Here is a 71722-nt window from a genome sequence, read left to right on the forward strand (position 1 = left end):
GTCAATGTACAGACACCAACGAAAATTAGTGACTATCTATCTGTTCAGATTCCTTCAGCAAAGCTGGAGGGTGTGCACGCAACATACACACTTTCTCTCAAAAGAACAAAAAGGTTGCAGCTCCCCGGGTTGTTACAGAGTTCATTTCCTGACAGGGTATGTGGCTTGTCAACAGTAAGATGAAGGCAGTGCAGGATTGGCAGATTTCCTTGGGAAGGAGCACTGAGGTGGGATAAGCAGGTTTAATATTGGCTAGTACGAAGAATTTCAGCAGGGTCTGAGGCGCAGAGGTTGCCTAGACCTGATGTGATAACCTTGTTTTGATGCTTTGTGGCAGTGGAAAATTCTGTCCGTGCAGGACTTAACCAGATTCCAGAGAGAACTTTCTAGCATAGAGAACACAGACTCTTTCCCTGGCTTTGGGGATCAGCTTTCTAATTAGTTTGTAAAGTATGACGGCACCCGATTTTTCAGATTGTCAGCGGGCTGGATTGTTTTCAGGTTTGTCTTTATTTGTACGTGTAGAGAACTTGAACCCAACTAGGAAGAGTGAGATGAAACGTAAGCCTAAGACTGTCCAGGATGTTACGAGGTCAAAGTTCCAGAAGATTCAGTGCCCTTCAGGTAGGGTCCCCTCTCCCTCCCTCAGGGTCTGACAGTTTCCCTGGCCATGTCTGGATGCATTATTTATTCTGCACGCTTAGTAACCATGGTTATAATTCCAGGCCATCTGTGATCCCATTCAATTTTAACTAACCTTCTCTACGGTCTACACAGGGAGTCTGGGCCTCCGAGAGGTCACGTTCTACTGGGTTTTTAGTATCTTCCTCTCCAAAGACACCAATACTGAATTTGCTCAAAGGCTGGACATTTGCTGGGAGCACAGAACTCCTTACAAACCCTCATGCTTTTTCACCCGCTGTTCAATTTTCATCCCTTCCCAGCAGCCACGTGTGGCTGGGTGGGCAGCACTGTCGTCTCAGCCCCAAAACTAAGACTCTGTATTCTTATCCCTGTACCAGATCAGCAACTGGCTATTTGCAGCAAGAACCCCACGGTCTCAGCCCCACATTGCTAGAGAGTCTGAGCCATTTACTGAAGGCCATGAAAGTTGCCCCACCACCGGAATCTACCCTCCTTTGCCACCCACTTTTTATCCTGAGCAGCAGATACAAAACTCACACATTCGTGCATCCATAAGGGCGAATGTTGTTGAAAAATCAGGTAAGAAGTCACCAGCCACGCAGTAGACCGTAGGGCCGGCAGCACCATGACAAAAGTTGCTAAGCTTTCCTGTTACACCTTCATAAAGTTGATTGGTAAAGAAAACCATGCGTTCAAATGGATTTAGACAGTTTATTAGTTACACATATAGCAAAGCAAGCTCAGCATGGTGTTAGCTCCTTAAGCCACAGGATGACACCCATCCAGAGGGGTCAGATGACGGGCAGCAGAGGAGGCATCACTCTGCTGCTAAGGAACCAACGCTAAATCACAGGCCAGCAGTCCTGCAGCCGGTAGCTTAACCCTAGGGGCTCAGGTGGGAAATTCCACTGTTCAGCCGAAACTAGGGAGGTGGATGAGAAATTACCTTGTGCCAGCCCATCACAAGATGTCCTCTCTTCTGTTTCAAAGGAAGCTTCGGGGCCAGATTCAGTCCAGACTTGGGCCAGCCTGTAGTTAAGCCCTGCCTCTGTGAATTACATGCGAGATGTACACAGTTGTCAGAGGCCATGGCAAATCTGCGTCTCTACAGATGGGGGGTTCACAGAAATGGGAAATGGGAAGCTGAAGAGAAGGTAAGACAGGACTTAGGTGTCAAAAGATGTTTCTCTTGAAGCTGCTCTAAATCATAAGAATATCCTCTGTATGATTTGAGGAAGAAACAGGTGCTGATGAGCACACTGGACATCCCTTTGAAATGAGAAAATAGCTTCTACATTGTTTAATGTTTTGTTTTACATAGTTATAAACAATATTCTTATAATTAGATATCCTGGTTTTGTAACCTGATACATACTATATATGAGTGTCAATATAAACTTTATAAATACTGTTTTTAAGTGTTGCACAATATTTCATCAAGGTCATTTAAAATAATTGTCACTATTTTAAAAAACATTTAGGAAAAAGTGAAAAACCTAGCTCCTTTAAAGAAGGCTACAGCTCAGGTCTTTAAATTTAAGACTATGAGTCTGCTGGCTTATAAAAATGCTAAAAACCAGTAGTTGTGTACTGAGCCTAGCTCGTCTGTAGAGACACCCACGCAGGTGGTGCCAAAGGAATTAAGAAGCAGATACCCAGAGAGAAGAGCAAAGTGGGTCTATCCCAAGGGTCAATGGCCTACTGAGCTGAGAGCCTCAGGGGCTAACAGCATTCCGGTTGAGGGCTTCGAGCAGACTCTGACCCACGCATTTATTCTCTTTGAACAGCTGATCATTATCAACAAACAGATGTTCGGTATTTTCTCATAACATAAAAATATACCAGGTAGGCAGCTGGTGCCCACTTACCAGTGATCACAGACAAACTAAAAAGTATTCTCCATGAGGGAGCCACGGGGCAGGGCGGGTCAGAGGGCCTGTGATTAAAGAATCGTTTTAAGAGGTGAATGATAGTTTTCCTTGCCATTGTTCTTCTAGGCAAACAATATATCCTATTGTGCGCTCAGAATTTCAAAGCAATCATACATTTAGCATTTCTCGACAGTTGTGGACACATCATGGTGTCACAGTTTGATCTACATTCCCTGGTTTTGTGAAAGATGGCAGAATCAAGAGCCTTCGGGATTGTGGCAATTCACTGGTTTCTCATGTCAGGGTGGAGGATTTCCCGTGACACAGCACTCCAGCTGAAACTTACAGTAGGCAACGATCATTTCACTGCTATAGCACTCAAGTCTGCAGATGCCGTTTTTGTAGCATTTCTTGTGCATTTCTGATGATAATGGATTTAGACCTGGAAGGAAAATGAATAGAAAGATAATTCACTACAGGCCTTTTTGGATCATAAAATTACTAGTTTTTCAGTTTTTATCCACCTGGGTTTCAGGGAGATTTGGTCATAATAATTGATTCTGTAACTGAAAAAATTAATTAGTGGTATGGCTGAATTGTGTCAACCCAAAATTCACATGCTGAAACCCTAACCCCCGATGTGACTGTCTTTGGAGACAGGGCATTCAGAGAGTAATATAAGGTAAATGAGGTCATAATGGTGGAATCCTAATCCAATAAGATTGATAGGCTAATCCAATAGGATTTATGGTCTTATTAGTGAAGGTCACAGCAGAAAGATGGCCATTCACAAGCTTGGAAGCAAGCTGTTATCAGAAATGGAATCAGCTAGCACCTTGATCTTGCATTTCCCAACTTCCAGAACTATGAGAAAGTAAATTTTGTCTAAGCCACACAGTCTGTGGAATTTTGTTATGGCAGCCCAAGCTGACTCAAACAACTAATAACTTGGAAGATGCCCTGAACTCGTCAGTGAATATGATCCAAACAATCAAGCTAGCTATGCACATAGTCATTCACTCATTATTTATTATTTAAATAACTACTCATTATTATTCACAAACCAATCTTTATAAATCATGTGCATCAAGGACTGTTGGGGTCTAGATCTGCCTATGACATAGACCTTAATCTCAGTGAGTTTTCAGTCTAGACAAAAAGAGAAGAAATACAAAATATGTCTGAGAGAGGAAAAATCATGACAAGTGCAATGACGTGTTTGCAACATGGAATAGTCTTGTCGTTTGGAGGAGGGTGAAACCAATTCTGAAGATCTGAGAAGTCTCGTTGGATGAAGCTCAAGGAATCTGTAGAAATTTTGAGCAAACACATACCCTGACTGAGTCATAACGCCCTGGAGGATAATTATCCTACAGGAACAAGAAGGGATCAGTGTTACTTAGTTGGCCAGACAGAAGCCCAAGAGGACAGTCTGTAGCACTTTTGAGAAGATGAAATATAATGGTCTATAAAATAAGACAAGAAGTTTCTATGGAAATGACAAGTTAGCAGAATGCAAAGGGAATTGAAGGGAATGTTGTACACTAGATGGGGTTCTTTGTCTGGAGCCCACAAATCCATTGTCATAAACCACAGTGGATTTGGTCCCAGCAACAACCAGTGGAGTCACAAATAGTTAGTTAACTGTAAGAAATACATAGTGTATTGGAAAATTAACAAATTGTGTGGCCACTATTTGCTGGTTTTGACTATTATACTTAGATGCATTCTTGAATTAGAGACAAAATAACAGTAACAAAACAGGATGGGCATTACTGATGAAAATACAACGACAGCTCTCACGAGCCAGGTACTTTTCATATTATATACAGACATATTCCATACATGATGTGATTTAATCCTTGCAAGGCTCTTCATTTCCATTTTTCAAACGAAGTAACTAAGGCTCATTGATGCTCATCAGTTCAGCCAAAAAAGAAAAGAAAAAAAAAGAAAAAGGGACACTAAGGCTCAGAGAAGCCCAGACCTTTGTCCAAAGTTATGCAGTTAACAAGTTGGAGAGCCAGGTTCAAGCCCAGGTCTTGCTGACATCAAAACTGGCTGATGCCGTTTTCTACTTTGAAAATCAAAGGGTCCGTGGTGGAGTATGTTTATAGGGTTGTTTAGTGGAATTGGTCTTCTATATGAAGCACCCCTGCCCCCCCGAAATCTGCCAGTTTTACCTGCCAGCACTGGATCCCAAAGGAAAAGAAAGAGAAACACAATGAGGAGAGGCTTCATGGCTGGGAGCTTCGGTTGAGGAGGCTAATGGCAGGGTCTGATACTGGCTGTCAGAGAATAGAGAGAAAGAAGTTGAACACACACTCTCAGGTCTGGGTTATGGCCTGCTTCAGGTAGATGCGCTACACTGAACACCCCCGAGGCAGCTGTGTTCGCAGTGCTCATCTGAGGACAAAAATGGACAGCCCTTTCCTGTTTGTCAGCTTTTCCTATTGACAAAGACACTGTGCTCCCATCTGGGTTTTCCAGAAGTACTCATGGAGGCCTGAGAACTACATGCTCTTACTTTTTTAAAATGAATAAAATTAAAATTTCATAAGCTTTTGTTACGACAAAAATTTAAATCTAATTTTAGAAAATTGGTAAAATATTGAACTTGACAAAGACGGACAAGTTACACTTTAACTTCATCTCTCAGAGACAAACAGTGTGTTTCTTAAGAAAGTTTCATCTATGCTCAGTTTGTTGTTTAATATTTTGTTTTACATAGTTATAAACAATATTCTTATAATTAGATATCCTGGTTTTGTAACCTGATACATACTATATATGAGTGTCAATATAAACTTCATAAATACTGCTTTTAAGTGTTGCACAATATTTCATCAAGGTCATTTAAAATAATTGTCACTATTTTAAAAAACATTTTTATTGAGGTGTAAATGACCTTCAATAAACTTCAAATACTAAAGTGTACCATTGGATAAGTTTTGCCGTATCTACACTTTTGTGAAACCATCATCACATTCAAACTCATAAACATATCCATTCTCCCTGTTTTTCATGCCTTTCGTAATACTCCCATCCTGATTCCCTTTCACCTCTCTGTCTCCAGGCAACAACTTTTTTGCTGACACTATAGATTACTTTGCATTTTCTTGGAATTTCATGTGAATAGAATCATATATTTAAATATATTCTATACTCTTTCTTGTTGGGTTTGTTTTACTTGGCATAATTATTTGACACTAATCCTTGCTATAATACGAATTAATTGTTCATTCCTTTTCATTGCTAAATACCGCTCCATGGATATACAGCTATGTGTTTATTCAGTCACCTATTGATGGACGTTGGATTATTTCCAGTTTTTGTTATTGTAAATAAAGCTGCTACAGACTGGCTCAAGCCTGTAATCCCAGCACTTTGGGAGGCCGAGGCGGGTGGATCACGAGGTCGAGAGATCAAGACCATCCTGGTCAACATGGTGAAACCCCGTCTCTACTAAAAAAGTGCAAAAAATTAGCTGGGCATGGTGGCACGTGCCTATAATCCCAGCTACTCAGGAGGCTGAGGCAGGAGAATTGCCTGAGCCCAGGAGGCGGAGGTTGCGGTGAGCCGAGATCGCGCCATTGCACTCCAGCCTGGGTAACAAGGGCGAAACTCCGTCTCAAAAAAAAAAAAAAAAAAAAAAAAAAAAAGCTGCTACAGACATTCGTATACAGGTCGTGGTGTGGATATATGTTTTCATTTCTCTTTTGCAAATATTCAGGAGCAGAAAGGCTGGGTCATAGATGTATGCTGTCATCAAGAGACCCATCTCACATGCATTGATATTCACAGACTCAAAGTAAAGGGATGGAGAAAGATGTAGCAAGCAAATGGAAAACAAAGAGAAGAGTGGTTGCTATTCCTATTTCAGACAAAACAGGACTTTAAAGCAAAAACGATCAAAAAGGATAAAGAAAGGCATCACATAATGAAAAAGGGTTCGATTCAAAAAGAAGACTTAATAAACACGGTGGGATCCTGGCTCAGTGTCTGGTTCAGTTAGGCTTTGGAGATAAAGAGAGGAGATCTGTGCATCACTGGAAAACAAGTCTGTGGTTTACCAGCATACCAGCTTTTTCCTTCTGTCCACAGAAGCCCCTAGGGTCACGTGGTGCTCCGGGATTAGAAAATGGAGAAGTACAGGATGCTCCATGCTGGGACTAGACAGCTCTTTCTTCTACCTCCTGGGTTTGCTATTTCTCCAAGGCCATCATGCTCCTCTCATCTTCCTGATCTGTGGGTGTTCTGCAACTGCCATATTCTCAGCTGCAATTGAAATGTCCCTGTCTGACCCTCAGTCTTACAGATTCAATATGCAGCCTTTCCAAATGGTAATCCTAACAAACAGAAGTGTATTCTAGACAACAGTAGGGGATGTAAAAGGAAGCAGCTGCTGTATCCCCTGTGAAGAGCCGGTCCTCTTTCCCATTACACATGTTCAGAGCACCCATTACTTTTTCTCATAACACTTGTCACAATTGTAACTATATCGATTGTTTGTGTCTCTAGGATTAGACTGTAAGATCCGAGGACAGATTCCGTGACTGTCTTATTTATCATTGTACACCAGTAGTGGGCTCAGAATCTAGCAGGCTGTCAGTGCCAAAGGTATATTTGTTGGATAAATAAATGAACTCTGGATGTTAGGTGTATACTTTAACTTTACAGTATATAGTAGTTCTCCCTTATTCATGGGGCTACGTTCCAAGGCCCCCAGTAGATGCCTGAAACAGTGGATAGTACTGAACTCTATATATACTGTGCTTTTTTTCTACACATGGAGACCTATGATATAGTTTAACATATAAATTTGGCACAGTAAGATTTTAATAACAATAATAAAATGGAATACTTATAACAATATGCTATAATAACAATACTGTAAAAGTTATGTGAATATGAACTCTTGTCTGCCCCAAAATATCTCATTGTGCTGTACCCACTCTTCTTGTGCTGAAGTAAGATGATAAAATGCCTATGTGATGAGATGAAGTGAGGAGAGCCACACAGGCATTGGGCCACAGCATTAGGATACTACTAACCTTCTGACCATACGTCGGAAGGAGGATCATCTGTTTTGGGTGATCCTGGGCCACTGAGCCATGATGATGTCAATGGCTGGATCTCAGAAGCAGGTGATTTCCATGACTAATGCTCAGGTAGTGTTTACAGTGTGAATACATTGGATGAAGGGATGATTCACATTCTGGGTGTGTGGAGCTGTGTGGTGCAGATTTTGTGTACATACTCAGAAGAGTATGCAATTTAAAACTTAGGAATTGAATTATTTCTAGAATTTTTAATTTAATATTTTGGACTATGGTTGACTGTAACTAATTGGAACTGTGGATGGGTGGAAAACTACTGCAAATATATTCCTAACAACTGGTATTTGGAGTACCTTTTGGCATCAAGGACTGTACTAAGTATTTTTTTTAATATTGCCTCTCTTAATCTCACAAATGCTCTCTTAACTGGACATTGTCACCATTCACATTTTCAAGATGTTGAAACAGAGATTTGAGTAATTCTGAAATAATACATCTGGGGCTGAGAAGTCTTACAGAGATTCTAGAACCCAACTTTATTAACCCTATTCTCTATTGTCTTCTGGGATAGAGGTTCTGAAATAAAGCAAAAATTCTAGTTTGACTCTAATCTGGGCCAGCCAGGCAGAATTTGTAGATGGCAGGAACTGAGGAGCTAGAGCTGATGGTAAGGAAGTGATACTGAAAAAGGCTTTTCTCTAACAGACATCTTGGGATGCCAAGTGCCAAGGCATCAGCAATGCGTGGTGCCAGCTTCTACAGCAACAGTGAGAGGTAACGCCAGCGCTTCCACTACCAACAGGGCATGACCACTTGCAGGGAGAAAAAAAAAGAGACAAGAAAAATGGAGGATGCCACATACTGGGACTCATCTGAGACATGATGCAAAACTTTTTAGAAAGAATTTGAGGTGAGGTGGGACTGGGCTTTCTGCAGTACTACAAGAGAAATGCTATTGTGTGACCCTTATTGTGACTTACTTATAACTTAAGGAGGACAAAGTGTGAACACAGTTTACAGGACATTGGAACTCACCTGCTGCGTATGCCCATGAGTGAGTACCAACCGGAACGCCAAGTCTCATACTGAAGGAATCGCCAGCCATTGATCTTGTACGTTACCTTTATGCCGAAGCCTCCCTTAGTCAGGAAAAAGAAAACCGAAGGATCCTGGCTTTTAGAAGGACCTAGTGTGCAGAAAACGAAAAGTGCGTTCCATGATAAAGGACACAATTTGTGCTTCATCTATACAATTATCACATTCTTCGGCAGATTGCTTATTTATATACGTTTCTTATAATAGAAATCGAGCTCTTACAAGGTAAGGCTCCAGTGTGATTCACCTTTGTACATATTTGTGCAGGGTTCTGTTTGCCCCTCTACCTCCACCCTCCTGTAAAAGGACAATTTAGCTTTTCAGTTGCCTTTTTAAATCAGCAAATACTTCTAACCAAAATCATCTTGCTATTAGAGCTTCCCTATGAATCATTCTTGTCTCCTTGCATCAGCTGTCTATTGCTGGGTAACAAATCAGCCCCCAGATTCAGCAACTTAAAGTAATAAACATGTATTATTTCAGTTTGTTTGCATGAGGAATCTTGGCATGGCTTAAGTGGGTACCTCCAGCCTCAAAGTCCCCCACAGGACTGCAATCGAGGTGTGGGCTGGGTCTTCAATTTTGCCTGCAAACTTAACCAGGGGAGGAGTTGCTTTCTATTAGGTCCTCTTTTGTTTCTATTTTTTTTTTTTTTTTTTGAGACGGAGTTTCACTCTTGTTACCCAGGCTGGAGTGCAATGGCGCGATCTCGGCTCACCGCAGCCTCCGCCTCCTGGGTTCAGGCAATTCTCCTGCCTCAGCCTCCTGAGTAGCTGGGATTACAGGCACGTGCCACCATGCCCAGCTAATTTTTTGTATTTTTAGTAGAGACGGGGTTTCACCATGTTGACCAGGATGGTCTCGATCTCTCGACCTTGTGATCCACCCGCCTCGGCCTCCCAAAGTGCTGGGATTACAGGCTTGAGCCACCGCGCCCGGCCTTAGGTCTTCTTTCCTTACACGGGTTTTCCCAGCATGGGAGGAGGGCAGTAATAGAGTTATTATATGATTCAGACCAGAATACAAGTGGTGAAGCAAGGAATATTCCCACCTGGTGACCTAGTTTCTGCTTGAGTAGCAGAAACAACCAATGTACCAGAGAACGGGCGTCGCCCAAAGAGGATACAATTGTATTGAAAATAAGAATGAGACACAACTCAGCAGTTGTATCTAGATTAGTGACAGAAGATCAGATGAGAATGAAGGTGTTTTGGTCATGTTAACATAATAAAGGTTCCCCCAGATACCTCATCACTGCTTACCTCTTTTGGAATTTAAAAATAACTTGGGGAAGATATGATCAACTATGAACTGACTAAGTTTAAGTGTCTGTGACCAGGCAAAATGAGGTTCCTCGCAGGGATTCAGTTAATTTATAGAAAAGGAAAATTATACTTTTTTTTTTTTTGAGATGGAGTCTTGCTCTCTTGCCAGGCTGGAGTGCAGTAGCGTGATCTCGGCTCACTGCAACCTCCACCTTCTGGGTTCAAGTGATTCTCTTGCCTCAGCCTCCCGAGCAGCTAGGACTATAGGTATGCACCACCATATCCAGCTAATTTTTTATTTTAGTACAGATGGGTTTCACCATGTAGACCAGGATGGTCTTGATCTCTTGACCTTGTGATCTGCCCACCTGGGCCTCCCCAAGTGCTGGAATTACAGGCATGAGCCACCGTGCCCAACCAAAAATTAGACTTTAGTAAATATTCCTAGTAAACTGACATATCCTTTACATGACTAAAACCCTATTATGCCAAAACATTTCTTTATTGACTCTCCCCACATTCCCAACCTGCTTTCTCTTCTGGCCTCTCTAGTTTTGTGAGTTATATTGGCATCCATCTTTTTATTAGCTTTGAAATTTCAATTATCGTTCATGCCTTCTCAGCATATCATATGGCCAATAAATCCTGCCAATACTAATTCTGAAATTCACCTTGCATCTCTTTTTTCTTTTTAGTTCTCACTACTAGTGTTCAAATCCTAGATTACTAGAATAGAATAATGTTGTATTCATAGATTGTGCTTACATAAAATTACATATCTCATAACCTGAAAAATATATCTTATTTTCAAAACCACATAAAATTTGAACAAATATGAACTCTATCTTAGGCCACAAAGAATAATTCAATAAAACCCCAACAGAAATAGGATGGATCAAATTCTTGAGTTCTATGAAATTATAGCTATCATTTATGTAATGTCTATAATAGGATCAAGTGCTCTTTAAGAACTTCACATATACTAACCCATACAATCCTAACGATACCACAATGTAGCTACTTATTGCTATCCCATTTTATAAATAAGGAAACCGAGATAGATAGAGAATCAATAACTTGCCCAAACTCGAACAGTTAATCAGTGGTGGGGCTGGGAAACGGGACTATGGGTGAAAAGCAACGTGGTTGTGGATGTAAACTAAGGAAGTGAATGTTAACACGCGCAAATGAAAACAGAGCGTAAGCATTTATAAAATTTATATTTATTTTCACCTGACCATCTGAACATGCAATTTATAATACATTATTTTTTATCCATCATGTTCATTATTCACATTTTTAGTTTTTTTTCCTCCTGGAGTCTGAGGAAGTTGCAGTTAGAATTGTCACCACTTCGTTTATCCCACAAATCTTCTTTTCTTCACTCTGCAGCAGACGTCGTATTCAGCACAGTATCTCACTGTATATTCATCAGCATTGCACTGCGGTCTGCAATTATAATATTTTCCAACACATGGAGTATCAAAATTGGAGCTTCTGGCTTTAAAAAGAGCTGACAAATGATATGACACAATATTACTTGTTATATATTTTTTTCTTTTTCCATCCCTAATTCAATACTTGTTATTTTAAAATGTCTGAAATGTTTTATAATAAATTAAATACATTAAAGAACTTTCCCAGAAAAACAAAAACAACAACAAAAGAATGCAAGAGAAAAAGTAGACATGCTGAGTGAAGACAAATGATGATTTCTCCTATTAAGAGAGTAGATAAATGAGGTAGTAGCTGGAAGTGGACAGAATTTTAAATGATAACTATGATCACATGTTTCTGCCTAAAATGAATTATCCAGCATGGGGGTGGGTAGAGATTCATAATGCAGGAAATAATGTTTACTTTCTGGAGTTAAATTCTTAAAAACATTATTGGGGTTGGAATCTAGCGTAAGTGGAGGGGCTGGCCTTGAATAGGAGTGAAGAGAAGACAGATTATGGATAAAGATAAAACTAAGTGCAGAGAGATGGCGGTGGAAAAATGAAAAAGGTATATTTGGTTCCTTCTCTGTTCTTGGTGAAATGAAAAAAAAAAAATCCTTAATTGAGAGTGAGAAGGGGTCAGGAGTTGCGTCTTAGTTCCGGCTTCCAAGTGCATTCAGGCTCAAGGCCAGGCTTCCTTTACGGAAGAAGTTCCTGAGATACCCGCAGGAGCCTGTAACCCGCAGTCACTCACTTCGGAACCAGTCCTTCCTTTCTCTTTTTGTTCCGTGGGCACTTCCTTCCAGAGTTTCACTCTTTGCTGCAAGAGAAACCACCGAACTAACTTTTACAGTAATAATTTTCTTACTTTAAAAACAGTTTTATGACCTAAGTTTTTTTTTTTTTTTTTTTTTTTTGAGACGGAGTTTCGCTCGTTACCCAGGCTGGAGTGCAATGGCGCGATCTCGGCTCACCGCAACCTCCGCCTCCTGGGCTCAGGCAATTCTCCTGCCTCAGCCTCCCGAGTAGCTGGGATTACAGGCACGTGCCACCACGCCCAGCTAATTTTTTGTATTTTTAGTAGAGACGGGGTTTCACCATGTTGACCAGGATAGTCTCGATCTCTTGACCTCGTGATCCATCCACCTGGGCCTTCCAAAGTGCAGGAATTACAGGCTTGAGCCACCGCGCCCAGCCTATGACCTAAGTTTTTATCCTTAGACACTATGGGTAAGATTTTCTGCATTAACATGTTTGATATTTCCTTTAAACCTACCAGTCCTTCCCAAATCCTTTTGTTATAATTTGTAAGTTAAAGCAATTGCCATGACCAACATGGTGAACGTTTCCCCTTATGTTTTCTTCCATGAGTTTTACAGTCTCGGGTGATATGTTTAAATCTGTAGTTCACTTCAAGTTGCTTTTTGTGTGTGGTGTAAGGTGCAGGCCCAGTTTTATTCTTTTGCATCTGAATATTCGGTTTTCCCAGTACCATGTATTGAAGAAACCATCTTTTCCCGGTTACGTATTCTTCACATGTTTGTTGAAGGCCAGTTGACTGCAAATGTGTGGGTTTATTTCTGGGCTCTCTATTCTACTCATTCCACTGGCCTGTATTTCTCTCTTTCTGCTGGTAGCATACAGTTTTGATTACTCTATATTAACAATACATTTTGAAATTAGAAAACGTGATGCCCCTAGCTTTGTTTTCCTCGTTCATTGTTTTGGCTATTTGGGGTCCTTTGGGGTTTCAAATGACTTTTAAGATTGTTGGGGTCGTTTACGGTTTCATATGAATTTTAAGATTGTTTTTCTCTATTTATGTCAAGAGTGCCATTAGGATTTTGATAAGGATTGTATATAATCTATAAATTTCTTTGACTAGTATGGACATTTTAATAATATTAAGCCTTCCAATTGATGAACATAGGGTGCCTTTCTACTGATTTGTGTCCTCTTTAATTTCTTTTGTGAACGCTTGCGGTTTTTAGCGTACCAGTCTTTCATCTTCTTAGTTAAGTTGATTCTTAAGTAGCTCATTTTTTGTTGCTGTTATGAATCGGATTTTCCTTACTTCCTTTGCAGTCGCTTGTTGTTAGAGCTGTAGAAATGCAACTGATACTTGTATGTTGATTTTATATCCTGCAACTTTACTGAATTTGTTATTAGTTTTAACAATTTTAGTGAAGGGGGTGAAGTTTAGGATTTTCTACAAAAAAGATGATGCAGTTTGGAAACAGACAATTTTACACATTTCCCCCCCTTTCCCAGTTTGGATGCTATTTATTCCATTCTCTTGCCCAACTGTCCTTGCTAGAACTTCTAGTACCATGTTAAATAAAAGAGGGAAGAAGGGGTGCTTTTGCCTTGCTCCTGATCTTAGAAGAAACCCTTTCAGCTCTTCACCATTGAGTATGAGTGAAGAAATTCTTTTTAATTTTATTGTAAGGTAGTGGTGACAAACTGGTGACAAACTCTGTTTTTGTTTACCTAAGAAAATAATGCAGTTTTACTTTAATTTAAAGGGTAGGCTGCGTGTGGTGGCTTGAACCTATAGTCCTGGCACTTACGGAGGCCGAGGTGGGTGGATCACCTGAGGTCAGGAGTTTGAGACCAGTCTGGCCAACATGGTGAAACCCTGTGTCTACTAAAAATATAAAAATTAGCCAGGCGTGGTGGTGGCTGGCTGAGGCACAAGATTGCTTGAACCCAGGAGGAAGAGGCTGCAGTGACCTGAGGTCACTGCCACTGTACTCCAGCTTGGGTGACAAAGTGAGACTCTGTCTCAGAAAAAAAAAGGACGATTTGCTAGAGAGTTTTAAGATAGTGTTTCGTTGTCGTTGTTGTTGTTTAGTATTTTAAATATTTCACTTCCCTCTCTTTTTGCTTCTGTGGTTTAAGAGAAGTCAGATGTAATTCTTATCCTTGGTTGTTTATAAACATTTTTTCCTCTTCTGGCTTCTTTTAAGATTTTATTTTTGTCTTTGATTTTCTAAAGTTTCAATATAATATGCCTATGTTTAAATTTTTTGTATTTATCTTGTTTGGGTATTCTCTCAGCTTCTTAGATATGTGGATTTTGTTTATCTTCAATTCTGGGGAAATCTCAGTTATAATTTCTTTTTTTTTTTTTTTTTTTTTTGAGATGGAGTTTCGCTCTTGTTACCCAGGCTGGAGTGCAATGGCACGATCTCGGCTCACCGCAACCTCCGCCTCCCGGGTTCAGGCAATTCTCCTGCCTCAGCCTCCTGAGTAGCTGGGATTACAGGCACGTGCCACCATGCCCAGCTAATTTTTTGTATTTTTTTTAGTAGAGACGGGGTTTCACCATGTCGACCAGGTTGGTCTCGATCTCTCGACCTTGTGATCCACCCGCCTCGGCGTCCCAAAGTGCTGGGATTACAGGCTTCAGCCACCGCGCCCGGCCCTATAATTTCTTTAAACATTTCTTCTGTTCCTTTTTTTCTCCTCCTCCTGATACTTCATTACACATATTTTGTTTCTAATATAATTGGCCTAAATTTATTAAGTATTCTGCTCTTTTTCATTCTTTTTTCTTTGCTTTGAAGTTTTGGAAGTTGCTATTTAAACTTCTTTAAGCTCATTGATTCTTGATCGTATCAGTCTACTGACGAACTCACTGTTATGGGCTAACTAGTGTTCCTCCGAAATTTGTATGTTGAAGTCCCAATCCTTAGTATCTCACAAAGTAACCATATTTGAAGATAAGATTTTTTAAAGGAGTGATAAAGTTAAAATGAGACTCCTAGGGTAGCGCCCTCCTATAATATGATTGATACCCTTATTAGAAGAGGAAGAGACACCAGGAACGCATGTGCACAGAGAAAATGCCATCAGAGGGCACGGCAAGAGGGCAATCAGCTGCAAGCCAAGACAGGCCTCAGGAGAGACCAAACATGCTGACATCTAGATCGTAGACTTACAACTTCCAGAACTGTGAGAAAATAAATTTTTGTTATTTAAGGTACCCATTCGGTGGTACTTTGTTATGATAACCCTATAGCAATGCAAGAATGACCCAATCATCTAAATTGGACAAAACTGACTTTAAGTGAAAAAACAAAAAGAGACAAAGAATGCCATCATATAATGATAAAAGGGCCAATTCAGCAAGAGGGTATAACAATTTGAAATATATATATATATATATATATATATATATATATATATATACATACACACACACACACACACACACACCCAATAGTGGAATCCTTAGATATCTTAAAAACGTCATTAGCACTAAAGAGAGAGGTAGACCTCAACACAGTAATAACTGAGGGTTTCAACACCCCACTTTCTGTATTGAACAGATCATCTAGGTAGAAAGCTAACAAATAAACATCAGACTTAACCTGTACCATAGACCAAACTGACCTAACAAACATTTACAGAACATTTCATCAATAGCTGTGGAAGACACATTCTTCTCAGCATCACATAGAATATTCTCCAGGATAGACCATATGTTTGGGCACAAAACAAGTTTCAATAAATTTTGAAAAATCAACATTATATCAAGTATATTCTAGACGAAAATGGAATAGAATTAGAAATAGATAAAAAGAAGAACTTTGGAAACTGTACAAATACATGGAAATTAAACAACATGCTTCTGAACAACCATGAGTCAATTGAAAAACTAAGAAGAAAATAACCAAATTTCTTGAAACAAATGCAAATGAAAACACAGCATGCCCAAACCTTTGGAATACAACGGAAACAGTGCTAAGAGAAAATTTTAGATTACAAATAACCTACTATGTACTCTAAGAACTAGAAAAACAAGAAAAAGTGAAATCCAAATTTAGTCAAAGGAAAGAAATAATAAAAATCAGAGCAGAATGAAGTGAATAAGAGGTTTAAAAATGCAAGGAATCTATGAAACAAAAAGTTGGTTTTTAAAAGAGATAAACTTGATAAAAGCCACTTGCTACACTAACCAAGAACAAAAGAGAGAATGTCAAATAAATAACATCAGAAATAAAAAAGGAAACATTGCAACTGATATAAAAGAAACAAGACGGATCATTAGAGCCTGCTATGAACAACTATATGCTGACACATTGGAAAAACTAGAAGAAATGGATAAATTCCTGTACACATATAAACTACCTAGATTAAATCAGGAAAAAATAGAAAACCTGAACATCCCAGTAATGAGTAACAAGACTGAATCAGCAATAAAAAGCTTCTTAGCCAAGAAAAGCCCAGGAACAGGTGGTTTTACTGCCTAATTTTACTAAACTTTTAAAGAACTAACACCATTTTTTTCAACTATTTCAAAAATTTGAAGAGACGGGAATTTTTCCTAACTTATTCAATGAGAACAAAGATGACCAACCAGACAAGGGAACACAAAAAACAAAAGTACCGACCAATATTCCTGATTAACATAGTTGCAAAAATTCCTAACAAAATACTAGCAAACGATAGCCAGTAGCATATTGAAAACATAATACACCAAGATCAATTGTGATTATCTCAGGGGTACGAGAGTAGTTCAACATATGCAGATTAATAAATATGATTCAACACATCATCAGCATAAAGGACAAAAACCGTATGATCATCTCAAAAGCTGCAGAAAAAAGATTTGATAAAATTCAACATTGCTTCGTGTTAAAAACTCTCAATAAAGTACGCATAAAAAGAACATACCTAGGCTGGGCACAGTGGCTTACGTCTGTAATCCTAGCACTTGGGAGGCCTAGGTGGGCGGATCACAAGGTCAGGAGTTCGAGACCAGCCTGGCCAACATGGTAAAACCCTGTTTCTATTAAAAATATAAAAAGTAGGCTGGGTGCGGTGGCTCATGCCTGTAATCCTAGCACTTTGGGAGGCGGAGGCAGATGGATCACCTGAGGTCAGGAGTTCGAGACCAGCCTGACCAATACGGTAAAACCCCATCTCTAAAGAAAAATAAATTTTTAAAATAAATATAATTTAAAAAATACAAAAATTAGTGGGGCACCGTGGTGCACGCCTGTAGTCTCAGCTACCCAGGAGGCAGAGGTTGCAGTGAGCCGACACTGCACTGCTGCACTCCAGCCTGCGTAACAGTGAGACTCCATCTCAAAAAAAAAAAAAAAGCCCTATATCAACATAATAAAGGTCATATATAACAAACCCATGATAATATTATACTGAAAATTTGAAAGCCTTACTGCTAAGAACTGGAACAAGACAAGGATGCACACTTTCACCATTCCTATTCAATGTAGTATTGGAAGGCCTCGCCAGAGCAATCAGGCAAGAGAAAGAAATAATGACGGCCAAACTGGAATAGAGAAAGTCAGATTATCCCTCTTTGTCAACGACATGAGTTTAAATATAGAAAGACTTAAAGATGCCGCCAAAAACTCTTAGAGCTGTAAACAAACTCAGTAAAGTTGTAGGATACAAAATCAACATGAAAAATCAGTAGCATCTGCATATACTAATAACAAGCTAGCTAAAAAGAAATCAAGAAAGCAATCCCATTTACATTAGCTACAAAAAATTACCTAGAAATAAATTTAACCGAAGACTTGAAAGACCTCTACAACACTTGATGTTGGTGGTTTGCTGATTTAACCAATTTCAGAGCTATCTGACCTTGGGACCTCTTGCTATGTATTATAATAAATTTTCTTTACTATTTTAGCCTACCGAGTCTGCGTTGCTTTTGACTTCATCCGGAAAACTTATTCAACATTAATAAAAAAATCCCCAGAGTGAAAGATATTTGCAAAACTGTATCTCATAAAAGTTTAGTATCTACAGTATGTGAATAATTCAAAACTCGACAATAAAAAGACAAATAATCCCATTTAAAAAGAGCAAAGCATTTGAGTAGACAATTCTCTAAAGAAAATACACAAATGGTCAGCATATACTCAGCATCATTGGTCACTGGGAAAATGCAAATTAAAAACTGCAATGGAATATCACTTCACATGAACTAAGATAACCACAATAAAACAGAAAATAGCAAGTACTAGCAAGGAGGTGGAGGACTGGAACCTTTGTGCATGGTGGGGATGTAAAATTAAGCAGGTAGCTGTGGAAAAGTTTGGCAATTTCCCAACAATTAAACATAGTTACTATATAACATGACAATCCTACTCTCAGGTATATACCCAACAGAATTAAACTTGTATCTACACAAAAACTTGAACATTAATGTTTATAGCAGCGTCATGAATCATAGCCCCAAAGTGGAACAATCTACATGATATCAACTGGTAAAGAGATGAGCAAAATCTAAAGAATCCCTACAATAAAAATGTTTTTACCAATAGCAATAATCAGTGTAACTTTCCCAAAATAATTTAAAAATCCACCAGTACATCATAATAAAAACATATTAAGCTGTGGTTTGTACCTGAGATTTAGATTATTAATTGACTTATTTATCTTTTCTGAAGCACATATTACCTCAGAGCACATTTTAATATTTATTTCAAGATTCCCTAATTTATATAATTATACATAATTAAGCTTTTCCTCCATGAATGTTGGTGGTTTTTATATTTTTACCGAGAAATAATTTATCATAAAATTTATTCCTTTGTAGTATTCCGTCCAGCGAGTATCAGCAGATTCTTAAAATGGGATATACTGATGACTGCTGAATGAAGGAATGAAGTACAAATATATGCCACAACATGGATGTGTCTTGAAAACATTGGGCTAAATGAAAGAAGACGGACATGAAGGATCACATATTTATGATTCTGTTTATAGTAAATGTTCAGAATAGGAATCTAGGTAGAGACAAAAATCAGACTAGTGGTTGTTAGAGACTGGGAGGAGGAGAGATTTCTTTTTGGGGTTACAAAAATGTGTGGAATTAGATAATGGTGATGGGTGCACCATTTTAAGAATACACTGACAGCCACTGAATGGAACACTTTAAAGGAATAAATTTTATAGTAAATTATATCTCAATAAACATATTATAAACCCACTAACATTCATGGAGGAAAATTATAATTATTCATAATTACATAAATAAAGGAATCTCCAATAGTGAAGTGTTATATAAATGAGGAAATCTTGAATTGTGAAGTATTAAAATGTGCTTTAGAAATTATAAATCAGTCAACTACTAATCTAAATCTCAGGCATAAACCACAGTTTAATACGTTTTTATTATGGAGTACTGATGAATTTTTAAATTAATTTGGAAAAGTCATACTGCTTATTTAATAAATATAACTACATAATTGGCTAATTATGTGGTTAAAAATTAAGCTGAACTCTTAAGTCTGACCATACAAAAAGTAATTTCCACATACATTAAATGATACCACGAGTTTTATTCAATTTTATTTTTATTTATTTATTTTTCATCTTACTAGCACTTTGTAGTTGGCAAGCATTTTATTCAACTTTAGAGGAACACGGAGAGTAGGTCCCTGCCTGGGTCAGCGGTCAAAGTGTCCTGTGAATCAAGGATTATGGTGGGACACCCACCTCTTCACCTCCAGCCCTTCTTCCAGTCATCATTTGCTTTTCATTCTCGCAGTTCTTTAAATTTCCTGTATTCTGTGTGCACCCTCTCACCATCTTTTGATCAAACACAACTCTCAAGTAACTTTATTTTTTATTTATTATCATCATATTTCAAGACAGGGTTTTACTCTGCTGCCCAGGTGGGTGCAGTGGCACAACGTAAACTCCACGCAGCCTTGACTTCCCAGCTTCAAGCGATCCTCCTGCCTGAGCTTCCTGAGTAGCCAGAATCACAAGCACGTGCCACTACACTGGGCTACTTTTTGTACGTTTTTGTAGAGATGGGGTTTCGCCCTGTTGCCCCCCAGGGACTGGTCTAGAACTCCTGAGCTCAAGTGATTCACCCACCTCAAAACTCCCAAAATGCTGGGATTACAGACATGAGCCACAGTGACCGGCCTCAAGTGAATTTATAATAGGTTAAATCACTGCAATGAACCACCTTGTTGATGTCTTTGGTATCGACTCTTCAATCCTCTGAGCAGCCTTCATGGTACAGTAAGATCTGCCCATGTCTAATTTATTTTCAGACTCTTGAAATACCTTCCATTTTCTTTACTTGTAATTTTAGAACTTTGGAATAAAAAGTTTCTGTCTTACCTGCAGAAACTGTGAACAACAAGGCAAGGACTCCAAAGATAAAAAGCAAGACCCTCATGGTCGAATAGGTAAAGCAGGTTAGAGAGAATCAGTAGCTGAGGTGCAGAGGACGTCTGTGCACGTTTAGTCCTCTTAAGAGACGAGTTGCTGAATGATTATTGAACCTTTCAGGAGCAAGAACACTTCTGTGCTTCAATGAGATTTTATATCAGGAGACAGCATGCAATCATCATGACTATCAGTCATTTCAAAGTACATTTATCAAATCTCAACAGGGTGCGGACAAAGGTAGCAGAAAGCACACCCATGGCAAAGGCAGGAAGGAGACTCTGTTGAAATCTCAGCATTGTCTCGTGCATTCTGGAGGAATTGTAAAAGGGAAGGAAGCAGTTATACAGGAAAAGCATTCATTTGATTTTTTCTGATAAAAAGCAGCACATGATACAACAGCATGCCTATTTATTAACATTTCTGGCACTGTGTATTCGCATCCTTAACCAGTGGCATTAGATTTGAAATGGTAAACAGACTAGTAAGATATAGAAAAGATGTCATTTGATTATCTTTCTGTCCAATCAACTGAATGAGATCAACTCATTGTTACATTGAAATCTAAGTTAAAACAAATTCTTTACACCTCAGTTATATGTAATACGAGAGGAATAAAAGAAAGATGAGTGGGCCTTAGAGAACCCGTAATACACGTGGGAAAGCAAATAACACAAAGCAATGGCAATGCAACACGAGCACATTTCTGACAGAGACGCACAAATTACCACTCAGACACTAAGGAAATGAACATAAACGCCAGAATACTTTGGGTGGCCTAGGGAATGCATAAAGAGGGTATGAGCAAACTTTATTTATTTATTTAGAGACAGGGTCTCACTCTGTTGCCCAGGCTGGAGTGCAGTGGTGTGAACTTGGCTCAATGCAACATCCAGCTCGTGGGTTCAAGCAATTCTCCTGCCTCAGCCTCCCAAGGAGCTAGGACCACAGGTGCACACCTCCATGCCTGGCGAATTTTTGTGTCTTTACTAGAGATAGGGTCTTGCCATGTTGGCCAGGCCAGTCTTGAACTCCTGGCCTCAAGTGATTTGTTGCTTACGCCTCCCAAAGTGCTGGGATTACAGGTGTGAGTCACCACGTCCGGCCAGAATATCAACCTCAGAAACTGCAAAGTACATGCACATTCCTGGTCTTACTTGATCTTCGTGGCTTTCTAGATGGTCTCACTACGGGTGAAGGAACTTTTCTCAGTATCAAAAAGGAAGTTCTCTTTCTGCCATGGCTTCTTCAGGGTGCTACTTCTATAATACTTCAGAGTTTCAGTGAATGGAACATGTGGTTACTTTATTTAAGCAGGCATTCCCTGCCTTTAGAGACTTTGAACATGACATGTTAAGTTGAATCAGGGATGGGGGGCCTTGGAAGAGGCAAACTTCGCAAATCTAAGCCTAAGGAGGGCCAATGAGGGGCATGAAAGCTCTGGGGATGTTTTTCCCTAAACCTCAGTGCCTGGGCACAAGCCTCTGCAGGCACCCTAGAAACACAAAGGGGGATCTTAGGGTCGTTGTGCTGGTTATTGCTATTGCTGACTATTCCATTTACTGAAACTAGAATGGCTGAGGATCACTGGCATCTCTGATCAAGAATCCAGAATTTACTGCTTTTTCTCACCTATCTGAGAAGTCTTTCCTTCTTGATCATGCGGAAAAGCTTTGGAAATACAGTTTACATTACAAAGCAAAAGACTTTATGAGAACAAATAAGTGAAATCCTTTATGGAACACTAAGGGCAGAATTTTCTCTGCTTGATATAGTCTATGAACTTTGTTTGCCAGCCTGATATAGGTTTGCACCAACCTAATAGATCTGGAGCCAGGAGACAGGTTTGGAATGCTTCCCAGGAAGCCCAAGAACATCGTGTAATCCACGGGCTGGCGATCAGGGATATTAAAGAAGGGTCACAGGAAGGTTCACTGCATTCTGGGAGTGGGCCAGTAGGTACCAGATGAGCATTGAAAGATGGCTTAGATTGCAGAGGGCTTCAGTAAAAAAAGAGAAAGTGCTTTGATAAATACCTTTCCTTAAAAGAACACCAAGAAGATCAGATAGCTGTCAAATATAAGTTGTCACAGTAGAAGAAAGGAGGCGATTTACCATTAGATAGTTAAATCTGACCTAGAAATTATTGCATTTTATTGCACATAGCACTCCAAGAAGGTGCCAGATTTTCAATAAATAATTTATAACCAAATATTCATTGTTTACCTTCCTTCATTTGGATTCTAATGCCTTGGGCTTTAACATAGAGATTGAAGACATTCAATCTTTGAACTTCGATTTATGCCTAGACATTTTAAAAGGAAAGTTTTTGTTTATATTCAAATGTCGGAAATTTTTCCTTTTTAGCATTTTGATATAGGAGGGTATTTATGACTTTAAAAATCCCTTACTGTCATTAATTATCAGAGAATCTCTAATGTGCTATACTGAATAATGTAGCGGCACATAACTTACAATGACAAAGAAGATATGAATTTTCAGCTATGAGTACAGTGTACCTGGTAAAAATTGTATTAGTGTGTTATTCTGAGATTAGCTTAGAATCTGATCTCAGAGTAACATGCTGTTCATGCGTGATTCTGAGGAGATACAGAAAAAGCAAAGACCATCACTGAAGAAACAGATCCACGAAGATGCAATTAGAGTTATTTTAATAGACTCCTGATGTGTCCTCTGCATAGGGAGATAACCCACCCTCCCGCTCCCCTGATTGATTGACTATAAGCTTTGTGGTTAAAAAAACACCAACTCTTGAATTTTGTTTGTGGGGTAATTTGGTCTCATTCTAGATTTTTTCCATCTTTGTGGCACTCATGCCATGTCGTACTCCTGGTATCCTTCCTGCCCTTTAATTTTCTTGGCCTGAAAATGGAGTTATCTGAGAGTTTGGAAAGAACGAACCAGGCATGCTGACTTAGCAACTCTTCAGCTCTACAGCTCCTCCTAGTGAGCCTACTTGCAGAACGCAGATCTTCTTTTCTATTTCTCTAGGGGCAGAGGGCAGTAGAGGGGAGACCAGCTTCACGTGCTGGAATGACTAGAATGGTCATGTGCCTAATTCTCAGGTGCAATGTTAGCAAGGTGGCATCATTAGCAGACGTTGACCCATGTTATCTAAGTAGGTCTCTATTAGTAATGAAAATGATATTTGTTCAGAACCAGATGAGGAAGAAGGCTGACTTTCCACTTCAAATAATCAAACACTGCCTACTGCGACTGCATATTCTCATTGTTTTACATATTTAACATTATTATCTTTATTTTTTTCTTAGACGCTTACTTTTTTAATAAACACCTGTAGGGTATGGGATTCCTCTATTATTGATTCTTATAGTTCTTAAGAGGCTTGAATGTGCATCAAGAAGAAGAAACGCTCCAGGAGTCAGTCAGTACATGTGGGATTAGGACAACATTTATTTCCAGTCAATGAACAATAAGAAATTATGTTAAACAGAAGTCTGCAAAATGTATCCATCAATTCTAGAGTTCAAAGGGCTTAAAGTTTGCTCCCACCTAAGGAGATTTTCCTTTGGGAACCGGAGTTGGATAGGGCTCAAGTATCCACCACCTTCTACAACATTTTTTTTCGTGACTACATATACCAATGGTATCATCTAATGTGCTGCATCTGGCTTCTCTGCACACCCCTTTCAAAGCAATACACTGTTTTTGTCCTGGAATAACGCCAGTCTTTCCTACACAGGAAGAGATTTAGGAACATCATTAATTCACTGTTGGAAATGCGCATAAAACAATTAACCCCCAGAAGAATGACTTTGGGATAGAAAAGAAAACATTGTCTATAAAAAAGGATCAGACACATAGACAAAAATGGTGCCTTTTTATGGGAGGGGAGCTAAGATTGCAGATTATATACACCTTGAAGGAAATAGGCAAATTTCTAAAAACCTTTAAAGGGATTGTCCTCCCTTGGAACAGTACATTTGGAAATGTGTGGAACCTTTTGTTCTTGCCGCCATGACTAGGGAAGGTGTCATTGGTATTTAGTGGGTAAAGCACAGAATTACTGAATTTTTCACCTAAGGAATTGTCTTGTACCAAACACCAACAAGGCCCCCCTAGGAAACAGTTTCAAAAAAGTATGTCCCTCCACCTTCCCTTCTGTGTGTACATCACTCTTATCAAATGGTGCAGGGTTGCGTCTTTAGCTCCTTTTAAAGAAACCCTATCAATCCTTTAGATTTTATCTAAACTAATTTCCCCACTTCAGGACTATGTAAGAAACACCTTTCCTATGTTGCTCAATGCCTCATAGATAAATAAGACAGACAGACAGACAGACAGATAGATAGATAGATAGATAGATAGATAGATGATAGATAGATAGATAGATAGATAGATAGATAGATACGTGGAGAGAATTACTCACAGAGCTAAAAGGTATTTTCCCTGAAGTGTATCCACATTTTCTTTTATTTATTTGGTTGTTGAGAAGCATATGGCTATGGGTGTGCTCTAATTCAGTAGTTTGCTCTATGCTTACTCTCGTTTCTCTTGCCTTCTTAGCACAACCATAGTTTATTTTTCCTACTGTGGATCACAGCAGATGTCATATAAGAAAAACACTTTTGTTTATGTTCATTGACAGACATTGGTTCCTGAACCATCCTATTAACACACCTGGATCTTATTTTTACTGTCCTCTAACATTCTACCTCTTGCTTCTTTGCTTCTGCATGTGACTAATAGTTTGATGGCCTTTTCAGCTCGGAATCTTTTTGTTATAGTTTGTTATTGTTTTGTATTTAAACTATGCTATCATTACTGTTTCTCTATTTTGTAGAAATAGATCCAAAGCCAGAAAAACCAATGCAGCCTTTGAAACTGAGTGCTCATAACCTGTGCAAGATTGTCTTCCACCCTTGTTAGAAGCTTCCACCTAGTGAAGTCTGGTATTATACTCTACTATCAGATGAGCGGTCCGTAAACTCAGGGTTTCTATGCAGCAAGAGAATGTCATGATGGGAGAGTTGGATAATATCTGGTAATACTATCTCTTTTTTTCCCCAAGACTACTGTGGAAGACAAAGTGGCTGCCTTTCAGAGAGAGACTTGAAGTCTCACCAGCCAGTTATGGAAGGTGCGGGTTTAACTGCATTGTGCAGTTGGTTAAACAGCAACTCCTCATTTCCTCCTCCCTCCCAGTCCCTAACAGCCACCATTCTACCACGTGCTTCCATGAGTTTGACTATTTTAGGTACCCCATATAAGTGGAATCATGCAGTATTTGTCTTCTGTGACTGGCTTATTTCATTTAGCATAATGTCCTTCAGGTTCATCCGTGTTGTCAAATACAGCAGAAAATCTCCTTGGTTTCCCCAATATATAATCAGAAGATTTTGAGAAAAAAGTCTGACAGAAATCAGAGTTATCATTTTTGTGTGCATATCCACACCTACGGATTGATTAAAACAGCAACACTGACCCAGATTAAAGAGATTTGATTTTAGCTGCAATGTTGCTACTACCTATGTGATCGTAGTAAAATCACATTCTGTATCTGTACATGGGTTCTATTCCTAAAATAAAAACAATTACCATTAAGTTTTATTTTAATTTGAAATCATTACCATCATATAATTTCATATCAGATGCCACCACAAGTGTGTCTGACGTCAATTGTACCTTCTGACCAATGGCATCTTCTGAGAACCAAAGGAGAATTGCATAAGCTCCTTCAAAAGCAGGGAGTCATATGTGAGGTAGGTCTCAACATGTCCACAGAGTAGGTTAAGATTAAACAGTTGAGTAGCTTTGATTGCATTTAAAAGAATATCGGAACTGGAACAGACAAGAGTGCCCTCTTTCACCATCCTAATCAATATGTACTGGAAGCATGAGACAGAGCAATCAGCCTTTTGAAACAAAAGGCATCTAAATAGGAAAAGAAGTCAAATTGTCTCTTTTTATTGATGGTATGATTCTACACTTAAGACATCCTAAAGACTGTGCCAAAGGGATCCTAGACCTGAGAGACAACTTTAGTAAAGTCTCAGGATGCAAAGTCAATGTACAAAAATCAGTAGCTTTTCTATAAACCAATAATGTTCAACCTCAGAGCCAAGTCAAGAATGCAATCCCATTTACAATAGCTACACAAAAAATCAAATGCCCATGAAGACATTTAACCAAGGAAGTGAAAGATGTTTACAAGGGATACTACAAAACACTGTTGAAAGAAATCATAGATGACACAAGCAGAAAAACATGCCCTGTTATGTAGTGGCAGAATAAATATTATGAAAATGGTCATACTGCCCGAAGCAATTTATTCAGTGCTATTCCTATCAAACTACCAATGACATTTTTCACAGAATAGAAGAAAGCTATTCTAAAATTCATAAGAAGCCAAAATATAGCTCAGGTAACCAAAATAATCCTAAGCAAAAAGAACAACACTGGAGGCATCATCCTACTTGACTTCAAATTATACTACAAGGCTCCAGTAACTAAAACGGCATGGGACTGGTGTAAAAGCAGACACATGGACCTTTGAAACAGAATAGAGAACCCAGAAATAAATCTGCACATTATTTGCTCTTTGACAAAATTGACAAAAATAAACAACAGAAAAAAGGACTCCCTGTTCAATAAATGTTGCTGGGATAGTTGGTTAGCCACATGCAGAAGAATAAAACTGGATGCCTATCTTTCACCAAAAAATTAATTCAAGATGGATTGAATATTTAAATGTAAACCTCAAACCATAAGAATCCTAGAAGAAAACCTAAGAAACACCATTCTAGATATCAGCCTTGGGGAATAATTTATGATTAAGTCCTCAAACACAATTGCAACAAAAACAAAAATTGACAAGTGGAGTCAAATTAAACTAAAGAGCTTCTGCACAGAAAAATAAACTATTAACAGAGTAAACAGCAAACTACAGAATGGGAGAAAATATTTGCTAACTATGCATTTGACAAAAATCTAATATCCAGAATCTATAGGAAATGTACATAAACAAGCAAAAAGCAAATAACTCCACTAAAAAGTGGGAAAAAGACATCAAAGACACGAACAGACACTTCTCAAAAGAGGACATAGAAGCAGTCAGTAAACATGAAAAATAGAACATCATTAATCACTAGAGAAACGCAAATCAGAACCACAATGAGAACTGTCCCACACCAGTGAGAATGGCTATTATTAAAAGTCAAAAACTAGCAGATGCAGTTGAGGCCTGGAGAAAAGAATGCACATACACTGTTGGTGGGAATGTAAATTAGTTCAACCACTGTGGAAAGCAGTCTGAAGATTTCTCAAAGAACTTAAAACAGAGCTACCATTCAACCCAGCAATCCCATTACTGGGGATATTGTCCAAAAGAAAATAAATCATTCTACCCCAAACGTACATGCACTCCCATGTTCATCACATAACTACTCACAACAGTAAAGACAAAGAATTAACTTAGGTGCCCATCAATGGTGGATTGGATAAAGAAAATGTGGTACATATACACTATAGAATACTATGCAGCCATAAAAAAGAACAAAATCATATCCTTTGCTGCAACATGGATGCAGCTGGAGGTGTAATCCCAAGCAAATCAATACAGAAATAGAAAATCAAATACTGCATGTTCTCACTTATAAGTGGAGGCTAAACATTGGATACTCGTGGACACAAAGATGAGTCCACACTAGAGACTACTAGAGCGGGGAGGGAGGGGAACAAAGATTGAAAAACTGACTATTTGGTACTATGGTCGCTACCTGGGTGATGGGATCGTCATCATATCCCAAACCTCACAGCACACATTATACCAACCTAATATACTTGCACATGTACCTCCTGAATCTACAATATGAGTTGAAATTATTTTAAAAAAGAATCTCAGAGATAAAGCATGGAAGAGATCTTTGTTCATTGACCACATTCATTTTGAGTGATATGAACATCCCACTATTAACAGGGGAGATAACAATTTTATCAGAAACTTACTAGGATCTGGATGAAACATCCAGATGATGTTTGATTCTATATTCCCTTTTAAATTTGATTCTACATTTTAATATTTAAACTTCTGAATCACGGACCTTAAGAATGCAACTAAGAGTCTTAAAATGTTTTCTATATTATTTGTCTTATGCTGAAAATTTTGCCACTGAAGCTTCATGCTACTGTTTATACTTTTTCTAAATTCCCCTGCTCCCAAATTTCTATTGGCCTTTTATAATTCGATGCAACACTTTCTTGTTGAACTGTGTCTTATTTGCCTAACTGCTACCCTTCATGAATATTCCTCACCAATAGACTCTACATCATTTCCATTCACTACCAAGTCTGAGCCAAGGGCTGTCATCTCTGCTGTCCTTTCTGGAGAGTGAGGCCTTGATGATTGCTATTTGCTGTATTCACTAACCCGTAAATCACATATCAAAACTTCTACACCACTACCTCTATTTTGGTCCCATTTTCTAATTATGGAGCTCTTGAACCCCCATTTTCTTTTGAAATTACTCCGTGTCCTGCTTCTTAATTTTGGATTCATTAGTACCAAAGAAGATAAGCATGTTAGATTTCTGAATTCCTAAGGCTGTGAATTGGGGTCTGAGTTAGGATGGCCACAGTATAATTCTCTCAATAGACCTCTTATGATCTGGGCATCCCAATAGACTTCTATAATCATTCACCATCTTACCTTTTAGTATTAAAGTCACAAAGAGGAGAACAGAAATAAAGGAATGGAGTTTCATGGTTGAATACCCAACAGAGAGGTGAGTGAGCAGGGCTGGTGGAACACAGGGGCTTTTATCTACTTCTGGGGGCCTGAGGTTCCTCTTAGTCAGTGAAGCTTAACAGCAGGGAAATAAAATAGCTTCCGTTGGAATATCTCCAAACCCTAGAGTCTCTAAATTTGGTGACAAATTAACCTAATTATAGGAAACCAGATGGGTAGCCCTTTCCTTTTTTATGGGCTCTCAATTTCACCACAGTTAATACCTTTAATTTTCTTTTTTGAATGGGGCCAAGAAGTAAGGGCATGTGAGTACAGAACATCCTTATTGTAAAAGTCCTGGGGCTTGTAAAAAAACATTTTCATAATACACCCCCTTTTTTTTTTTTTGCAAGAGGGACAAGAGTATTATCTAAGGTTCATTTATGAGAAGCTATGTTTTTAAATTAAGTTATTCCTTAAAAGAGAGGCTATCAGTTGTGTACAGTGTTCTTAATCACATCTGAAAGGTGGATATGCTTAATTCACATTGAAAACAAATAGTTTTTCATCATTATTGATCTTTTGTATAATTATCTCATCCAACAAGCTGAATAAGATCAGGAGAGTTGAAAGATAAAAGACAGAGTAAAGGGCACAGCTCCTGTCAAAAGACTCTGTCCCTAAAGAGACTCCCTAATCTTTCACCCTAACCCACCACATAGCAACAAAATGTTGAAAGCTTGAGAGTATGCCTTTCATCAAGAATCTATTGACCAAAATCCAGTTTTACCCAAAACAAATTTACCTTCTGTTCAATTCCTTATTGGCACATTTCCCTGAATTGATACTTTTTAAAATTTGTAAACTTTCGTATATGATGTAAGTCTTTTTTTGAAAAATCTATATACATATATATGTCACTTATATAGCTTTTATTTCACTACTTTTGATCATTTTCATGACATATTTATGAGCATTCACCAATTTATCTCTTTATTAATAATCTATTTCAATAAATTTCTGTTTGCAAAAATGTTGCAAAAGAGTTATATTCAAAATAATTTTTCTAAGTAGAACAAAGCTGGAGAATTTAGATTGCCTTGTTTCAAGACAAAGCTACATTAATCAAGACATTGTGATACTGGAATAAGTAGAGACATATAGTTCAACAGAACATAATAGAGACTCAAGGATAAGACCATCATATGAATGGTCTGCATATGGATAAGACCGTACATATTTACACATGGGCAATGATTTTGACAAAGGTGTTAAGTAAAGTCTTTTTTTGTTTATGCCCTCATTCTTGTTTACGTAATTCATTCAAGTGGTTCATGTGCAGGTCTGTTACATGGGTAAATTGTGTGTCATAGGGGTTTGGTGTACAGATAATGTTGTCACCCAGGTATTCAGCATATTACTCAATAGGTAGTTTTAATATCCTCACCTCCTCCCACTCTCCACCCTCAAGTAGGCTTCAGTGTCTATCATTCCTTTCTTTGTGTCCATGTGCACTCAGTGTTTATGTTTCACTTTTAAGTATGAAAATGTGGTATTTGGTTTTCTCTTTCTGTGTTTGCTTAGAATAATGGCATCCAGTTGCACCCATGCAGCTGGAAAGGACACGATTTTGTTCTTTTTTATGGCTACATGGTATTCCATGGCACATATGTACCACAATTTCTTTATCTAGTCCACTGTTCATGGGCATCTAGGTTGATTCCATGTCTTTATTGTTGTGAATATTGCTGCAATGAACATACACAAGTATCTATCTTTACGGTGCAATCATTTATATTCCTTTCGATATGTACTAAATAATGGGATTGCCGTGTCAAATAATGCTTCTATTTTAAGTTCTTTGATAAATCTTGAGACTTCTTTCCACTGTAGTTGAACTAATTTATATTTCTACCAGCAGTAAATAAGCAATTTTCTTCTCTCCAAGGCCTCCCAGGGTCTGTTATTTTTTGACTTCTAAAAATTGCTATTCTGACTGGTGTGAGAGGGCATCTCATTGTGGTTTTGATTTGCATTTCTCTAGTTATTAGTGATATTGGGAATTAAAAAAAATATGTTGGCTCTCTTTCTGTATGTCTGCTTTTGACAAGTGTCCACATTTGCCAAATTTTTAAATAAAGGTTTTTGTTTGTATTTGTTGATTTAAATTCCTTACAGATTCTGGATATTAGACTTTCATCAGATGCGTAGTTTGCAAATATTTTCTCCCATTCTGTAGTTCGCTATTTACTCTGTTAAAAGTTATTTATTTATTTATTTTCTCTGCAGAATCTCTTTAGTTTAATTCAGCTCCACTTGTCAATTTTTGTTTTTCTTGCAATTGCTTTTGAAGACCTAGTCATGCATCATTTTCCCAAGGCCAGTGTTTAAAATGTGGTTCCTAGATTTTCTTCTAGAATTCTTACAGTTCGAGGTCTTGCATTTAAATTTTTAATCCAACTTGAGTTAATTTTTTGTATATGGTGAAAGGTAGGCATTCGGTTTCATTCTGCATATGGCTAGCTAGCTGTCCCAGCACCATTTATTGAACAGGGAAGAACTTTGTCAAAGAACAGATGGTTATAGGTGTGCAGGTTTATTTTTGTGTTACAGCAATCTTTATCTCTGGAATAGAGATTCTGTTCCAATGGTCCATGTGTCTGCTTTTGTACCAGTCCCATGCTGTTTTGGTTTCTGCAGCTTTGTCAGATAGTTTGAAGTTGGATAGTGTAACGCCTCGGTGTTGTTCTTTTTGCTATGGATTACTTTCACTTGTCAGACTCTTTTTTTTTTTTTTTTTTGGCTTCATATAAATTTTAGAACAGGATTTTCTAATTCTGTAAAAATGTCATTAATAGTTAGATAGAAATAGCACTGAATCTGTAAATTGCTTTGGGCAGTATGGCCATTGTAACAGTATTGATTCTTATCTTTGAGCATGGGATGTTTTTTCATTCGTTTGTGTCATCTGATTGCTTTCAGCAGTGTTTTATAATTCTCCTTTTAGAGATCTTTCATCCTCTTGGTTAGCTGTGTTCCTAGGTATTTTTAGTTTTTCTTGCAGCTATTATGAATGGGATTTTGTTCTTGGTGTGGCTCACAGATTGGTGTACAGAAATGCTGGTTTTTTTTTTTTTTTTTTGAGACGGAGTTTCCCTCTTGTTACCCAGGCTGGAGTGCAATGGCATGATCTCGGCTCACTGCAACCTCCGTCTCCTGGGTTCAAGCAATTCTACTTCAGCCTCCCGAGCAGCTGGGACTACAGGCGTGCGCCACCATGTCCAGCTAATTTTTGTATTTTTAGTAGAGACGGGGTTTCACCATGTTGACCAGGATGGTCTCGATCTCTTGACCTCGTGATCCACCTGTCTCGGCCTCCCAAAGTGCTGAGATTATAGCTGCTGATTTTTTTTTACATTGATTTTACATCCTGAAACATTACTAAAGTTGTTTATGAGATCTATGGCCTTTCGGCAGAGACTATGGCGTTTTCTCCTTACAGAGTCATGTCACTTTTGAAGATAGATCGTTTGACTTCCTCTCTTTCTATTTGGATGCCTTTTATTTCTTTCTCATACCTGATTGCTCTGGCTAGGATTTCCAGTCTTTTCAACTAGGGGTTCCTGAGAAGTAGATACAAACAGAAGTCATATAACTTTTTATTGTGTAGCCTGAGAAGTCAGAAAGCATCGTCTGCACTGTATTTATTAGTTAAAGCAGTTACAAAGATTTGCCTCAGATCAAACAGAGGGAATATAGACTTTACCTCTCAGTGGAGGAGCATCAATGTTACATTATAAAAAGACTTTGTGGGATGGAATATATATTTTTAGAAAACTATACTTTTTGAAAATGCCCTTTTGAAAAATACAATGTGCCAATAGTTTTAATTTTTTTCAATTTAAGAAATGTCAGTTTTATATTGTTCAATCCATTATGATCTCTACTAAAATTACCAGAATTTTATTGTTTGTTTTCAATATTGGGAATTCTTGTGATTAATAAGTAATTATAATAGTATAATAAATACATTATATGGTACAAATAGTGTAATAAAAATGTGGTGTAGTGACATCAGCAAAAATGGAATAAAAATTTTCAAAATTTTTATCTTTATAAAATCTACTAAAAAACTGGCAACAACTGTCAAAGCTTTATAGAACTCTGAAAACTAACTGTTTATAGACTTGCGTATGTTGAACCAGCCTTGCATCCCCAGGATGAAGCCTACTTGACCATGGTTATTTCAATAGATGCTGAGAAGACCTTTGACAAAATTCGACAGCCCTTTATGCTAATAGCCCTCAATAAACTAGGTATTGATGGAATGTATCTCAAAATAATAAAAGATATTTATGACAAAAGCACAGCCAATATCATACTGAATGGGCAAAAACTGGAAGCATTCCCTTTGAAATCTGGCACGAGACAAGGATGCCCTCTCTCACCACTCCTATTCAATATAGCATTGGAAGTCCTAGCCAGAGCAATTAGGCAAGAAAAAGAAATAAAGGGTATTCAGTTAGGAAAGGAGGAAGTCAAATTGTCTCTGTTTGCAGACATGACATGATTATATATTTACAAGACCCCATTGCCTCAACCCAAAATCTCCTGAAACTGATAAGCAACTTCAGCAACATCTCAGGATACAAAATCAATGTGCAAAAATTACAAGCATTCCTATACACCAATAACAGACTTAAAGAGAGCCAAATGAAGAATGAACTACCATTCACAATTGCTACAAAGAGAATAAAAAATGTAGGAATACAACTAACAAAGAATGTAAAGGAATTCTTCAAGGAGAACTACAAACCACTGCTCAATGAAAGAAGAGAGGACACAAACAGATGGAGAAATATTCCATGCTCATGGTTAGGAAGAATCAATATCATGAAAAAGGCCATACTGCCCAAAGTAATTTATAGATTTGATGCTATCCTCATCAAGCTAGTTCTTCTTCACAGAACTAGAAAAAACCACCTTAAACTTCATATGGAACCAAAAGAGAGCCTGCATAGCCAAGTCAATTATTTTTTTAAATTTTTGTTTATTTATTTATTTACTTATTTATTTATTTATTTAATTGCATTTTAGGTTTTTGGGTACATGTGAAGAACATGCAAGATTGTTGCATAGGTACACACATGATAGCCAAGTCAATTCTAAGCAAAAAGAACAAAGCCAGAAGCATCACACTACCTGACTTCAAACTCTACTACAAGGCTACAGTAATCAAAACAGCACGGTACTGGTACCAAAACAGAGATATATACCAATGGAACAGAACAGAGGCTTTGGAGGCAACACCACACATCTAAAACCATCTGATCTTGGACAAACCGGAAAAAAACAAGCAATTGAGAAAGGATTCCCTGTTTAATAAATGGTATTGGGAAAACTGGCTAGCCATGTGCAGAAAGCAGAAACTGGACCCCTTCCTGACATCTTACACTTAAATTAACTCTAGATGGATTAAAGGCTTAAACATAAGACCTAACACCATAAAAAACCCTAGAAGAAAATCTAGGCAGAACCATCCAGGACATAGGCATAGGCAAGGACTTCATGACTAAAACAACAAAAGTATCAACAACAAAAGCCAAAATAGACAAATGGGACCTAATCAAACCCCACAGCTTCTGCACAGCAAAAGAAACAGTCATTAGAGTGAGTCGGCAACCAACAGAATGGGAAAATTTTTTTGCAATCTACCCATCTGTCAAAGGGCTAAAATCCAGAATCTACAAAGAACTAAAACAGATTTACAAGAAAAAAACAAACAAGCCCATTCAAAAGTGGGCAAAGGATATTAACAGACACTTTACAAAAGAAGACATATATGAGGCCAACAAACATATGAAAAAATGCTCATCATCACTGGTCATTAGAGAAATGCAAATCAAAACTACATTGAGATACCATCATAGGCCAGTTAGAATGACAATTATTAAAAAAATATGGAGACATCAGATGCTGGAGAGGATGTGGAGAAATAAGATCATTTGTACACCGTTGGTGAGAGTGTAAATTAGTTCAACCGTTGTGGAAGACAGTGTGGCGATTCCTCAACGACCTAGAAATGGAAATTCCATTTGACCCAGCAATCTCATTACTGGGTATATATCCAAAGGATTATAAATCATTCTATTATAAGGACACATGCACATGAATATTCATTGTGGCACTGTTTACAATTGCAAAGACTTGGAACCAACCCAAATGCCCATCAATGATAGTCTAGACAGGGAAAATGTGGCACATATACACCATGGAATACTATGCAGCCATAAAAAAAAGGAGGAGTTTGTGTCCTTTGTAGGGACATGGATGAACCTGGAAACCATCATTCTCAGCAAACTGACAGAAGAGCAGAAAATCAAACACCAAATTTTCTCACTCATAGGCGGGTGTTGAACAACGAGAACACATGGACACAGGGAGGGGAGCATCACACACTGTGGCCTGTGGGGGGAACTGGGGGAGGGACCATGGGGGGTAGGGACTTGGGGAGGGATAACATGGGGAGAAATGCTGGATATAGGTGATGGGGAGGAAGGCAACAAGCCACACTGCCACGTGTGTACCTGTGCAACAATCTTACATGTTCTTCACGTGTACCCCAAAACCTAAAATGCAATTTAAAAAAACAAACTAACTAACCAAAGGTTTTCAGCAATCTAGGGAGTGCTAATTCAACCAAAATGTCTGGTCTCAGTAAGAACATTGACTTGTGGTTTTTAACTTACCCTGTTTGTATTCTTCACTCCACCCATTTATTTTAAGTTTATGTGAATCCTTATACATTAGGTTAGTTTCCTGAAGACGGCAGATAGTTGGTTAGTTGGTTGGTGAGTTCTTATTCATTCTGTGGTTCCCCATCTTTTAAGTGGGGCATTTAGGCCATTTACATTCAACATTAGTATTGAAACGTGAGGTACTATTGCAGTCATCATGCTCTTTGCTGCCTGCAAACTTTGTTTTTTTTTTTTGGTATTTATTTATTTATTTATTTATTTGAGACGGAGTTTCACTCGTTACCCAGGCTGGAGTGCAATGGCGCGATCTCGGCTCACCTCAACCTCCGCCTCCTGGGTTCAGGCAATTCTCCTGCCTCAGCCTCCCAAGAAGCTGGGATTACAGGCACGTGCCACCATGCCCAGCTGATTTTTTTTTGTATTTTTAGTAGAGACGGGGTTTCACCGTGTTGACCAGGATGGTCTTGATCTCCTAACCTTGTGATCCACCCGCCTCGGCCTCCCAAAGTGCTGGAATTTTGTTTTGTTTTTTAACTTGTATTTTTGTTTTATAGGTCCTGTGTGATTTATACTTTAAAGAGATTCTGTTTTGATGTGTTTCCAGGATTTGTTTAAAGATTTAGAGCTCCTTTTAGCAGTTCTTGCAGTGGTGGCTTGGTAATGGCAAATTATCTTAGCATTTGTTTGTCTGAAAATGACTGTATCTTTCCTTCATATGTGATACTTAGTTGCAGATCAGATAGGATACTGAAAACCAAACAGTAATCAAGTCATAACATGTAATATAAATTTTTTTTTCTTTTTTTTTGAGACAGAGTCTCACTCTGTTGCCCAGGCTGGAGTGAGGTGGCCTGATCTTGGCTCACTGCAGGCTCCGCCTCCTGGGTTTAAGCAATTCTCCTGCCTCAGCCTCCCAAGTAGCTGGGATTACAGGTGCCCACCACCATGCCCAACTAATTTTTGTATTTTAGTAGAGACAGGGTTTCACCATGTTGTCCAGGATGGTCTCAATCTCCTGACCTTGTGATCCACCTGCCTTGGCCTCCCAAAGTGCTGAGATTACAGGCTTGAGCCACCGTGCCTGGCCAGTAATATAAACTTTCAAAAGAGGTTTTGTGCTCGCTGGTTTTGCTTTATTCTTTATTGAGGATTCAATAAAAATCTCTGTGAGAAAAGCGAAGAGGGGGAGGGCAGGAGAGGAGAGGAAAACAGGACCTAAAATGTCCAAAAAACAGGCTTCAGTCCTTTTTCGGTGTAGTACTCTCAATTCTTGGCTGATTCCCCAGAGGCAGGCAGCAGGGTCGGCTATTTAAACATCTCCCAACATGGATTTCTGTTTCGATGCAAAAGTCCCGACAGGAGCCATTTGGACGCTCACAGATCTCCTTGAATTTGCCCCTGACTGCACACAGAAGAGGGTTATTGTAACCATTCATAAGTCTTTCTTACTTTGTATTGAATTACATGAACACAGGGGGCAGTGCCTGAGAATAATCTTGGTGGATTTTTTTTTTTTTTTTTTTTTTTTTTTGCTGTGTTGTTATTTAACTTTTTAAACACTTAAAAACCTGCTGTCACACAACAATTTGGATTTTTTGGTGTTCTTGAGAAATCCGAGAATATTGGGTCCACCTACATGACAAAAGGCTGGCGGTAAGCAGCCTGCTCTGCTTTGCAAGTCCTAGAGCATGCACATTTCAGTTCATTCATCTTTCTTATTCCTTACTATCACCTAAAACTGATGTGAGATATCAGTCTTTTAAAAAATATAATGTCTTGTACTACAGATTTTCCTGGAATGAAAGAGAAGAAAGTCTCTTTTGCCTCCTCTCTTTTTATTTCTACACACACACACACACACACACACACACACACACTATATATATATATATATATATATATATATATATATATATATATATATATATATGATAGGTTATAGTATATGTATCTTTCAAAAGTAGAACCGAAATGCAGACCTAACAGATAATATACTTTAAATAAATTGTTAGAGAGGATTTTTTTTTTGGGAAGGGAACAATATTCCTATGTATTTAATACACAAATATATCTGTGCCAATACTTGTTACATCCTGTGACTTCATTCACTCACTTCTTATATCTCTGGCACTGGTCTTTGAGGTTGCAATCTTTCTCTAGAAACCATTGTATATATTAAGAGTGAAACATATATAATATATAATAACTTGATATGTTGTATTAAACCAGGCTTTGGAGACTCACACAAAGGAACAGCACAACAGAATCCTTGGGTGGGATGTGTAGGGAAAGCCGGATGTAAAAACAAAGCCTTGACTCTGACATTTACCCCACTGTTGGGAAAAGCACTTCAGTTTCCAGGGCCTTAATTTTTTCCTCTATAAAACAGCAAAAATAGAGGCAATAAGTTGCTTATTTTTCCTTGAATATACATGTTCAGGAGTTCTAGAAAATTTTCTGATCTCTTTTGGGTGTCTGGTAACCTCCCTGGGCAAATCCAAGAAGTCCTACACATACTTCTCCGAAGCATGTCTGTGCAAGGGGCCTTATGCCTGTGATTAATATTCGCGTGCTGAATGCGGTGGGCTATACTCTGTGGCAGAGTCATCCCTGGTCCCTGTGTTTAAGTTCTACATGACAAGACTAGATGCTGAGAAGGAAGAGGGAAAGCCAGGGTTTGAGATGGAGCCTTACGGGGAAACGTCAGGCCCCAGAGGCCAGCAGTACTGGGGAGCAATAGGTTAAAGATGTCTTAGATTATAGTAATATTTTCAGACACTTCCCCCACCAATCCCTTCTGTCTGAGCCTACCATAGCTTTAGCACAGCTCTTACGCCAGTGTCTTAGGGTAACTAACTTTTGCTGAAAGAAAGTAGAGGAGTTTTAGAGACCAAAATTTAGTAGAATAATGCCTGATTTTTAATTTTTGAGGTCTAGTAACTGCTAGTAAACTTGCCTAATTTAGAGATGGAGTAAGAGGGTTTCAAACACTTGAAATACCATTGACTTCATCTAACTGAGTTGCTACAGAGAATTAGTGAATTAGGTGGCTACAGGCCTCTCAGCCAACGCGTCTTCCAGATTTCCTAGGAGACCCCCTTTTCTGATCATAGGTGATGGTGATTTCTCTTTGAGTATTGAATCCCTGTAAGGTGTTAGACACTTTACTCTTACCAAGTTTATTTTGTTACCTGGTAGAACTTGGCTCATAAAGAAGAACATGGTGAAGAGGAGGACAGCAAACCTCATTGCTGAAGAAAGAAGAAAGCTTGGCTTCATTTCCAGGAGGCAGAGAAAACTTCCGTCTGGGGCTGTCTAGCACCAGTGGAATGTCTGTGTTTGGACAATAAGTGTCCTTCTGTACCTCATTAGGGATATTCATAGATAGAGGTGTTCTATGCATGCAAAATCGCTTTTATGGGAGGACTGAGAGTCCTTTTTTTTATTGGACAGCCATTTCATTAGGATGATGTGGGTGCACCGTTTTGACCAGAAAACCTTGTTAAATGGGAACATCAGCTACAAACATTTTGGCAAACGATGAAAGTTCATGAACAAACAACCATTTATATTGTTACAGTAAATTAGGCTGTGTCGAGAAACCAGTTGGTTTGGCGAATGACCAGATATTTTGTTAGTGAACACTTCCCAGACTTTACTAGCCCTGCTAAGAATGAATCTCCGCCTCACTCCTGGTCTGAACCCCGAAAGTGCTTTGTTAATGTCACAGTGCTAACTGCCTTGTATGTTAGATTACTAACCATATATTTGCCTCATCCACTACTGTGTGAGCTTCTTGCTTGCTAGCACAAGGTTATATTCCTCAGAGCTGAGGAGGGAGTTGAATCATGTGGTCATTTATTCTTAAATCTTCTTCACCAAGTGGAACAAAACAGAACAGCAAAAGTCCACTGCACAAAGAAGGAGGAGGTCCGAATTTGAGTTCTAGATCTCTAGATCTATTGCTAACTGGAGGTATGCATATAGTCACGAAAACTGTCTTCCTTCAATCTTGATAGCACCGATAAATATCGAGATCTGTTGAATCTAGATCAGGGGATTCTTGATCATTACTCTGCATAAGACCAGCTGGGAGAGTTGCTTTGCAACACAGATGCTTAGTTTAATCTACCAACATTTTTATTGTTTTTAAAGTTGATCGAGAATTTTTTATTAAATAATGTAAACTTTCTTAGTTTACATCTAATAAAACTCTCACCAGCATGTAAATACATTGAATATTAGCAGCAGAATCTTTAAATAAAGTAACCATACACAACTATTAAGCCGCTTTTTTTCATTGCTTATTATTCGATGCTGTTTGTCCCCATTGTCATCATAATCAGCATCGTCCCACATGGTTGAACACCTGTCATGATCCATATGCCATCAACGTTCTTCCTACTCACAAGAAACACATATTCAGTATGTGTGTATGAAATTACTGTCTGAACAAAGTGCCTTAAACAAGACAGAAATTTATTTCTCTCTTACTTAAATCTAAATTTACAGCTACCATGGCTAGTACAGATATTTGCCAAAGTCATTAGGGATGCAGGCTCCTTCCCGCCGTCTGCTCTGCTCTACCTGAGAAGAGGCATTAGTTTGACTGCTCAGTCTCCACCTATCATTTTTGAATTCCAGGCAGCAGGAAAGTAAAAAGCCAAGAGAGAAAAACAAGGGAAACTCTACCCCTCCTTTAAAATTTTTTAACCAACCCCCTTTCATTTCTGTTTTTAAATCCACTTTGTTGAGATATGAGTAGATTTAGAAAGCGGTACATATTTAATCTAAGTGAGTTTGGGGATAAGTATACACCACGAATGCATCACCGCCATCAAGATTATAATCATATCCATCATCTCTCAAAGTCCCTCCCCTTGTTATTATTATTTGTTTTGGGAAGAATGCTTAACATAAAATCTACCCTCTTAGCAAATTTTAAGTATGCAATAGAATATTCTTAGCCATAAGCACTGTGCTATAAACTAGACCTCCAGAACTTGTTTATGGGCTACATCTGAGACTTTGTGCTCCAACCACACCTACCCATTTCTCCTGCACCTCGGCCCCAGCAACCACCATTCCGTCTGCTTTTGTGAGTTTGTCTATTTTAGATTTCAAATACAAGTGAAATCATACAGTATTTGTCATTCTGCGGTTGGCCTATTTCATGTAATATAATGCTCTCCAAGTCATCCACGTTGTCACAAGTGACAGGGTTTCATGATTACGTTAACAGTGAATAACATTCCACTGCATGTATGTATTAGCCATTAATCCTGATGCTCTCCCTCCCACTGCCTCCAACACCTCCAACCGGCCCTGGTGTGTGTTGTTCCTCACCCAGTGTCCTTGTGTTCTCATTGTTCTGCTCCCACTTATAAGTCAGAACATGCAGTGTTTGGGTTTCTATTCCTGGGTTAGTTTGCTGAGAATAGCAGCTTCCAGCTCCATCTATGTTCCTGCAAAGGACACGATCTCATTCCTTTTTTCTGGCTTCTTAACATTCCATGGTGTATATGTATCCACTTTTGTTTTGACTACATCTCGTTATTTTAATCATCTCCTCCAAGACTGTAGATCTGCGTTGTCCAGTATAGGAACCACTAGTCACATGTGGCTATACACTGTAAATTAATTATAATTAGATAATTAAATGCCATATCCTCAGTAGTAATAGCCAAATGAGTGGCCAAACTAGAAATTCTGTGACTACATATGTGCGATAGTTACTGCAATGGACAAGGCAGATACAGGGCATTTCTTTCATCACAGAAACTTGTGCTGGGCATGTTGGCTACTACTTACTTTTAAATTCTATTTGTGTGGTTTACAGTTAAATTATATTCTGCTTCTCCAGATTAATTTCCTTTCATAGATTTTTTCAAGGAATTTTAAAACTTTATTCATTTACCTTCTTAAGATAAGTACTTAGATTATTTTCTTAATGTACAGCAAATAATTTTTCTAGGGATATTGTTTTAGCTTTGTTGTATTGGTACCTTTACGTACTATATTCAGGTATTATTATTGTTCGTAACTTATTTTAAAAATTGTGCCAAGTTTATTTAAAAGAGATTTCTACCTTGATTTTCAGATGTCAGATTGTGTCTTCTATTGCTGTTATTTAAATTTTATTTTATTGTATGTAGATAAGTTGCATATTTCTTTTTAAAGCATGTGAGATTTTCATCTCTCCTTTTACACAAACTCTGTATGCAGTGTTCATGATGCACTTTAAAAATCAATCTTTTGTTTCAGGGCATGGTGCTTCCACACATAAAACCTTAGAATAGGCTGGGTGCAGTGGCTCACACCTGTAATCCCAGCACTTTGGGAGGCTGAGGGGGGCAGATCATGAGGTCAAGAGATCAAGACCATCCTGGCCAACATGGTGAAACTCCATCTGTACTAAAAATACAAAAATTAGTCAGGCGTGTTGGCATGCATCTGTATTCCCAGCTACTTGGGATGATGAGGCAGGAGAACTGCTTGAACCAGGGAGGTGGAGGTTGCAGTGAGCCGAGATCTCACCACTGCACCCTAGCCCGGCAACAGAGTGAGACTCTGTCTCAAAGAACAAACAGCCAACTCCAAGATGGCCAAGTAGACACAACTCCGGCACACAACACCCAGCGAGAGAGACACAGAAATCCAGAGATCTCTTAGCTCCAGCCAAGGTACCAGGGGCATTTTCATGGATCTGGTCCTATGGTGAGCAAAGCCCAGGCAAGGTAGAGCAAGGTGGGGAGGGCTGCTGCTTCACCCAGAAAGTGCATCTGACTGGCAAGTCAGAGGCTCCCCCCCAGATGTAGTGCTTCCCACAAAGCCTCAGCAATACACAGAAAGGGGATCTTTGCCAGTCAAGCACCAGGAATTACAAGCATGGAGTTGAATAATAGTCCAGGATGGTGTCCTGGATTGATGCACAGGCCTAAACAGACGCATAAGCCCAAAAGCTGCTGACAGAGCCTGCAGACCAAGCTATCGCCCCCTCCCCACTCCCAGAGAGAGAGGGAGCTGTAAGCGGGAGGATGGTTGGAGCAGCGCAGAGGGTCCCTACCCCATGACTGGAGAGAGAGGAAGCTGAAAGGGGGAGAAGGCTGGCTGTGGCTGGGCCTTCCCCACAAACTCCAGAGGGCTGAAGCTCTGACTCTAGAGTGTTGTGTAGCCGGTGCCACAGTCTGAGCTGAACCCTGAATGATCCAGCCCAGTGGAGGAAAAGCACAACCCACCACTAGAGAGGTGGGACTGGGCTACATGTTTTAATAAAAAACACAGGAAGCCTACTTAGCAATGGGACAGAGTTCTTGACCAACCAGCAGTGCTTACAGGCCAGTGGAAATAGAGGGCCTAATCTCCCAGTATAAACAAAAAGGACACAGGAAGCTTCCCTAGTAAACTGAAGGAGTCCCTAGAAACCCAGTAGCACCTTGACAGGCAGAGAAGCGACCTCATCAAGCAGCTCCCTGACACCACAGCCAGGTAAATCCACAAAGATGGGAAAAACCCAGTGCAAAAAAGATGAAACCATCAAAGACCAGAACACCTCTTCTCCTTCAAGGGATCACAACTCCTCAACAACACAGGAACATAACATGACAAAGGAAGAGTGTAATGAACTGACAGAAACAGGCTTCAGAAGGTGGATAATAACAAACTTTTCTGAGCTAAAGGAACACATTCTAACTCAATGCAAAGAAATAAAAAATCCTGAAAAAAGGTTAGACAAAATGCTAACTAGAATAACCAGCTGAGAGAAGAACATAAACAACTTGATGGAGTTGAAAAACACAGCACGGGAACTATGTGAAGCAAACACAAGTTTTAATAGCCAAATCGATCAAGCAGAATAAAGGATATCAGAGACTGAAGATCAACTCAATTAAATAAAAGAGAAGGCAAGACAAGAGAAAAAAGAGTGAAAAGAAGTGAACAAAGCCTCCAAGAAATATGGGATTATGTGAAAAGACCTAATCTATGCTTGATTGATGTACCTGAATATCATGGGGAGAATGAATCCAAGCTGAAAAACACGTTCCAGGATATTATCCAGGAGAACTTCCCAAGCCTAGCAAGGCAGTCCAACATTCAAATTCAAGAAATACAGAGAACTCCACAAAGAAATTCCTCAGGAAGAACAACCCCAAGGCACACAACCGTCAGATTCACCAGGGTTGAAATGAAGGAAAAAATGCTAAGGGCAGCCAGAGAGAAAGGTCAGGTTACCCACAGAGGGAAACCAATCAGACTCACAGCAGATCTCTTGGCAGAAACCCTACAAGCCAGAAGAGAGTGGGGGCCAATATTCAACATCCTTAAAGAAAAGAACTTTCAACCCAGAATTTCAGATCCAGCCAAACTAAGCCTCTTATGTGAAGGAGAAATAAAATCCTATATGGACAAGCAATTACTGAGAGATTTCATTACCACCAGACCTGCCCTACAAGAGCTCCTGAAAGAAACACTAAGCACAGAAAACAAACCAGTTGGCAAAGACCAAAAATACAATGGAGAAAATGAGTCAACCAATGGGAAAGAAAACCAGCCAGTAACAAAATGGCAGGATCAAATCCACACATAACAATATTAACATTGAGTGTAAATAGCCTAAATGCCTCGATCAAAAGACACAGACTGGCAAACTGGATAAAAAGTCAAGACCCATCAGTGTGCTCTATTCAGGAAACCCATCTCACATACAAAGACACACATAGACTCCAAATAAAGGATAGAAGATTTACCAAGCAAATGGAGAACAACAACAACAAAAAAGCAGGGGTTGCAATGCTAATCTCTGATAAAATGGACTTCAAACCAACAAAGATCAAAAGAGACAAAGAAGGACACTATATAATGGTAAAATGATCAATCAAACAAGAAGAGCTAACTATCCTAAATATATATGCACCCAACACAGGAGCACCCAGACACATAAAAGCAAGTTCTTAATGACCTAAAACAAGATTTAGACTCCCACACAATAATAGTGGGAGACTTCAGCACTCCACTGTCAATATTAGACAAATCTGCGAGACAGAAAATTAACAAGGACATCTAGGACTTGAATGCAGAGCTGGACCAGGTGGACCTAATAGACATATACAGAACTCTCCACCCCAAATCCACAGAATATACATTTTTCTCAGCACCACATTGCACTTACTCTAAAATTGACCACATCATTAGAAGCATATCACTCCTCAGCAAATGCAAAAGAATAGAAATCATAACAGTCTATCAGACCGCAGGGCAATCAGATTAGAACTCAGGATTAAGAAACACACTCAAACCAGCCCAAACACCTGGAAACTGAACAATTTGCTTCTGAGTGTCGACTGAATAAACAAGGAAATGAAGGCAGAAATATGTTCTTTGAAACCAATCAGAATAAAGATACAACTTACCAGAATCTCTGAGACACCTTCAAAGCAGTGTAGAGAGGGAAATTTATAGCAATAAATTCCCACACTAGAAACAAGGAAAGATCTAAAACTGACAAGCTATCATCAAAATGGAAAGAGTTAGAGGAGATAGATCAATAAAACTCAAAAGCTAGCAGAAGACAAGAAATAACTAAGATCAGAGCAGAACTGAAGGAGATACAGACACAAAAAACCCTTCAAAAAATCAATAAATCCGGGAGCTGGTTTTTTGAAAAGATCAACAAAATAGACAGACTGCTAGCCAGACTAATAAAAAAGAAAAGAGAGAAGATGCAATAAAAAAAGATAAAGGGGACATCACCACTGATCCCACAGAAATACAAATTACCATCAGAGATTACTACAAACAGCTCTATGTACATAAAACAGTAAACCAGGATGAAATGGATAAATTCCTGGACACTTGTGCTCTACCAAGACTAAACCAGGAGGAAGTTGAAACCCTGAATAGACCAATAACAACAGCTGAAGTACAGGCAGCAATCAATAGCCTACCAACCAAAAAAAGTCCAGGTCCAGATGGGTTCACAGCTAAATTCTACCAGACATACAAAGAGGAGCTGGTTCTATTCCTTCTAAAACTGTATCAAACAATACAAAAGGAGGGAATCCTCCCTAACTCATTTTATGAGACCAACATCATCCTGATACCAAAACCAAGCAGCGACTCAACTAAAAAAGAAAACTTCAGGCCAATATCCATGACGAACATCAATGCAAAAATCTTGAATAAAATACTGGCAAACCGATTGCAATAGCACATCAAAAATCGTATCCATCATGATCAAGTAGGCTTCATCCCATAGATGCAAGGCTGGTTCAACATACGCAAATCCACAAATGTAATCCATCACATAAACAGAACCAAAGACAAAAACCACAATTATCTCCATAGATGCAGAGAAGGCCTTCAACTTAATTCAACAGCCCTTCATGCTGAAAGCTCTCAATAAACTAGGTAACGATGGAATGTATCATAAAATGATAAAAGCCATTTATGACAAACTTATAGCCAATTTCATACTGAATTGGCAAAAGCTGGAAGAATTCCCTTTGAAATCAGGCACGAGACAAGGATGCCCTCTCTCACCACTCCTATTCAATATAGTATTGGAAGTTCTAGTCAGAGCAATCAAGCAAGAAAAGGAAACAAAGCGTATTCAAATAGGAAAGGAAGAAGTCAAATTGTCTCTATTTGCAGATGACATGATTGTATATCTAGAAGACCCCATCATCTCAGCCCCAAATCTTCTCAAACTGATAAGCAACTTCGGCAAAATCTCAGGATACAAAATCAATGTGCAGAAATCACAAGCATTCCTATATACCAATAACAGACAAACAGAGAGCCAAATCAAAAGTGATCTCCCATTCACAATTGCTACAAAGAGAATAAAAAACGTAGGAATACTACTAACAAAGAACATAAAGGACCTCTTCAAGGAGAACTACAAACCACTGCTCAATGAAATAAGAGAGGACACAAACAGATGGAAAAACATTCATGCTCATGGTTAGGAAGAATTAATATCGTGAAAATGGCCATACTGCCCAAAGTAATCTATAGATTCAATGCTATCCCCATCAAGCTACCAATGACCTTCTTCAAAGAACTGGAAAAAACCACTTTAAACTTCATATGGAATCACAAGAGAGCCCACATAGCCAAGACAATCCTAAGCAAAAAGAACAAAGCAGAGGCATCACACTGCTGGACTTGAAACTATAATAAAGGCTACAGTAATCAAAACAGCATGGTATAGGTAACAAAACAGAGATGTAGACTAATGAAACAGAACAGAGGCCCCAAAAGTAACAACACACATCTACAACCATCTGATCTTTGACAAACCTGACAAAGACAAGCAATGGGGAAAGGACTCCATGTTTAATAAATGGTGTTGGGAAAACTGGCTAGCCACGTGCAGAAAGCAGAAACTGGACCCCTTCCTGTCACCTTATACTAAAATTAACTCCAGATGGATTAAAGATTTAAACCTAACCCCATAAAAACACAAGAAGAAAACATAGGCAAAACCATTCAGGACATAGGCATAGGCAAGGACTTCATGACTAAAACACCAAAAGCAATGGCAACAAAAGCCAAGATAAATAAATGGGATCTAATTAAAATTCAGAGCTTTTGTGCTGCAAAAGAAACCATAATTAGAATCAACTGGCAACCAAGAGAATGGGAAAAAATTTTTGCAATCTACGCATCCGACAAAGGGCTAATATCCAGAATCTAAAAGAACTAAAACAAATATACAAGAAAAAAGCAAACAACCCCATTCAAAAGTGGGCAAAGGATATGAACACTTTTCAAAAGAAGACATATATGAGGCCAAAAAACATATGAAAAAATGCTCATCACTGGTCATTAGAGAAATGCAAATCAAAACCACACTGAGATACCATCTCACACCACTTAGAATGGCGATCATTAAAAAACCTGGAGACAACAGATGCTGGACAGGATGTGGAGAAACAGGATCACGTTTACACTGTTGGGAGTGTAAATTAGTTCAAGCATTGTGGAAGACAGTGGGGCGATTTCTCAAGGATCTAGAAATAGAAATTCCATTTGACCCAGCAATCCCATTACTGGGTATATACCCAAAGAACAATAAATCATTCTACTATAAAGACACATGCACACGTATGTTCACTGCAGCCATGTATACAACAGCAAAGACCTGGAACCAACCCAAATGCCCATCAATGATAGACTGGACAAGAAAATGTGGTACATATACACCATGGAATACTATGCAGCCATAAAAAACAATGGGTTCGTGTCCTTTGTAGGGACTTGGATGAATCTGGAAGCCATCATTCTCAGCAAACTGACACAGAAGAGAAAACCAAACACCACATGCTCTCACTCACAGGTGGGTGTTGAACAATAACACGGGGACTCAGGGAGAGGAGCATCACACACTGGGGGCAGTTGTAGGGGGGTAGGGGAGGGACAACGGCGGGGTGGGGAGGGTGGGGGGATAACACGGGGAGAAGTGCTGGATATAGTATACACCTACAGTAAAATAAAAAATAAAAACAAACAACAACAACAACATCAACACAAAGCTTAGAATCATTTTAAATTCCATTCCACTTCCACCATTCCTGAACTGCTATGAATGTACCGGCTGTTGAAAGCATGGGAGGTTTTGACTTGAAATCCAGTCAAGGTAACAGGATTTTCCATTTATAATGTATTCTGACTCATTTTGATTTCACAGGTTTTAAAAAACCTATCCTCTTTTACTGTGTGGTGACCTTTGCTTTTCTGTTTGTGCATTGCTAGAATGTCAGCTGCTGTTTCCCTAACACCTGAGCTGTCACTCAACGCGGGACAGCACTGATGTTGAGCACTGAGAGGATCTACTAAATAACGTCACTTTTCAAGACTGCAGTTCTGAATTAAAAGAAAGGGAAAGGCCAGGCAAAAGGACGTACAGATGAGCTACTTTTATTGAAGATCTGTTGGACGACATGGTTTTGGTTCCAAGGAACTCGAGACCTAATACTGCATTCCTAATACTTGACTAAGGTGTGTCTGATTAGCCCGCCTCTTAATTGGTACAGGTGCCCTTAAACTATTAAGGTGATATTGAGGATAAAGAATGGCTCCTTCCTCACGGCTTTTTAAGAGATCTGGAGGGAGACATCTTGTAGTCATCACGCAAGTCTTTGTATGAAATGGTCTTTTGAAAGCTAGATACCCAAATAGTAAAGCATCAAGTGGGACTACTGCCTATGTTGAAACAGGCACTGACGTCTGCTGAAATTCTCAATTCACAAAGCAGACTGGGAAAAACCCTCAAGAAAACATGCGAAAGCCAAGAGATAAATTGATGACATTCACCAAAGTTAGGACTGCAAGAAAAGAGAAATCATCATGACATTTTATATCCAAGGGTTTCTGACATATGATGGCCATGAAAAAAAACACAGACAAAAGAATAAAAAAATCGATGAATCGGAAGCTATTAAAAGTAAAACCTTTGGTTCATTAACGAAATGGTAAAAATAAAAACAACACAACACAGCGTTGGAGATAATAGTTTAATATGTATCTGAGAATGCATCCACATTCAATTGAGAGCAAATAAAAATTGCTAAACTTGACAAAAGTAAACAACCAAAATTATACCCTGGCAAAGCCTGGGTGACTGGAGGGAGGCCTGGTGTCTCAAGAAGAAAGAAACAGGCAAACAAACTCAGAGATTTAAAAGCAGGTAATCAAACAGATATTTGTCCGTTATTCTTTCCACTAGCACCCCTGACAGTGAGAACAGGCAAAACAACCCAATTATCTCATGGATTCTTTTATCAATTGTTCAGGATCTGAGATCTTGCCTGAATTTCCAGTGACTTATTGTGGGGTCTACCTGCCGTTCCCACAGTTAATGCAAAATTTCATGCGGATGAAATTAGACATGGCCCTCCATGTCAGAGGGATAGAATTGGGGTGTGTCTTCAGATCCTTTGTCTGACCAGGAATGAAGATCCGGGCTCTGTGGATTTTCTCAACATTTTTCAGACCGGTAGGAAACAGGGCAGAATTGAGGCCATGCGACAAGGCCTGGAGGTGAAAAGAAACAGGACCTGGCTCCAGGCACGTGACATGAGGATGATTGTAGGGAGGATGGTGGAATGAGAAGAGTGCGACCTTTGGCACAGTTTCTTTCACTTGCCTTTTCCAGGTGTGCTCAATCAGGAGACGTCCCGTGCCTGACAGACAGAGTCCTGTTGGAAGAAGTGAGCATGGCTGAGACGCATGCTCGACAGGGAGGAAAGAGCCCCCTTTTTCAGGAGAACGATCTCCAGAACCCTGAGAAATCCAGAGGCTGTGGCTTCACAGAAGACGCTGGAAGTTCTTATCTCTGGAGCCGGCACCTGGGGATCGATGTCCTTGAATGCTCCTGATTCTCGGGAAAACCCAAGGGCTTTTGCACTGAAGTTTGCACATGTCACACAGAGACACTGTTAAGATGCACATTTGGATGCTTGAGCAGGGTTGTATCCAAGGGTCTGTGTCTCTATGGAGCCCTGAGTTCTGCCCTGGATAGCTTTCCTCTTGGGTAGATTGACTTTGATCGTTGCGCCTAACGAGACGTTGATCTGTGATGATTCCCAGTCGAAGCACTTGTTGGTTTTGTGCCATGTGGATGAATTTCTATGAACCCCAGATTTACCATGAAATGTAATCTGCAGAAACACAGGACAAAAGGGCCATTCTCCAAAATAGTTTGGACTGAAGCACTGGCACAGATCAACAAGTCTCCTTGCAACACAGAGATGGAGCTTCAAAGATGCAGCTTTCACAGCTGGACGCTTAACCCAGGGTCTTTCCTGATGCCATGTTTTACATAGCAAATGCTATTTATTTGGGGGATTTCTCAGTTCATTTTAGTTTAATACACACACACTCCTGACATAGCAGTGGGAGAAGTTCCCATTTCAATTCATGTGAAATTGACAGCATCAATAGGCACCCTCTGTCTGTCTGTTCCCAGCATTATGTGGGTTCTGCCAAGGCCACCAGTTCTAGGGTGCCTGAGGTCCATTAAAAAAGCAATGTAAAAACACCAGGTCGAGGTAAAAAGGAAGAACATCCTTCTTCCAAATGCGTTCCTGTTTCTGCTATTCAGCGTTGGGAGAATGCTCCACAGATGTTTCACCTTAGCAAAATGTCAGCTTCTCGTGCCTACCAACAATTGACTCATGAAACACACCCCAAGACAAAATAGTAAATACCATTTTCCTCACATGCACACCTCAATGTGAAATATTCAGAAATTCACACTACTGTCATCTACTATGAACGTAAACAGACAGTCCCACCACAGGTTCAGAAGTGTCCTGACTCCAACACTCGATATTTCCCGTACGTGGGCTCATCTTGAAATGCAGGCATCACTCTCCAGTTTCCTCTCTTGCATAAACAGAAACCTGGGCTCCTTGTCCCTTGATGTAGGACTGACTGTATATGCTTGTGTGTGTGTGTGTGTGTGCACGTGCGCATGTGCACGTGGGCCTGCGTGTGGGTCGGCACCTGCCCTGAGATCACTGGCACACAAGCAGAGCCCTCCAGCTGTGCTTGTTCTTCCCTTTGGATCTCCCGGCCCTCCCTTTCACACAAGCGAGCGTGCCAGTGTTGATGGACTCGTGATCTGTCAGGTTCCCGGAGGAGTTGTTCAGCAGGGAGCTTCGCTGCTCAGGATGATGGTTTTTCATCCCACTCTTGCATTTCGATTGATGAATCACAAGTGCATCGGGAGGCAGTGTCCATTCGACTTTTCTGATGTTGAACTCTGGCTTGGTTTTGTTTTGTTCTTGGAGGAATTTCCAGCTGTCTAAGGTGCTTTCGTCAGTGGCTGTTTCCTCCGAGCGCTCTTTCAAGTCAGGGACCTGGAGGCAGGGGTCCCTCTTGAGCTCTCCTTGAGCTGCTCCCCTGTGCGTGTCTTCAGCACCAAGGGCTCTTCGTTCCCTGCCTGTTGACACAGTCTCACCGTCTCTTTCCAATTCAGTCTTCTGGATGTAAAAGAGAACGTAGGCCTGTTGATTCAGGGCAGAAGTCACGCCACAGGCAGTGACCTTGGCATCATCCATTTGATACCACTGGGCATCCCCAGCTCCTGCTTTGACATAAGAGAAGTAATGTCCATTGTGGCAAGTCCACCCAGCGTGGACCAGCACAGCGTAAAGAACATAGAGAAGAGGTCCTGAGTTCTGCTGAGACATGTATGGCTGCATGTCAAGGCACTCAGGATATGGCACATTCTTGGCCAGTTTGTGGCCTGTGACCTGGGAGAATCTCTTCAATACAAGAATGAGGACCTTGGGGGAGGTGTGTAAAGTTAACGACTTGGAGGCCGGCACCTTCTGGAGACAAAGACCACAATGATAGGCATTCTCTCCATTGAGTTCTTCAGGCTTCACCAGATGTTGCAAAGCTTGCTCTACACTCTGGGCTGCCTCGATATCCAGGGCGATGTCCAGGTAAGGGTCAAAGGTGTCTGAAGTGCCATGGCAGTGGAGACACTGGATTTGAGATCTCCAGTAGCCTCCAAATATTTGGTGGATGAGGGTGGTGTCCTCAGCCTGACGATCTAGCTGTTTGCGGCTGGGAAGGCTCGTCTTTTTCATGGCATTTAGAGTGAACATGAGAAATTCATGGGCATCTTCCTGCCTGCGTCTGTGGAAGCCAGCAGACAATGCCTGTGAAGGCTGGATGACGTGGCCAGGACGGTTGAGGGCCTGTGTCATGTGAGCTTGCATAGTACACAGCATACAGCCCTTCTGGCGATGGCAAGTTTGAGAGTGCTCCCCAGATAGCATGTACTTGGCAAGGGGTGGTGTGTATGTCAGGCACTGCAGGGAAGCATTCACATAGCAAGTATTTCCCATGTTCTGGAGCCCAGCCCCCACCGCAGCAGGTCTCCTGCTCCTCAGAGGAAGTTTCTCCCTGGGAGCCAGCTGTCTTGCTGGCTCAGGAGCCAAATAATGAGAGAGGGCGACATGGGGCTCAGATGGCAATGATGACTTCTCAGGTTGAGACCTCGGCTTGAATTCGGCAACAGTTGCATCTGGCAGAGAAGATGTGAGTTTTGGAAAGTCATTGAAGTGCGACTCTCCTCCCAAGTGGAGTGAATCGGCCTCCATGGTGCCAGAAGTCCAGAAGTAAGGATCACCAGGTTTTGCTGCTGGGACAAGACACTTCCTCTTGCGAGAGAGCCTTCGAATGACAGGCTACCTGGCTGCACCAGCCCTTATATACCTAGCTCCCACCCAGAGGGATCATCACACCCGCCCATCAGGCACCCGATCCACCAATCAAATAGCAGCATCAATTAAGCTATGGGCCTCAGGGAATTTCCTCTTGTATTCCCCAGGGAATTCAGCGCACACAGCCCACAGTCTGAATTATAGAACACCTGAAGCCGATTTACTTGTCAGGATGATGGGCAAACACAATAAGAGTGGAATCAGGTTAAGATAGCGGCCTCATTGACTTTATTTTGTGGAAAATAAATGCCACAGAAGAATTCGGTACATATGAAACCGCGTGTGTGTGTGTGTGTGTGTGTGTATTGTATGTGTGTATTGTGTGTGTGCGTCTGTGCATAAGGTTCTTTGTGTGTTTGTGTCTGGGATGTATGTGTGTGTGTGTGTGTGTGTGTGTATGTGTCTGTATGTGTGTGTGTTTTGAAAATTCCTTTTCAAAGTATGTGCATTTAAGAAATTCAATTATCCTTCAGCGACTGAAGGACAAGAAGTTGAAACCGCAGCACAGTAATCAACAAGTAATTAAGGCATATTCCTTACTTAATTATATAGTGAGACGGATGGAGTCCAACAGACAGGAGCAAGGATCAGCTGGTTTCTGCTGGGACCCGCCTGCTGCAGCAAGATGCTTTCTCTTCTGAGGGAGCCTTCAAATGATGGGCTATCTTGCCGTGCCAGCCCTTATATACTTATCTCCTGCCTGGTGGGATCACCAAACCCACCTATCACGTACTGGGTCCACCAATCAATGAACAGCACACAATCAAGCTATGGGCCTCAGGGCCTGTCCTCTGGCATTCCTCAGGCAATTAAATGGACACAGCCCAGGTAATGAATTATAGAGCACCTGAAGCAGATTTACTTATCAGGATGATGGGCAAATATAGTAAGTGTGGAACCAGGAAGGGATGGTGGCTACACATTTGTTTTATTTCATGGAAAACAATTTCAGGGAAAATTTCTGTACCTATTGAATAGTGTATTTTTTTTTTTTTTTTTTTTTTTTTTGCCAGTGTGTGTGTGTGTCAGCCTGGACATGTGTCTGTATGTGTGTTTGTGTGTTCAGTATTTTTGTAAGCATATGCATCTGGGAGATATGGTCATCTTTTCAGTGACTGAAGGACAAGATGTTAGAAGTACGGTTTCTGATTTGAGTATACTCAACAAATTACCATAATGAACACAGCATATTATTTGCCTTAAGAAAGCAAGATGTAATCAAATAGACATTCCTTCGATAACCTTCGTTTGGAAGGCTAATTGATTCTCTATCAGGGTGCAATGACCTGGCAGTGGGAACAAGACAAGTCTTTGCAATGGTCTTGTGGAAGCTAGATACTGAAATAATCAAGTGTCGAGTGGGTCTACTGCCTTAATATGTCGAAACATGCAGTGAAGATTGATGAAATTTTCAATGCACAAAGCAGACCAGGAAACACCTTCCAGAAAACATGCAATTACCAAGACTAACTGATGACATCCACTGAAGTTATGACTGCAAGTAAAGAGAAATGTTCCTTAAAGTTTATATTTCAGTGTTTCTGACATATGATGGCAACTTTAAAAAACGCAAAATAATAAAAACTTGACCAATCCATCGGTATCAAAATGAAAACTTTCGATGTATTACAGAACTAATGAAAGTTCAGACAACATAACTCAGAGCATGGGAGATAATATTTCACTGCATATCTGATAATGAATTAACATTCAATAGAGAGAAAATAAAAACTTCCAAAACTTGACAAAAGCAAACAACCAATATGACACACTGGAAAGTTCTGGGTGACCGTAGTGAGGCCCTGTCTGAAGAAGCAATAAACAATCAGTTGTTCAGGATCTGAGATGTTGCTTCAATTTCTAGTTACTCTTTGTGGTGTGGACCCGCAATTACCACATTTACTGTAAAATTTCATGCTGCTGAATGTAGACCTGTCACATAATATCAGAGGCACAGAATTGTGGTGTGTCTCCAGGCCCTTTGACTTATCAGGAATGAAGATCCTGGCTCTGGGGATTTTCTTAAGATTTTTCAGACAGTAAGAAACTGGTAGAATTTAAGCCATGCAATAAGATTTTGAGGTGTAAAGAAACAGTCCCTGGCTCAGGGCTCATGAAATTAGGATCAGTTTTAGGAAGGATGGTGGAATGGGAAGAGTGCGACCTTTGGCACAGTTTCTTTCACTTGTCTTGTCGTGTGTCAGGTGTGCTCAATCAGGAGGCATCTCATTCCTGATGGACTGAGTCCCGGAAAAAGAAATGAATGCTGCCAAGACTGAATGGGGAGGAAGGAGCCACAGTTTTCAGGAGAAAGATCTCCAGAACCATGAGAAATCCAGATGCCGTGGCTTCACACAAGACGCTGGAGGTTGTAATCTCTGGAGCCGGGACCTGGGCATCAGTGTCCTTTCATGCTCCTAACTGATTCCCAGGTGAGCCCAAAGGACAATGTGTCTGCAGGTTGTGCTCATTGCACTGAAGTTTGCAGGTGTCACACAGAGACACTGTTAATATGCACATTTGGATGCTTGAGCAGGGTTGTACCCAAGAGTCTGTGTTTCTATGGAGCCATGAGTTCTACCGTGGACATGTTTACTCTTGGGTAGGTAAACTTTGATCACTGTACCTAATGAGAAATTGATCTGTGATGATTCAAATTGAAGCACCTGTTGATTTTGTGCTATTTGGTTGAATTTTGTTAATATTTAAATGGAAGACTGGAGACAGTGGCTCGTGCCTGTAATTCCTGTGCTTTGGGAGGCCAAGTCGGGTGGATCATCTGAGGTCAGGAGGTCGAGACCAACCTGGCCGACATGGTGAAACTTTCTCTCTACTAAATTTATATACATTTAAAGTTAGCTGTGCATAGTGGCAAGCACCTGTAATCCCAGTGTCTCGGGAGGCTGAGGCCGGTGATTCACTCGAGCTCAGGAGGCAGGGGTGGCAGTGAGCCTAGATTTTGCCACTGCACTCTAGCGTGGGTAACAAGAGCAAAACTCTGTCTCAAAAAGAAAAATTTAAAAGGAGTTTCTAGCCCCAGATTGAGCATGAAATGTCATAAGCAAATACACAAAAGGAAGGGGTCATTCTCCAAAATAATTTCCTCTGAAACACCACCAAAGAATAATAAGTCTCATTACAGGGCTGAGATTGTGCTTAAAAGATGCAGCTTTCACAGCTGGACACTTGATTTCAGAATTTTCCCTATTGCCATTTTTTACACACCATATGCATTTGATTTCAGAACTGTCTTGTCCATTCAATCAGGCAAGTGTACTATGGGCACCGCCCTTGTCTGTCAGCATCTCCCAGGGTTTCTGCCTGGCTGTACCTTTTGGCTATACAAGCTGAGATCCCCAACTTGGACTGCTCACAACACTCACCACCATAGATATTTTGCCAGAAGACCACATCTAACCATGTGTGAGCTTCTGCATATGAACCCCCACCAATGTGCATCCACACAAAGTATTCTCCCACTGTCACAGGCATGCACATTCACGGACCACACTGTGCTGTGAATGAGCACGGACCTGCTGCTACAGTGAAGAGCTTTTACTGGAAGAAAAAAGCTCTTCAATGGCCATTTGACATAAACATTGTTCCTGTTCAAAAGGAGCATATATTCTCCATATGTTTATAAAATTAATGCCTGAACAAAGTTGCTTAAACAAGGCAGAAGTTGATTTTTTTTTTCCACTTAAAGTTAATCTGTTGTTCTATCATTCAGGGCTAGTACGGATACTTTCCAATGTCACTAAGGATGCAGGTCCCTTCCGGCTCTCTGCTGTGCTATACTTCAGAAACGGCCCTAATCTGGCTGCTAAATTCCCACCTGTTATTTCTGAATTCTAGACAGCAGGGAGAAAAAAGCCATGAGGGAACGGCAAAGGAACATCTACCCTTCCTTTATAAATTGTTTAATCAAGTCCTCCTTAAAAAACACTTTGTTGAGATATGATTACATTTAAAAAGCTATACCGATTTAATGTATATATCTCAGTGAGTTTGAGGATAAGGATACATTGTGAAAGCATCACTACCATCAAAATTATAAACATATAAACATACCATCAGAATTATAAACATAAGGATATCAAAGTTCAAAGACCAATTTAATGAAATAAAACAAGAAGACAAGATTAGAGAAAAAAGGATAAAAAGGAATGAGCAAAGTCTCTCCAGAAATATGGGACTATGTGAAAAGACCTAATTTACATTTGATAGGTGTACCTGAATGTGACAAAGAGAATGAATTCAAGCTGGAAAATACGCTTCAGGACATTATTCAGGAAAACTTTCCCAACCTAGCAAGGCAGGACAATATTCAACTCCAGATCATACAGAGAACACCACAAAGATATTCCTCAAGAAGACCAACCTCAAGGCTCATAATCGTCAGATTCACCAGGGTTGAAATGAAGGAGAAAATACTAAGGGCAGCCACAGAGAAAGGTCAGGTTACCCACAAAGGGAAGCCTATTGGACTCAAAGCTGATCTGTGAGCAGAAACCCTACAAGCCAGAAGAGAGTGGGGGCCAATATTCAACATCCTTAAAGAAAAGAACTTTCAACCCGGAATTTCATATCTTGCCGAACGAAGCTTCATAAGTGAAGAAAAAATAAAATCTTTTGTGAACAAGCAGATACTCAGAGATTTCATCATCACCAGGCCTGCTTTACAAGAGCTTCTGAAAGAAGCACTACACATAGAAAGGAACAACCAGTATCAGCCTTTCTAAAAAATACCAAAAAGTAAAGAGCATCAACATAATGAAGAATTGACATCAACTAATGGGCAAAACAGCCAGCTAACATCAAATGGCAGTATTAAACTCACATATATTATTACTAATCGTAACCTTAAATCGACTAAATGCCCCAATCAAAAGACACAGCCAAAACCCATCGGTCTGCTGCATCCAGACCCATCTCACATGCAAAGGTACACAAAGACTTGAAACAAAGGGATGGAGAAAGATTTACCACCCAAATGGAGAGCAAAAATAAAGAAACAAATAAAAAGCAGGAGTTGCAATTCTCACCTCTGATAAAATAGACTTTAAAGCAACAAAGATGAAAAGATGCAAAGAAGGACATTACATAACGGTAAAAGGATCAATGCAACAAGAAGAGCTAACGATCCTAAATATATACGCACCCAATACAGGAGCACCCAGATCCATAAGACTTATAAAGAGATTAGACTCCCACACAATAATAGTGGGACACTTCGACATCAATATTAGACAGATCGACGAGACAGAAAATTAACAAGGATATCCAGGACTTGAACTCAGATCCGAAACAAGTAAACTCAATTAACATTTATACAACTCTCCACTTTAAATACACAAAATATACACTCTTATCAGTACCACATCACACCTACTTACAGGTTTAAATGAAATATTGGTTGGCTGCTTGTTTGTTATTTTCTTCCCTCATTTTTTCTTGTCTCCATTATTAAGCACAATTATTGGTATAAAAGAGGTTTTCAATACCCATTTCTAAACTGCATTCTAGCTGGGCAATAAAGCAACACTTCTGTTCTCTCTCCCTTTTCCTCTTCCTCTTTCTTCCTCTCCTTCATTCTTTTTTTTAAATTAATTTTTTCTTTCAAAAATTAAAAAAAAAACCATATTCTTCACCTCCCAAAGTTCTCCCTCCCATTATAATGATTATTTTTATAGGTAAGAACAAATAACATAAAATTCACCCTCTTATTATAACCATGCAACACAGTATTCAGAGCTATAAGCACTATGCTTTAAATTCGACCTCCTTAACTTATTTATGTGGTATATCTAAACCTTTGTACTATAATCACACCTACTTATTTACCTGCACAGCAGCTCCTGGCAACCTCCAGTCTACTCTCTGCTTCTGAGTTTGTTTTCTATTTCAAATACAAGTGAAATCATACAATATTTGTTATTCTGTGTTTGGTTTCTTTCACGTGCCTTCATGCCCTTGAGATCCATCAATATTGTCACAAATGACAGGGTTGTATCATTATATTTATATAATACTGAATGATATTCCATTGTGCAGATATATGTAATATATATAAATGTTAATAAATGTATATATAATATATATAATATACATGTAAAACATGCATTCGTCCATCCATGAATGGATGATCACCTGTATATTTTCTCCATATATCTTGACTATCATGAACAGTGCTCACAGGAACATAGGAGTGCAGATAATCTCTTTCACATACTGATTTTAAATACTTCATATGTATAAGTGGGATTACTAGAACAAAGTGGTATGTTTATTATTAATTTTCGAGAAAACTCCATGCTATTTTCCAAGGTGGCCATACTAATTGACATCCCCACTGCCAGTATACAAAGGTTCCCTTTTCTCCACATCCTTACCAGCACTTGATATCATCCATCTTTTCTATAGCAGCTATTCTAACAGGTGTCAGGGGACAGTTCACGGAGAGGTTTTCATTTGCATTCCCGTGATGACTAGAGATGGTGAGAAATTTTTATATATATGTTGTTCATTTGCATCTCCTCTTTTGAGAAATGCCTGCTCATAGCTCTTTGTTCATTTTTAAAATTTTTAATTTTTATTTTAGACACAGAAGATGCACGTGCAGGTTTGTTTCATGGATGTATTGTGTGATGCTGAGGCTTAGAGTATGAATGATCTCATCACCCACATAGTGAACGTCACACCCAATAGGTAGTTTTTCAGGCCCTGCACCCAACCCTCCCCACTCCCTCTAAGAATCTCCAGTGTCTATTGTTTCCATAGAAGTGAGAACTAAACAATGTACAACCCAATGTTTAGCTCACATTTGTAAATGAGAATATGTAGTATTTGGTTTTCTATTCCTGTGCACCACACCACACTGGGCTAATTTTTGTATTTTTGGTAAAGGCAAAGTAGTTTCATCATGTTGCCCAGGCTGGTCTTGAACTCCTAAGCTCATGTGATCCACCCACCTCACAAAGTGCTGGCATAAGAGGTGTAAGCCATCACACCTGGTTTTTCTGAACTTCTTTTTTTTAGCTTATATTAGGTTTGTCTGTTCTAGAATTTTGTATAAGTTTATTTATATTATGGGACACTTTTTAGCTTAGCTTTCCCCCCTCAGGGTTGGAAAGATTATATTGATCCATGATGTTGATTATTTCCCCTTATTGGTAAATATTACTCTATAATATGCATATAATTTATCAATTTCCTGTCGATAGACTTTTGAGTTGTTCCCAGGTTTCAGCTACTGACAAGAGAACTCAAGGACATCTTTTTAAATGAAAAAAATTCCAATCCAATATTGTGTCAGAGTTGTATTTCTGTTGTCTTGAAAATCCAATTCCACTAAACAGCATGTGCTTCCAGAATCAAGCTTTTGTGTGTGTGTGGTCTGGGTGTGTCCCTGGAACGCAGCCCTTATTAGGTTTTTTAAGCATTTTCCTATGTAAATTGGAATCGAGTAGAAGATGCATTTTTGCACAGTAGGAGAAACAACAGTTGAGAACTTTGGAGAAAGAGTAACTTGCTGCTTGCCTGTGCAACCTGCCTCAAAAGATTCAACTCCTCTAACTTTTGCTTTCTGGTGTGACTTGTCCAAACAATTAGATGTGAACTGACCTCATTCCCTTACAATGCTACAAGTCGATCTTCTGCACCTGGCCTAATACAGTATAAAACTGATGGGCACACACTTCTTTTGGTTTCATACTTTCTATTTAAAACTATTCTCTTGGCTGGGGTGCTGTGGCTCAGGTCTGTAATCCCAGCAGTTCGGAAGGCTAAGGTGGATGGATCACTTGAAGCCAGGAGTTCAAGACCAGCCTGGCCTATAGGGTGAAAGTTGTCTTTACAAAAAATACAAAAATTTTCCCAGTATGGTGGCACATGCTTGTAATCCCAGCTGCTTGGGAGGCTGAGACAGGAGAATTGCTTGAACTCAGGAGGCAGAGGTTGTAGTGAGCAGAGATCCTGCCTCTGCACTCCAGCCTGGGTGGCAGAATTAAACTCCATCTCAAAAAAAAAAAAATAACAAATCTATACTTTTCTTTTGGTTCATTATTAGAATGCAGGAGACAAGGCAGAACTATTGTGGGTCTGAATGTGTATCTGTTGCACTCAGAATAGTGCCTAGCGCATCACTTGTATTGAAAATGGATAGAACCTTCTTAATATCACTCTAGTTCTGAATTTAAAGAAAGAAAAAGACTGGTTAGCAAATACAGGTATCAGTTATTTCTACTGATAGATCATTTCGAGAACAAGTTTTTGGGTATGGGAGAACAAAGGTCTCTAACTCTCCACTCCAGAAATAATTTTGCTAATATAAAAATTAGCTATACAGGGCGGTGCACACCTGTAATCCTAGGTACTTAGGAGAGTGAGGTGGGAAAATAACTTGAACCCAGGAGGCAGAGATTGCAGTGAGCCAAGAGTGCCCCATTGCTTGCCAGGCTGGGGAACAGAGAAAGACTCTGTCTGAAGGAAATAAAATTTAACTATATAGCACATAATCTTATTGTCATCTCATTTACAATTGAATGCTACATTTGGATTGAATTCTTATGACTACAGAGACAGTTACTTCTGGCTGAAAATCACTGGTTTCAGGAGCAAACTCCACCAGAGGGCATCGTAAGGATTGCACAGTGTCTGAGCTCATCTTGGTCATTTCCCAAACAATTCCTGGCAATTCTGTTAGGTCTTGAACCTCACTTACTTTTTACATGTTTAATAAAAAGAAGTTCAAAACGTTACCATGGCTGTTGCATTCCCACAGGATTGTCTTCCCTTTAAAATTCATCACATGGTTTGTATTCTTTTGCAAATATAATGCATAAGTTTGGAGGTGGATACTTTCAGCCGTTAAGTTTAAAAGCATCCCTACATGGGCCGGGCATGGTGGCTGAGGCCTGTAATCCCAGAACTTTGGGAGGCCGAGGTAGGAGGATCATGAGGTCAGGAGATGGAGACCATCCGGGTCAACATAGTGAAACCCCCGTCTCTACTAAAAATACAAAAATGGCTGGGCATGGTGGCGTGTGCCTCTAGTTCTAGCTACTCAGGAGTCTGAGACAGGAGAGTCATTTGAACCAGGGAGGCGGAGGTTGCAGTGAGCCGGGATTGCAACACTGCATGCCAGCCCAGCAACAGAGCAAGACTCCGTCTCAAAAAACAAAAACGTTCTAAATGGACATCCATTGTTCAGGCATCTCTGCTGTAACAGTTGAGGAATGATCAAGAATGCCTGTTCATTTCTTTAACTCCAATTTTGTGTTGTGTCCCTTGGTCTGCCATACCATAAATTGTATTATTCATAAAATGGACTCTTTATCTGTAATTATGTCCCTCAGTATGCTACATCCTTTCAGCATTTAAACATATAGTGTCTCCTAATCTAAAATTTGGATTTTTGAAAAACCAGAAAAACCCAAACATCTTTGGAGACCTTTAATTTCCAGCTGTTTTCATCTCCTCTCCTTGTGAATCCAAGTTGAGGGTAAAGTCCATTTGTTAGCATTTCTCCTCAACTCACAACAGCCTCTTCCCACTCCAATAGGACTTTTGTCCCCATGAGTTAATATGCATAATTCTTGCTGGCAGTGGTAATGTTCTAATAGAAACAATCATGAGACGGCATCAGACTTTACCTTATTTTCTAGCTCAGCAGAATTTGATTCCTGTCTGATAAGGAATTGCTATTTTCCCTAGAAACCTTTCACTTTTGTCACAGGTTTGGTTCCCAGGGAGCTGGATATAGATGAAGCTTAGTGTGCAGGATGTTTATTAGGAAGTGATGTCGGGATCCACCTCTGTGCAAAGGACTGGAGGGAAGCCTTATGTGCAAAATGATTGCAGCCCGACATTGTCAGGCGGCCGCAGACAGAGCTGCAGAGCAAGGAAGGCCTCCCCTGTTTCTCCCAATTGAAGCACATGGTGAAGCCTAGGCACCCCTTGCCACCATTAATCATTGTGTGATTGCCACTTGCGGAGGGTGAGACTTTGAAGAAGGTGGCTTTCTGCAGCTGAAGAAAACCTTACATGTGCTGACAAAGTTTTCCAAAGAGACAGAGAATGGCATGGACCACGAGTGTCGCCCCTTTCCAAAGAGGAAGCAGCAGGGTAATGGCCTCCAATAGCTCTGTACCCAGACAGGTGGACAGTAACATCTGGACCTCCTGTGAGCTAAGAAGAGCAGAGGGCAGACACGCAGCCAGGCAGTAGAGGTGACACGGTGTTGGCAGATAAACACCTGTCATAAGTGGAGCTTCTTTGAATTAGGTGTGACACGAGTCTTGCAGCCCTTGCACCGACCCCTTCCCTGTTATCCTGCTGTCCTACCTCATGAAGGTGGGTGAGGGCTGGCTGGTGGGCACTTTACCCGCAGGGTTCCCACCTGAGTTCCAAGGCAGCCCATGTGCTCATTTATGAACTGTGTGTTTTCCTCGTCCTGCTCATCTTTGCCTTTGAGGAACATGTTTCATTGGACTCTGAGTACAAACAACTCACGTGTTCCTCTCTGTACATCACCCTTCACAGAGGGGAATCTTTTTTTTTTTTCTTTTTTTTTTTTTTTAGACGGAGTTTTACTCGTTACCCAGGCTGGAGTGCCATGGCGCGATCTCGGCTCACCGCAACCTCTGCCTCCTGGGTTCAGGCAATTCTCCTGCCTCAGCCTCCTGAGTAGCTGGGATTACAGGCACACGCCACCATGCCCAGCTAATTTTTAGTATTTTTTTTTAGTAAAGACGGGGTTTCACCATGTTGACCTGGATGGTCTCGATCTCTTGACCTCGTGATCCAGCCGCCTCGGCCGCCCAAAGTGCTGGGATTACAGGCTTGAGCCACCGCGCCCGGTCGGGAATCTTTAATCTCTAATGCCTTTGTTTGATTTTACTATCAATATAATAATATCATTATTACCTTGATTATTGATATTCAGTTATTTTTATCAATGGAGTTAATATGAATTGTTCTTTTGTGGCTACTTATGCCATGATAAAGAAGTTATTAGTTCAGGAAGAACCTGCATTCTCAAGGTGAACAGAGGATCCCACCACACATGTGCAGACACATGCCTTCCTGCTGGACCTGTTAGTGCCTCCTGACCCTAAGGAACCTCCTGAATGATCCAAGACTCCACCAAGGCAGGTATCTGCTCGTGCATGCCTGAGAGCACCCAGGATGAAGCGAGGCGCTGAGAAACTGCATGACTTCCCGCCTGATCCCAAAAACTTTACAGGTGAACTGGATGCCATAGAAAGAGGACTGGCAAAACACAGTCACCAAAATTATGCCTAATTCTATTAAGAAACCCAGGAGCCACACTTGCTGCCATTAAGTGGACGAGCAGGAGCCTGTGAATGGGATCTTAGTCCTGCCTGAGATTCCACAGATGTTTCTATGTGACTTCAGATTTGATTTGTATTCCTTCATTATTCATGATTCAGGCTGGAACACCTGCTTACATCCCCACCCCCCTGGGGCTCCACCCCCACCCCCCACCCTGAGCTGTCCTCTGAGTTTTCTGATTACATCGTTTCCTTCCACGCTCTTTGGTCATTTTGGTCATGGTTCCTTTTGCTGTCAGGGGAGCAGAGAGTTTATCTTATTGATTCTGGATACTGATACTTTCCAGGTGATCTAGGTAATGAAGATAACAACGCTCCGTAGCAAGGAAAAGGGAGCAGCCTCTTGGTCTTTCTCAGAAAATCCCTCTCAGTTGAGAGGCTTCCTAATGTGGAATCCTGGTCAGAGTTGTTCCCAGCGCGGCTTTGCTGGGGTCTATTTGGCAAATGAAACTGTGCCTAGTTCTCGTGTGTACACCTGAAAGCGGCTTCATGGGGACCATCACAACTATCAATGCACACTTAGCATCACTATGAGCCAATTTCGGGCTTGCGGGTGCAAGCGTTACTCACCAGGTCTGCAACGTGTGTGAGATTCACTTGGCGGAATTGGACTCGGTGCGGGTGTCGGTAGAGTGGGGCGGAGATTTTCCGGCTCCTGTGGAATTGTAGGAAGTCAAAGGTCCTGCCAAGGCCCGCCGCCCTCTAAGTCAACTCTGTCTCGGAGAAACAGTCTTGTCAAAGGTTTGGATTGCTAACGAAGTCAAGAACTGGGAAAGCTCCCGGAAAATTTGACGCAGACGCGGGGGTACTTGTTGGGGGTCGGGGATCCAAACGCTCCTGCTCCTGACCCACCGCTGTTGCCTCTCTCCGAGGAACAAGACCGCCAGGAAACCACGCAGCAGCCATGGCTTTTAAGGATACCAGTAAAACACCTGAATTCGAATCACTCTAATGAGCTGCAACGGAAAACCCATGGAGAAAGTGTGTGCTGACTTGATCAGAGGAGCAAAGGAAAAGAATCTCAAAGCGAAAGGAGCAGTTCGAATGTCTGCCAAGACTTTTAGAATGATGACAAGACAAACTCCTTGTGGGGAAGGTTCTAAGACATGGGATCATTTCCAGATGAAAATCCAAAAGCTACTCATTGGCTTGCACAGTCCTTCTGAGATTGTGAAGCAGATGACTTCCATCACTACTGAGCCAGGAGTTGGGCTGGAAGTCACCATTACACATGCTTAAGTCAAATATTTTAATAAATTGATTACCAGTTGTTAAAAAAAAAAAAACACCACGAAATGAGAGTAAAAGAGAGTCTGTCATCGTTTCCAATAATTTTATTAACTTCCAAACAAATTAATCACACATATTTACAAAGGCATTCCCTAGCACAATGTTCAAGGCTGAGGAAAACCCCAACAATGCTTTCCGCAGAACCCATCCCAGGGTCCAAAACACCAATCTCAGGGCAGGGCGTGGCTGAAGAGGGGCACCTGTCAGGGTTCCCTAACTTTTTCCATATTTAGTCACGTAGGGAGCAGACACAGAGTAATTCGTCTGTTTCCAGTCTCTTACACAACGAATCCCTGGCACAGAAGCTTTTCAGGGTGGGTTTCAGGAGACCCATTCCAAATACAGTTTTCCTCACCAGAATTCAAGTAGGCAGAGTCTCTGCAGCTGGTCCCTGCCTGAGCTGGGCTCCGACATGCGCAGGAGTGCCTCAGATCCTGGGGAGCTTCGGAGTCAGCACACAAAGTCTGCTCCCCGCTCTGTGCTCCTCAGTCCAACAGTCCCCTCCGAGTCACGGGAGCTGGAGGCCAGGGATCTCTGCCACCTGCAGTCTCGCTCCAGGTCAGACCAGCTCCTCCTCGGAGGAAGAGGACACCTGAAGGTCCTCACAGAGGACACTCCGTGGGACACAAACACAGGGCCCCTCAGACTTCTCTGGGACATGAGGGCTCTGAGTCGGGAAGGCTCCCGGCCTCTTCGCAGAGTCGGGTGACGGAGCCGTGAGGAACGTGGAGCTCCACCCTCCGTCTCCCAGTCTCCTGAAGAGCATTCTGAGAGGCTGGTATCCATCCTGGCCGGCCGCTGGCTGGTGGGACACGGTGCAGGCCCGGACGGTAGGCAGGCAGGGTCTGCTGTGAGGAGGCTGCAGGTCGAGGCTGGGCACCTGGGCGGGTGTCCTCCTGCTCATCTGGGGTGACCTATTTGGTCTAAGTTCGGTTAGAGCTGGCGGAGGCTGTAGAGGCTCCAGGGCGCCCGGCTCCCCTCCCTGGATGCTGTTTTCGGCGTTCTGGACGGGACCGAGTCTGGCTTTCTTGGGGACACTCAGGCAAGCCTGAATAGGAGCCTGGGCAGGCCTCTTGGCTCCTGGCCTGAAGCTGAGATTGGAGTCTAGGCCCAAGCTGTGTGTGGCGGCTGCTGGGCAGGGCTGTGAGGTCACAGCAGGACGTTTGGCTTGTGCCTGGGGGTCGATGACAGGGTTCAGGCCCTGGGTGCTGGAGGCAGCCTGGGGAACCTCACGGGAGCCACCCTCAGGGCGGCTGTTTGTGGGCTTCACCAAGAGGAGAGGCTGCGGGCCACGGCCCTGGGATGCAGCCTGAGGGATGTGGGCCACGGCCCCTGTCTGTGGTTCCGTGGGTCCACGACTTGAGGAGGAGCTCACACTGGCTTTCCTGAGGGGAGACAGTGAAGCCCAGGTGGAGCCCCTGTCAGCAATTTTGGGAGCTGAGCCGTCGGTGAGAGCAGCGTCCACGACTGGCCTCCTCTTGGTGGTGTGGACTGGCATTGGCCTGCCTGCCCCCTGAAAGAAAGGAAACCACACACGTTAGATGTTCCTCCGCATCCAGCCGATAAAAAATCCAGTACAGCCAAACACAAGGTGCTTGCACCCAGACACTCTCCAGACAGTCTCGACAGGCAGTCATTGGAAGCAGGGACTGATCCTCAAGTGAGTGCTGGCCAGGACTAGACACTTGAAAAATGTGCCTTGGAACTAGGTGTAGTGATCTACAGAATATCATCGCTGAAGTGACTGTGTCTTGGGGATTTACTGGAGTGACCTAATGTCCTCCTGCCGCTAGGAAAGTGTTGTTGGCAGGCTTGCAATAGTCCGACAGAGAGAAAGCACCAGGAAATATGGCATATTCAGATGCCTTCACCTGGAATCAATTAACCTGAAAGGGTCGTTGAGACCCTGAGGCTGAGAATGCCCCCAGTTCCCTCCCACAGCTGCGGGCCTGAACGGAAATCCCCCAGGGTAACCTGTAGGAGAGAAAGAGCAGGGCCCAGGGTGACACTCACCGTCAGATAGTCACAGGGTTCCCCCGATTCTTTTCCACCGGGCAGCCGCTTGGATTGAGGTTTCCCGGAAATTATCTGGAGGAGAGCCTTCCTCTGCTGGTCCTGCGGCCTGCAGAACAGAAAAAGCTCAGGTGCTGCCCCCTAGTTTTCCCAGGGGACGGGGAGAACCCTATCTGAGCCCAGTCCCGTTTCCTGTTTGGGCACCTTCCCTCATGGGCCAGGCTTCCCTTCCTCCAGGCGGCCCTCTAGGCTTCCCAGCTAAGGACGTTCCTTTACATTCCATTGCTTTCCCCCTGTCCTGGGCAACCTCCATGAAACACCCCTGCCCCCCACCCCTGAATCTGTCTCCCAGGGTGAAGGGAGCTCCTGAGTGTGGCACCTGGGAGAACACCCAGCTCTTAGGTGGCAGTACCCAAAGAGCTGTGAAAACCCCTCCCACTGCTCACCTTGGTCTCTCTTCATTCTCTGCCTTCTCCTTGCTCCAGAGCCCCGGGTTCCCCTCAACCCGGGGCTTCCACGGCTTCAGGTTTTCCTTCCCTTCCTCTTTGCCAGAGGTCTGGGGGAGCAAGGCTCCATTCCAGCGCTTCATGGGGCACCTCGTACTTCTGGCCGTGTAGCCAAACGCCCCGCAGTCTTTGCACTTGACCTGAGGGTGGAAAGAAAGTGCTGTCAGTGCACGAGCCTTTGAGGCAGAAATCAAAGATCAAAAATGAGACAGGTTGTGAATTCAGAGCTCAATAGGGATTCTAGGGAGGGGACGGTGGTATGGGGGCCGCTAAGTGCTGGGAGAGCTCAGATACGGCGTTCCTTCCCAGAGCCCGTGTTACAGAGAAACCCTTAACGGGACACACCCAGGGTTCTAATGGTCATGAGCATGAACCCAGTGTCAACAACACAGCCAAAGCTGGCTACATGGGATTCCAGGCAGGAAGGGAAGCTGCTGTCAAGGGTCTTTCAAGGGACCTATGGGGCCTGAGAGGAGGACCCAAGCCAGGCCCACCTTGGATAGAAAAAGAAATTTGGGCCGGTTGCGGTTTTTCATGCCTATAATCCCAGCACTTTGGGAGGCCGAGGCAGGTGGATCTCCTGAGGTCAGGAGTTCAACCAGCCTGGCCAACATGGTGAACCCTGTCTCATGTGCACGTGGGCCTGCGTGTGGGTCGGCACCTGCCCTGAGATCACTGGCACACAAGCAGAGTCCTCCTGCTGTGCTTGTTCTTCCCTTTGGATCTCCCGGCCCTCCCTTTCACACAAGCGAGCGTGCCAGTGTTTATGGACTCGTGATCTGTCAGGTTCCCAGAGGAGTTGTTCAGCAGGGAGCTTCGGTGCCACCAGTTCTAGGTTGCCTGAGGTCCATTAAAAAAGCAATGTAAAAACACCAGGTCGGGGTAAAAAGGAAGAACATCCTTCTTCCAAACGCGTTCCTGTTTCTGCTATTCAGCGTTGGGAGAATGCTCCACAGATGTTTCACCTTAGCAAAATGTCAGCTTCTCGTGCCTACCAACAATTGACTCATGAAACACACCCCAAGGCAAAATAGTAAATACCATTTTCCTCACATGCAAACCTCAATGTGAAATATTCAGAAATTCACACTACTGTCATCTACTATGAACGTAAACAGACAGTCCCACCACAGGTTCAGAAGTGTCCTGACTCCAACACTCGATATTTCCCGTACGTGGGCTCATCTTGAAATGCAGGCATCACTCTCCAGTTTCCTCTCTTGCATAAACAGAAACCTGGGCTCCTTGTCCCTTGATGTAGGACTGACTGTATATGCTTGTGTGTGTGTGTGTGCGTGTGTGCACGCGCCCATGTGCACGTGGGCCTGCGTGTGGGTCGGCACCTGCCCTGAGATCACTGGCACACAAGCAGAGCCCTCCAGCTGTGCTTGTTCTTCCCTTTGGATCTCCCGGCCCTCCCTTTCACACAAGCGAACGTGCCAGTGTTGATGGACTCGTGATCTGTCAGGTTCCCGGAGGAGTTGTTCAGCAGGGAGCTTCGCTGCTCAGGATGATGGTTTTTCATCCCACTCTTGCATTTCGATTGATGAATCACAAGTACATCGGGAGGCAGTGTCCATTCGACTTTTCTGATGTTGAACTCTGGCTTGGTTTTGTTTTGTTCTTGGAGGAATTTCCAGCTGTCTAAGGTGCTTTCGTCAGGGGCTGTTTCCTCCGCGCGCTCTTTCAAGTCAGGGACCTGGAGGCAGGGGTCCCTCTTGAGCTCTCCTTGAGCTGCTCCCCTGTGCGTGTCTTCAGCACCAAGGGCTCTTGGTTCCCTGCCTGTTGACACCGTCTCACCGTCTCTTTCCAATTCAGTCTTCTGGATGTAAAAGAGAACGTACGCCTGTTGATTCAGGGCAGACGTCACGCCACAGGCCGTGACCTCGGCATCATCCATTTTATACCACTGGGCATCCCCAGCTCCTGCTTTGACATAAGAGAAGTAATGTCCATTGTGGCAAGTCCACCCAGCGTGGACCAGCACAGCATAAAGAACATAGAGAAGAGGTCCTGAGTTCTGCTGAGACATGTATGGCTGCATGTCAAGGCACTCAGGATATGGCACATTCTTGGCCAGTTTGTGGCCTGTGACCTGGGAGAATCTCTTCAAGACAAGAATGAGGACCTTGGGGGAAGTGTGTAAAGTTAACGACTTGGAGGCCGGCACCTTCTGGAGACAGAGACCACAATGATAGGCATTCTCTCCATTGAGTTCTTCAGGCTTCACCAGATGTTGCAAAGCTTGCTCTACACTCTGGGCTGCCTCGATATCCAGGGCGATGTCCAGGTAAGGGTCAAAGGTGTCTGAAGTGCCATGGCAGTGGAGACACTGGATTTGAGATCTCCAGTAGCCTCCAAATATTTGGTGGATGAGGGTGGTGTCCTCAGCGTGATCATCTAGCTGCTCGCGGCTGGGAAGGCTCGTCTTTTTCATGGCATTTAGAGTGAACATGAGAAATTCATGGGCATCTTCCTGCCTGCGTCTGTGGAAGCCAGCAGACAATGCCTGTGAAGGCTGGATGACGTGGCCAGGACGGTTGAGGGCCTGTGTCATGTGAGCTTGCATAGTACACAGCATACAGCCCTTCTGGCGATGGCAAGTTTGAGAGTGCTCCCCAGAGAGCATGTACTTGGCAAGGGGTGGTGTGTATGTCAGGCACTGCAGGGAAGCATTCACATAGCAAGTATTTCCCATGTTCTGGAGCCCAGCCCCCACCGCAGCAGGTCTCCTGCTCCTCAGAGGAAGTTTCTCCCTGGGAGCCAGCTGTCTTGCTGGCTCAGGAGCCAAATAATGAGAGAGGGCGACATGGGGCTCAGATGGCAATGATGACTTCTCAGGTTGAGACCTCGGCTTGAATTCGGCAACAGCTGCATCTGGCAGAGAAGATGTGAGTTTTGGAAAGTCATTGAAGTGCGACTCTCCTCCCAAGTGGAGTGAACCGGCCTCCATGGTGCCAGAAGTCCAGAAGTAAGGATCACCAGGTTTTGCTGCTGGGACAAGACACTTCCGCTTGCGAGAGAGCCTTCGAATGACAGGCTACCTGGCTGCACCAGCCCTTATATACCTAGCTCCCACCCAGAGGGATCATCACACCCGCCCATCAGGCACCCGATCCACCAATCAAATAGCAGCATCAATTAAGCTATGGGCCTCAGGGAATTTCCTCTTGTATTCCCCAGGGAATTCAGCGCACACAGCCCACAGTCTGAATTATAGAACACCTGAAGCCGATTTACTTGTCAGGATGATGGGCAAACACAATAAGAGTGGAATCAGGTTAAGACAGCGGCCACTCATTGACCTT

At 41.1% G+C, this 71722-nt stretch overlaps 6 protein-coding genes across 6 annotated transcripts; all 6 read right to left on the reverse strand.

The window, feature by feature from the left end:
- Window positions 1-2815: 2815 nt before the first annotated feature.
- Window positions 2816-4757, reverse strand: DEFB134 (defensin beta 134). Its single transcript, XM_039461200.2, has 2 exons — window positions 4700-4757; window positions 2816-2958 (listed from the first exon to the last, which is right to left on the reverse strand). Exons 1-2 carry the CDS (start codon window positions 4755-4757, stop codon window positions 2816-2818), a joined length of 201 nt encoding a protein of 66 aa, XP_039317134.1.
- Window positions 4758-24077: 19320 nt separating this feature from the next.
- DEFB130B (defensin beta 130B) lies at window positions 24078-29287 on the reverse strand. Its single transcript, XM_003944187.1, has 2 exons — window positions 29233-29287; window positions 24078-24259 (listed from the first exon to the last, which is right to left on the reverse strand). Exons 1-2 carry the CDS (start codon window positions 29285-29287, stop codon window positions 24078-24080), a joined length of 237 nt encoding a protein of 78 aa, XP_003944236.1.
- Window positions 29288-37119: 7832 nt separating this feature from the next.
- On the reverse strand, window positions 37120-39257 carry DEFB108B (defensin beta 108B). Its single transcript, XM_003944188.2, has 2 exons — window positions 39200-39257; window positions 37120-37410 (listed from the first exon to the last, which is right to left on the reverse strand). The coding sequence occupies exons 1-2, from the start codon at window positions 39255-39257 to the stop codon at window positions 37247-37249; spliced, it is 222 nt and encodes a 73-aa protein (XP_003944237.1). The 3' UTR covers window positions 37120-37246.
- Window positions 39258-51529: 12272 nt separating this feature from the next.
- On the reverse strand, window positions 51530-53129 carry LOC141580961 (ubiquitin carboxyl-terminal hydrolase 17-like protein 17). The gene has a single exon (XM_074384271.1). It carries the CDS (start codon window positions 53126-53128, stop codon window positions 51530-51532), a length of 1599 nt encoding a protein of 532 aa, XP_074240372.1. The 5' UTR covers window position 53129.
- Window positions 53130-66350: 13221 nt separating this feature from the next.
- LOC141580910 (protein FAM90A5-like) lies at window positions 66351-68950 on the reverse strand. Its single transcript, XM_074384246.1, has 4 exons — window positions 68909-68950; window positions 68355-68554; window positions 67909-68017; window positions 66351-67408 (listed from the first exon to the last, which is right to left on the reverse strand). The coding sequence occupies exons 1-4, from the start codon at window positions 68948-68950 to the stop codon at window positions 66455-66457; spliced, it is 1305 nt and encodes a 434-aa protein (XP_074240347.1). The 3' UTR covers window positions 66351-66454.
- Window positions 68951-69768: 818 nt separating this feature from the next.
- On the reverse strand, window positions 69769-71367 carry LOC120360607 (ubiquitin carboxyl-terminal hydrolase 17-like protein 6). Its single transcript, XM_039461088.2, has one exon. The coding sequence runs from the start codon at window positions 71365-71367 to the stop codon at window positions 69769-69771; it is 1599 nt and encodes a 532-aa protein (XP_039317022.2).
- Between the last annotated feature and the right edge of the window lie 355 nt (window positions 71368-71722).

The sequence above is a fragment of the Saimiri boliviensis genome, chromosome 13 (assembly GCF_048565385.1).
Source record: "Saimiri boliviensis isolate mSaiBol1 chromosome 13, mSaiBol1.pri, whole genome shotgun sequence".
NCBI classification, from domain to species: Eukaryota; Metazoa; Chordata; class Mammalia; order Primates; family Cebidae; genus Saimiri; species Saimiri boliviensis.

Coding starts and splice junctions, on each gene's coding strand:
- DEFB134 (XM_039461200.2), bottom strand. CDS start 4,757: ATGAAGCCTCTCCTCATTGTGTTTCTCTTTCTTTTCCTTTGGGATCCA. Junction 2,959..4,699: donor TTGGGATCCAGTGCTGGCAG/GTAAAACTGGCA, acceptor TTTTCCTTCCAG/GTCTAAATCCATTATCATCA.
- DEFB130B (XM_003944187.1), bottom strand. CDS start 29,287: ATGAAACTCCATTCCTTTATTTCTGTTCTCCTCTTTGTGACTTTAATA. Junction 24,260..29,232: donor TGTGACTTTAATACTAAAAG/GTAAGATGGTGA, acceptor CTTCCTGTGTAG/GAAAGACTGGCGTTATTCCA.
- DEFB108B (XM_003944188.2), bottom strand. CDS start 39,257: ATGAGGTTTGCTGTCCTCCTCTTCACCATGTTCTTCTTTATGAGCCAA. Junction 37,411..39,199: donor TATGAGCCAAGTTCTACCAG/GTAACAAAATAA, acceptor TTCTGTGTGCAG/TCAGGGGCAAATTCAAGGAG.
- LOC141580961 (XM_074384271.1), bottom strand. CDS start 53,128: ATGGAGGCCGATTCACTCCACTTGGGAGGAGAGTCGCACTTCAATGAC.
- LOC141580910 (XM_074384246.1), bottom strand. CDS start 68,950: ATGAAAAACCGCAACCGGCCCAAATTTCTTTTTCTATCCAAG. Junction 68,018..68,354: donor GAGAATGAAGAGAGACCAAG/GTGAGCAGTGGG, acceptor TCTGTTCTGCAG/GCCGCAGGACCAGCAGAGGA. Junction 67,409..67,908: donor AACCCTGTGACTATCTGACG/GTGAGTGTCACC, acceptor CCTTTCTTTCAG/GGGGCAGGCAGGCCAATGCC.
- LOC120360607 (XM_039461088.2), bottom strand. CDS start 71,367: ATGGAGGCCGGTTCACTCCACTTGGGAGGAGAGTCGCACTTCAATGAC.